General features: G+C 34.9%; 4 protein-coding genes across 9 annotated transcripts; 3 read left to right on the top strand and 1 right to left on the bottom strand.

The window, feature by feature from the left end:
- Positions 1 to 18271: 18271 nt before the first annotated feature.
- Positions 18272 to 23725, top strand: LOC131621439 (uncharacterized). The gene is made up of 3 exons (XM_058892489.1): positions 18272 to 18677; positions 18846 to 23142; positions 23314 to 23725. The coding sequence occupies exon 2, from the start codon at positions 18952 to 18954 to the stop codon at positions 23128 to 23130; it is 4179 nt and encodes a 1392-aa protein (XP_058748472.1). The 5' UTR covers positions 18272 to 18677; positions 18846 to 18951; the 3' UTR covers positions 23131 to 23142; positions 23314 to 23725.
- A 4697-nt stretch (positions 23726 to 28422) lies between these two features.
- On the top strand, positions 28423 to 33991 carry LOC131621437 (agmatine deiminase-like). 5 transcript variants are annotated; one of them, XM_058892485.1, is made up of 12 exons: positions 28423 to 28623; positions 29415 to 29507; positions 29602 to 29709; positions 29791 to 29904; positions 30017 to 30106; positions 30215 to 30299; positions 30449 to 30504; positions 30596 to 30674; positions 30997 to 31131; positions 31884 to 32116; positions 33345 to 33503; positions 33687 to 33991. In XM_058892485.1, the coding sequence occupies exons 3-12, from the start codon at positions 29620 to 29622 to the stop codon at positions 33768 to 33770; spliced, it is 1125 nt and encodes a 374-aa protein (XP_058748468.1). In that variant the 5' UTR covers positions 28423 to 28623; positions 29415 to 29507; positions 29602 to 29619; the 3' UTR covers positions 33771 to 33991. The 5 variants fall into 5 exon arrangements, with proteins under 5 accessions (XP_058748468.1, XP_058748467.1, XP_058748469.1 ...); XM_058892484.1 differs by having other exon boundaries at positions 29410 to 29507; XM_058892486.1 differs by having other exon boundaries at positions 28423 to 28629; positions 29410 to 29507.
- Positions 33992 to 35395: 1404 nt separating this feature from the next.
- LOC131621384 (uncharacterized) lies at positions 35396 to 41755 on the top strand. Its single transcript, XM_058892423.1, has 7 exons — positions 35396 to 35429; positions 35535 to 36173; positions 36250 to 36449; positions 36536 to 36770; positions 40482 to 41146; positions 41231 to 41252; positions 41298 to 41755. The coding sequence occupies exons 1-7, from the start codon at positions 35396 to 35398 to the stop codon at positions 41753 to 41755; spliced, it is 2253 nt and encodes a 750-aa protein (XP_058748406.1).
- A 3925-nt stretch (positions 41756 to 45680) lies between these two features.
- LOC131621436 (kinesin-like protein KIN-5D) lies at positions 45681 to 52199 on the bottom strand. Of its 2 annotated transcripts, none has more exons than XM_058892482.1 (23): positions 51720 to 52199; positions 51277 to 51508; positions 51051 to 51180; positions 50598 to 50753; positions 50006 to 50482; positions 49631 to 49728; positions 49369 to 49525; positions 49210 to 49279; positions 48972 to 49048; positions 48821 to 48874; positions 48657 to 48737; positions 48452 to 48563; positions 48217 to 48303; positions 47940 to 48115; positions 47688 to 47849; positions 47500 to 47607; positions 47240 to 47398; positions 47053 to 47136; positions 46771 to 46976; positions 46584 to 46685; positions 46387 to 46496; positions 46146 to 46297; positions 45681 to 46039 (listed from the first exon to the last, which is right to left on the bottom strand). In XM_058892482.1, exons 2-23 carry the CDS (start codon positions 51444 to 51446, stop codon positions 45809 to 45811), a joined length of 3159 nt encoding a protein of 1052 aa, XP_058748465.1. In that variant the 5' UTR covers positions 51447 to 51508; positions 51720 to 52199; the 3' UTR covers positions 45681 to 45808. The 2 variants fall into 2 exon arrangements, with proteins under 2 accessions (XP_058748465.1, XP_058748466.1); XM_058892483.1 differs by having other exon boundaries at positions 51277 to 51482.
- Between the last annotated feature and the right edge of the window lie 19890 nt (positions 52200 to 72089).

The raw sequence follows: 72089 nt of genomic DNA, 5'->3' as shown, positions 1-72089 counted from the left end.
AACTTCGTGCATACTTGAATATGTGAAATTTATTGGATGATACTATTTACATGATTATGACTTGTTGTGCGGTGAAAAGTATGAGAGATTAATGAACTGTGGAAGTATAATGTGTATGGTAACTGTTGATACTTGCGATGTAATGATTTTATATGCCTGAATCCTAATATACAATTTATCATGCGCCCACTTATATGATTTGATATCTCACCCTTTTCTCTTGTTTCGCCGTTGCCTTTATATTGGTAACGTGCAGGTATTCAAGTATGAAGATTTAGTTGCCGTTACTCGAGTCGGTTGTCGCTCTGATACGTAGCACTCTGGGGGGAACGATTTATGTCATTCATGATGTTGTTGTTTAATTGTGTTATCTTGGTTGAACAAAATGATAAGTTAACTGAAGATATTTTATTGAATACTTGTTTAAGTGATTTTGCTGTGTTTTAATAAAATAAGTTATTTTGTTTCAAAGGTGCTATGTATCCGCCGTATGCGACGAGTTGATTTGTTTTGTTTTGATTATGTGATGCCTCATTTGTTTATTGAGAAATTTTAAAAACTCTGATTTTTATAATTGCCGGGTAGAAATGGGGTGTTACAACAAGTACTAAAGGATTGTCCTTACGCCACCCCATCTCACGCAAGCCAGTCTTTATCTTTATCTTATATTTCTTCAGAGGCTTCTAATGTATGTTGATTGAAGCATGTTGTAGAAGGATCATAACTTGAGTCTTCTTAACCTAAGTCTTTTGAGTCTTCAAAATCTTGTCTTTAGAATCTTCAGCACTTGGTCTTCAGAAGTGATGTCTTCAGATTTTTAAAACTTGTTTAATAGAACCTTGTCTTCAGCATCTTCAGAACTTGGGACAACAAAAGCAAAGCTTTAGAAGGCCTCTAAGACTTCCTTACAAATTGACGACCAGAAGATATTTTACTAACTTTCCTTAGAACCATTCCATCAGAAACATTCCAGAATCTTGACTTAACTTTGTAACACATCAAAGGTATTCTTCCAAAGTGTTATGTTCAGAACCTGATGACGTCACACACCTTCTTACCAGAGTCAGAATTTGTTTAGCAAAAGCTATAAACTAGACATAAACCATTAGAGTACACAATTGTTCTATAAGATATCATATAAAGTTATCATCAAAACTCAAGGCCATATGCAGAACCAATCTTGTTCTTACAAATCGTTCTCTTGGTTTAGTAGGGACGGCAAGCCATGAGTATAATTGATCGAGTTCTTTTATCGGATTCTATCACTGATAGGTGGGGTATTATGGGTTAGATGATCGGTAGAAGGGATGTGTCAGACCATTGTCCAATTTGGTTAGTTGTGAACAAATTAAATTGGGGTCCTAAATCTTTCAAGGTTAACAATGTTTTGTTTGATAATAAAGATTTTTTTTCCTTTTTGGGAGAAGGAATGGTTGTATTTTAGATTCAATGGTATGGCGGATTATGTGATTAAAGAAAAATTGAGACTTTTGAAGGTGGCTTTGCGGAAATGGAATTCTGAGGTTTTCGGGAAGGTGGATTTAGAGATAGAAGGAGATTTGAACGAGATCAACGAGGCGGATGAGTTGTTGGGGGGATGTCCGAATTATCTTTTTGACAAGTTGGTTGCTAAAAGAAGCACGAGTATTAGCAGGATGTGGTTGAAAATGCGTATTAAGGAGAATATGTTGTTCCAAAAACCCAATTTGAAGTGGGATCGAGACGGGGATTCTAATAGCGGATACTTTCATTATGTGATGAAAGAAAGGTGCCGTAGGAACTTTATGTTAGAACAAGATTTGTTCTGATCAATATTCTTAGTTTTGATGATAACAAGGATATGAATTTTGTGTGAGATAATGTGGTACTCTAATACATTGCAATTTCCCTTTCAGGAAATATATAAAGAGTATGCACAAATCAGCGCTCAGAAGCTTTGTCTCAGAAGGTTCAGCATGCAACATCAGAACATGGTCTGGCAAGACATCAGAAGATGGTCAAGGCAGAATCAGAACATGGGTCTATGAAAGCATCAGAAGAACTTGAGATCAGAAGCAGAAGCACTGAAGTTCTCATGGTATCACGCTCAGAAGCACTTCAAGGTCAGAAGACAAGAAGATGCTATGCACCAAGCTGTTTGACTCTGATGATATTCAAATATTATATTCAAGCATCAGATCAGAAGAAAGTACAGGTGGCAGGCTACGCTGACTGACAAAAGGAACGTTGGAAGCTATTAAAGGCAACGTCAGTAGACACAGCGTGAACAAGGCTCGAGGTAGTTGACAAAAGCGTGAAACATTAAATGCAAAGCTGTACGGAACACACAAATCATTAAATGCGTTCAACGGTCATCTTCTCAAACGCCTATAAATATGAAGTTCTGATGAGAAGCAAGGTTACCAACTCTGAACCAAATTCTGTGAATATTAACTTGCTGAAACGCTGCTCAAATCAAAAGCTCAGAAACTTCATCTTCATCAAAGCTCACTACATTGCTGTTGTAATATATTAGTGAGATTAAACTTAAACGTTAAGAGAAATATCACTGTTGTGATTATAGCTTTTAAGAAGCATTGTAAAACTCTTATTTGATTACATTAATTTGTAAGTAACTAGAGTGATCAAGTGTTGATCAGGATACTCTAGGAAGTCTTAGCTCGTGTCTAAGCAGTTGTAATTAGAGTGATCACGTGGTGGTCAGGATACTCTAAGAAAGTCTTAGCTTATGTCTAAGCATTTGTTCCTGGAGTGATCAGGTTGTGATCAGGATACTCTGGAAGACTTAGTCGCGGACTAAGTGGAAAACCATTGTAATCTGTTGCGATTAGTGGATTAAATCCTCAGGTGAGGTAAATCACTCCGTGGGGGTGGACTAGAGTAGTTTAGTTAACAACGAACCAGGATAAAAATAACTGTGCATATTGTTTTTATCGTTCAAGTTTTTAGACTACACTTATTCAAACCCCCCCTTTCTAAGTGTTTTTCTATCCTTCAATTGGTATCAGAGCGCCGGTTCTAAGGTGCAAGCACTTAACCGTGTTTAGAAAAGATTCAGGAAGAGAAAAACGCTTCAGTAAAAGATGGCTGGTGAATCTCAAGCAAATCCAACTCCATCTACATCTGGCTCTGCTGAGCAATACAATGGTAACAATGGTTATACTAGACCACCAATATTCGATGGTGAAAACTTTGAATATTGGAAAGATAAACTGGAAAGTTACTTTCTTGGTCTAGATGCTGATCTATGGGATCTTCTGTTGGATGGTTACAAACATCCTGTTAAAGCTACTGGTGTAAGGCTCACGAGAAGCGAAATGAATGATGATCAAAAGAAAGATTTCAAGAATCATCACAAATGCAGGACTGTTTTGCTGAATGCTATCTCTCATGCTGAGTATGAGAAGATATCTAACAGGGAAACGGCCCATGACATATATGAGTCCTTGAAGATGACTCATGAAGGAAATGCTCAAGTCAAGGAGACCAAAGCTCTTGCACTAATCCAGAAGTATGAAGCCTTCAAGATGGAGGATGACGAAGACATTGAGAAGATGTTTTCAAGATTTCAAACTCTGACTGCTGGATTAAGAGTTCTGGACAAAGGCTACACCAAGGCTGATCATGTAAAGAAGATCATCAGAAGCTTACCCAGAAGATGGGGCCCAATGGTGACTGCATTCAAGATTGCGAAGAATCTGAATGAAGTTTCTTTGGAAGAGCTTATCAGTGCCTTGAGAAGCCATGAAATTGAGCTGGACGCAAACGAGCCTCAGAAGAAAGGTAAGTCTGTTGCATTAAAATCTAATATTAAAAATGCACTAACGCTTTTCAGGCTAGAGAAGAAGATCCTGAAGAATCAGAATCTGAAGAAGAAGATGAACTGTCCATGATCTCCAGAAGGGTGAACCAACTCTGGAAGAGCAAGCAAAGGAAGTTCAGAGGCTTCAGAAGTTCAAAGAAATTTGAACGAGGAGAATCTTCTGGTGACAGAAGATCTGACAAGAAGAAGGATGTCTGCTATGAGTGCAATGAACCTGGACATTACAAGAACGAGTGTCCAAAACTTCAGAAGGAGAATCCCAAGAAGAAGTTTCATAAGAAGAAAGGTCTTATGGCAACATGGGATGATTCTGAATCAGAATCAGGATCAGACTCTGAAGGAGAGCAGGCAAACTTTGCGCTGATGACAACAGAAGATGATGGATCAGAATCTACATCAGAATCAGATTCTGAAGAGGTATTTTCTGAACTATCTAGAGAAGAGTTAGTTTCCAGTCTAACAGAGCTTCTTGAATTAAAAGCTCATCTTAGTATCAAATACAAAAAGCTGAAAAAGCAATTTGAATTTGAAACTAAGAAGCTTGAGTTGAAAAATTCTGAATTAAAAGAAAAAGTTTTAAAATTATCCAATAATGTTGGATCTCCTTCTGATTCAGAAAAATCCACTCCCAGTCTGAATCATATTCTGAAAGAATATGATTTAAGTTTCAGGAAGTTCTTATCTAGAAGTATTGGCAGAAGTCAGCTAGCTTCTATGATATATGCTATGTCTGGGAACAAGAGAGTTGGCATTGGTTATGAGGGTGAAATCCCATACAAGCTTGAATCTGTGGATGATATGAAAATATCATACAAGCCTATGTATAACCAATTTAAATTTGGCCACTCCCATGATATTAAGCACACATCACATGCACAAAGTTTTCACATAACACACACCAAGAAGCATGTGACACAACCTAAGAAATATCATGGAACTCAGAATAAGAAGTATCATACTGTTCCTCCTGTTAAATATTTTGCTAAACCCAAGTTCAATCAGAACTTGAGGAGAACTAACAAGAAAGGACCCAAGAAATTGTGGGTACCTAAGGAAAAGATTATTCCTATTGCAGATATCCTTGGCGGCAAAGAGGACAGAAAGAAAAATGTCATGGTACCTGGACTCTGGGTGCTCGCGACACATGAAGGGAAGAAGGTCTACATTCCAAGACCTGGTGCTTAAACCAGGTGGAGAAGTCAAGTTTGGAGGAGATCAGAAGGGCAAAATCATTGGCTCTGGAACCATAAGTCTTGGTAACTCTCTTTCCATAACTAATGTACTTCTTGTTGAAGGATTAGCTCATAACTTATTGTCCATAAGTCAATTAAGTGACAATGGTTATGACATAATCTTCAATCAAAAGTCTTGCAAGGCTGTAAGTCAGAAGGATGGCTCAATCCTATTTACAGGCAAGAGGAAGAACAACATTTATAAGATTGATCTTCTGATCTTGAGAAGCAGAAGGTGACTTGTCTTATGTCTATTTCTGAAGAGCAATGGGTCTGGCACAGAAGATTAGGACATGCTAGTTTGAGAAAGATTTCTCAGATTAACAAACTAAATCTGGTCAGAGGACTCCCAAATCTGAAATACAAATCAGATGCTCTTTGTGAAGCATGTCAGAAGGGCAAGTTCTCCAGACCTGCATTCAAGTCTAAGAATGTTGTTTCTACCTCAAGGCCGTTAGAACTCTTGCACATTGATCTGTTTGGCCCAGTCAAAACAGCATCTGCCAGAGGGAAGAAATATGGATTAGTCATCGTTGATGATTATAGCCGCTGGACATGGGTAAAGTTCTTGAAACACAAGGATGAGTCTCATTCAGTGTTCTTTGATTTCTGCACTCAGATTCAATCTGAGAAAGAGTGTAAAATCATAAAGGTCAGAAGTGATCATGGTGGCGAATTTGAGAACACATTCTTTGAGAAGTTCTTCAAAGTAAATGGTATTGCCCATGATTTCTCTTGTCCTAGAACTCCACAGCAAAATGGAGTTGTAGAGCGAAAGAATAGGACTCTACAAGAAATGACCAGAACCATGATCAATGAAACCAATATGGCTAAGCATTTCTGGGCAGAAGCAATTAACACTGCATGTTATATTCAGAATAGAATCTCTATCAGACCTATTCTAAATAAGACTCCTTATGAATTATGGAAGAACAGAAAGCCCAACATTTCATATTTCCATCCTTTTGGATGTGTATGTTTTATTCTGAATACTAAAGATCATCTTGGTAAGTTTGATTCCAAAGCACAAAAGTGTTTCCTTCTTGGATATTCTGAACGCTCTAAAGGCTACAGAGTATACAATACTGAAACATTGATTGTTGAAGAATCAATCAATATCAGGTTTGATGATAAGCTTGGTCTTGAAAAACCAAAGCAGTTTGAGAATTTTGCAGATTTTGATATTGATATATCAGAAGTTGAAGAACCAAGAAGCAAAGCTGCAGAAGCTGGCAGTCTCAGAAGCAATGGATCAGAAGATCAAGTTGATGCATCTTTAGAGAATCTTAGGATTTCTGAGGAACCAACTATCAGAAGATCACCTAGACTTGCTTCAGCTCATTCAGAAGATGTGATCCTTGGAAAGAAAGATGATCCCATCAGAACAAGGGCATTCCTTAAAAACAATGCAGAATGTCAATTAGGTCTTGTTTCTTTGATCGAGCCAACTTCTGTTGATCAAGCTCTAGAAGATCCAGACTGAATAATTGCCATGCAAGAAGAACTAAATCAGTTTACAAGGAATGATGTATGGGACTTGGTTCCTAGACCAAAAGGATTTAACATCATCGGTACTAAGTGGGTTTTCAGAAACAAGCTGAGTGAGAAAGGTGAAGTGGTAAGAAACAAAGCCATACTGGTTGCTCAGGGTTATAGTCAACAAGAAGGGATTGACTACACAGAAACATTTGCACCAGTGGCCAGGTTAGAATCTATTCGTCTATTAATTTCTTTTGCCACTCAACACAACATCACTCTTTATCAGATGGATGTTAAGAGTGCCTTCTTAAATGGTTACATAGATGAAGAAGTTTATGTCCATCAACCTCCTGGTTTTGAAGACTCCATGTCTCCAAATCATGTTTTCAAACTAAAGAAATCATTATACAGATTGAAACAAGCTCCCAGAGCTTGGTATGAACGTTTGAGTTCTTTCCTTCTGGAAAATGGTTTCACTAGAGGAAAAGTGGACACTACTCTCTTTTGTAAAACATTTAAAAAGGATATTTTAATTTGTCAAATATATGTTGATGATATTATCTTTGGAACATCTAATGCTACACTTGGAAAGGAGTTTGCTAAGTCTATGCAGGCTGAATTTGAAATGAGCATGATGGGAGAACTCAAGTATTTCCTTGGGATTCAAATCAACCAAACTTCCGATGGAACCTATGTTCATCAAACGAAGTATGTGAAAGAACTTCTGAAGAAGTTTAATCTTTCTGAAAGCAAAGAAGCCAAAACTCCTATGCATCCAACATATGTACTGGGTAAGGATGAGGTAAGTAAGAAGGTAGATCAGGAGTTATACAGAGGTATGATTGGATCTCTTCTATATCTAACTGCTTCTAGACCTGACATTCTCTTTAGTGTTTGTTTGTGTGCTCGATTCCAATCAGATCCAAGAGAATCTCATTTAACTGCGGTTAAGAGAATTCTAAGGTATCTGAAAGGTACTACTAATGTTGGTTTAGTTTACAGAAGATCTAAAGATTACAACTTAGTAGGATTCTGTGATGCTGACTATGCTGGAGACAGAATAGAAAGAAAGAGCACTTCTGGAAGTTGTCAATTTCTTGGAAGTCATCTGATCTCATGGTACAGCAAGAAGCAAGCTACTATTGCCCTCTCAACAACAGAAGCAGAATATGTTGCTGCTGCTGGTTGTAGCACACAAATGCTCTGGATGAGAAGTCAGCTAGAAGATTATCAGATATATGAGAGTAACATTCCTATTTTCTGTGATAATACTTCTGCTATATGTTTATCTAAGAATCCTATTTTACATTCAAAAGCTAAACATATTGAGATTAAACATCATTTCATAAGGGACTATGTTCAGAAGGGTGTTATATCTTTAAACTTTGTGGATACAGACCATCAATGGACTGATATCTTTACAAAACCCCTTGCTGAAGATAGGTTTAAGTTCATTCTGAAGAATATCAGTATGGATTTATGCCCAGAATGAGAAGATGAGAAGATCTTATGTATGAGTATCTTCTGAAATGAAATTGGATTTTTGTTTATAAGAAGTTCTGATTGAAATCAATTAGAAATTGTGATTCAGTTATTACTAACGTTTCATTGTCTAAGTTGATTCAGAATCTCTTTAAAAGCAAAACAGCTGTAACTGGCTATCCAGATGGTAAACACGTGTTCACTATTTCTGGACAAGCGTGCGTGCAGTTGAGGGGACGTCTACTTAGGTAACTGTGCAAATCACGTCTTTTGTCATTATTATCTATCCTCACGTCACGTAACATTAAAAGCTCTCCATCATTTACTCTCTTTCAGTTTTCTTTTTATACTCTTCAAACATTTCTTTTCCCTCTTATATTTCTCTCACTTTGCATTCAGTTTCTTTTTTTCGTTCTCTCTCTCTCTGCATTCATATCATAAACCCTAGCAGTTTCCAATATCTGCAACTTCATCATGAATCCATCGTCAAGCTCTGGAAATCAAGAAAATGATCGAAAACAAAAGAGAAAGGCAACTGCTGAACAAGAAACCAAACCAAAAAGAGTAAGGATCACCTATGACCCTCTCAAAGTGAACCCGTTTGAAGCTATGATGTCTGGAAACTACTCTAGACATGTGTATCAACCCCTCGACGGTACCCCTCAATCACCTCCCTCTTCACAGACCTCCACCACCTCTTCCTCCTCATTCATCCTTTCGGAACCACCTTCTTCACCATCTGATATCTCCTCTCCTTCAACCCATCCCTCAGATATTTCTTCATCTCTCTCACACCCTTTTCCCACCAGAACACCTAACCCCTACAGTGTTGTTCTCCCCGACTCCAGGTTCACTGTCAACCCTCCAACCCCTACCACTCTATCATTTCTGGAGCTTTTACATTTTGATGTAAATAGCTGGTTGGAGATTCTGGGTGCTGCTCACCTTAACCATCTGGATGAGTATGCTACAAGCAACCTTTGGGATACCTTTCGTCAGGATTTTTTTGGTTAGGGCTACAGACACTCAGAGAAGGATCATGTCTGAAGCTCCTGGTGTTCGTGGTCTTCGGTTGGAAGTTGGTGAAAGCAGCTATCACCATCTCATCAGGAACAGAAGAGTTCTTGAGGAGAAGATACCTGCAGATGAGTTGGAAGAAGAAAATCTCTGCAGAGACATCGTGGTGTGGAGACCATGGTTTCCTGTGCTGACTGGAGATTTTCAGTGGCTGTTTAACTGGTTCAGAATGAACCCTTCTGAAAAAGCACCTCACATGGTCTTTCCAGTAGTGGTTTATCCTGCTGAAGTTGCTGGTCCTACTCCTCAAACAAACCTAGCAGCTATTCTTCAAGCGTTGGAAGTTGGAACTTCTGAGCTGCCTGAACCAGAATATGCTAAGGCTACTTCTGAGTCAGACTCAGATGAGGAGATGGAAGATGCACAAGCTGAAGACCTTCCAGAAGAGCGCCCTGCTGAGATTGCTGTCCCTTTTGGCAGAAATTCTGGTGCCTCTTCCTCTGGTGAAACTTCAGCTCTGATGGAGACCTTAGAAACTCTTCATCAGAATCAAGCTACGCTGGCTTCTCGTTTGGACGCGCAAGAAGCAGCCAATGCTGAGTTTCGCTCTTTCATGGCAAGGCAAGCTACAAGTACTGACGGGATTCATGATGTTCTGGCGCGGATTTTGCGTAGGATAGGGTCTTAGGCTTTAAGTCTTTAAGTCTTTGTAGTCTTCTTTGCTTGTTGCACTTGTGTATCAGCATACATCTTTTGTAATCCTTCTTGTTGAAATCAATGAAAAGTTATCTATGTTTCTTTCCTTGTGTCTCTTGCTTTACATCTGAATCTTTTTATGCTTTTTGATGTTATGACAAAAAGGGGGAGAAAATATATGATAAATGATCTGATTAATATTATCAGTTACCGGGTAAAAAGGCTCCACACATTTACTAACAGAAGCTGCAAGCTTCATATGTTTTTAAGTTGTGTTGTTGCAGGAATCAAAGATTCAAGATCATCATGATAAGAAGCAACAAGATGAATCAAGCTCTTGGATTCTTGAAGCAAGCTGAGTGCTAGGAAGCTTCAGAATCAGAAGCAAGAAGCAAGAATGATAAAAAATTCTGATAATAGAATATGATCCAAATCATTGTCTATTTGCTCTGATACATTGTCTATTGGATCTGATATATTCTATGTGGCTTATATGGCTCTGATACATATTTTGTGTTCTGATACACATTTTATGTTCTAACTCATTCATGCTGACTTTTGTCGTTTAGTTTTGTTCTGTAACATTTCAGGATGTAGAGATGCTCTGATGATGCTCTGGTACATTCAACAATGTTCTGATACAATCTAGCATGAAGTGATGTAAGAAGAAATTCAAAGCTCTGAAGCTATCCGAGGGAAGCAGAAATCAGAAGCTGTGAAAGTTCTAAAGATCCAGAAAACTCAAGTTCTGAAGCTGTCCTAAATGGAAGCATGAATCAGAAGCTGTGAATGTTCTGAAGATCGAAGAAATTCAAGTTCTGAAGTTGTCCTAAATGGAAGCAGGAATCAGAAGCTGTGAATGTTCTGAAGATCAAAGAAATTCAAGTTCTGAAGCTGTCCTAAACGGAAGCAGGAATCAGAAGGTGTGAGTATTCTAGGGATCTAAAGAAATTCAAGTTTTGAAGCTGTCCAATGGAAGCAGAAGTCAGAAGTTATGAATTTTCAAAAGACAGAAGCTTATGTGATCGTCTCTACCGAAATAATCAGGGAAGTCTTTTATTATTAAAGTTCTTCGAGTATTTATTTCAGGGGGAGATTATTCATCTCAGGGGGAGATTGTTAATCTCAGGGGGAGACATATTCACATGCTTATGCTATAGCTGTGTAATTTGTCTTTAGCCGTCTGCTCTTTCTGATCGCAAATTCATATCATTTATATATGTTTTTGTCATCATCAAAAAGGGGGAGATTGTTAGAACAAGATTTGTTCTGATCAATATTCTTAGTTTTGATGATAACAAGGATATGAATTTTGTGTGAGATAACGTGGTACTCTAATACATTGCAATTTCCCTTTCAGGAAATATATAAAGAGTATGCACAAATCAGCGCTCAGAAGCTTTGTCTCAGAAGGTTCAGCATGCAACATCAGAACATGGTCTGGCAAGACATCAGAAGATGGTCAAGGCAGAATCAGAACATGGGTCTATGAAAGCATCAGAAGAACTTGAGATCAGAAGCAGAAGCACTGAAGTTCTCATGGTATCACGCTCAGAAGCACTTCAAGGTCAGAAGACAAGAAGATGCTATGCACCAAGCTGTTTGACTCTGATGATATTCAAATATTATATTCAAGCATCAGATCAGAAGAAAGTACAGGTGGCAGGCTACGCTGACTAACAAAAGGAACGTTGGAAGCTATTAAAGGCAACGTCAGTAGACACAGCGTGAACAAGGCTCGAGGTAGTTGACAAAAGCGTGAAACATTAAATGCAAAGCTGTACGGAACACGCAAAGCATTAAATGCGTTCAACGGTCATCTTCTCAAACGCCTATAAATATGAAGTTCTGATGAGAAGCAAGGTTACCAACTCTGAACCAAATTCTGTGAATATTAACTTGCTGAAACGCTGCTCAAATCAAAAGCTCAGAAACTTCATCTTCATCAAAGCTCACTACATTGCTGTTGTAATATATTAGTGAGATTAAGCTTAAACGTTAAGAGAAATATCACTGTTGTGATTATAGCTTTTAAGAAGCATTGTAAAACTCTTATTTGATTACATTAATTTGTAAGTAACTAGAGTGATCAAGTGTTGATCAGGATACTCTAGGAAGTCTTAGCTTGTGTCTAAGCAGTTGTAATTAGAGTGATCACGTGGTGGTCAGGATACTCTAAGAAAGTCTTAGCTTGTGTCTAAGCATTTGTTCCTGGAGTGATCAGGTTGTGATCAGGATACTCTGGAAGACTTAGTCGCGGACTAAGTGGAAAACCATTGTAATCTGTTGCGATTAGTGGATTAAATCCTCAGGTGAGGTAAATCACTCCGTGGGGGTGGACTGGAGTAGTTTAGTTAACAACGAACCAGGATAAAAATAACTGTGCATATTGTTTTTATCGTTCAAGTTTTTAGACTACACTTATTCAAACCCCCCCTTTCTAAGTGTTTTTCTATCCTTCACTTTATTGGTTCCTTAGTTTCTTCAAATGGGGTGTTGGAATCGGGGGATGAAGTTAAGGAAGAAGTTAGGAGTCACTTTAGTGAGAAATTTGTGGTGACGAATTTGTTTAGACATTTGCTTGATGACATTTCTTTTAAGAAGTTGTATGCGGAGGTGAGTGGGTCTCTTGAAGAGTTGTTTTCTAAGGCAGAGGTTAAGGAGGCGATTTAAAGCTGCGATGGGTCTAAGAGTCCGGGCCCAGACGAATAAAACTTCTTCTTCATTCGTAAGTGTTGGTCTTTCTTAAAGACGAACTTCTTTATATTCTTCAATGAATTTCACGGAAGCAGGGTGTTATAAAAAGCTATAACATCTTTTTTTTTAACTTTGATTCCTAAGTCTAACAATTATTTGGGTCTTGAAAATTATAGACCCATATGGCTTGTAGGATGCTCATATAAGGCTCTTACTAAGCTTCTAGCAGAGAGATTGAAGAAGGTTTTGGGTAAATTGGTTTTACCTTGTCAAAATGCTTTTGTTCCTGGGAGGCAACTGCTCGATGGTGTTCTTATTCCTAATGAGGTTGTTGATCTTGCAACTAAGGATATGAGGGGTTGTATGCTTTTTAAGGTCGACTTTGAAAAGGCCTATGACAAGGTGAGTTAAAAGTATCTAAAGTATTTAATGAGTAGAATGGGGTTTCGGGATAGGTTGTTAATGTGGATGGAGGCAACTGTTTTTAATAGTCACATTGTTATGGAAAGCTTTGGTTCCTTACCGCTTTAAGGCTTTTGGTTGGAGAGTTTTGTTGGACATAATTGCTTCAAAGCAATAACTTTTTATCAGAGATATTTTTCGCTCTCCTGATGATTTGGCTTGTATTTTTTGTGCTGTCGAGGTTGAAAGTTTGTATCATCTTTTGTTTTCCTACGATATTCGATTGAGACGTGGTGCTATGTTTCGATTGAGACGTGGTGCTATGTTGCGAATTGGGTAGGATTGGATTCAAGGTTGGAGGAGTGTGTTGGGGAAAATTTTCTCGTGTGGTTCCATTTTTTTAGAGAGGAAGAAGGTTAGAGCCGATAATGAAGGAGTAATGTGGTTAGCTGTTTTTTGCGTTTTGTGGAGGGCGAGAAACAATATCATTGCAAGAATGAAGATTGATCTTTGTCGGACATTATATGGAACATTAAAGTGATTACTTGTAAATGGTCCTTTCTAGGAGATATTTCTTTTCCTAAATGTAACTTTTATAAATTTTGCAAAGATCCTTTGTATTATTTAGGCTAAGTTTCACTTGGATAGCAGTTTCTCCGCTTTTCATTTTGTTGGGCCAAATTTGTATCGGGCAAGGGTACTCCTAGTTCCATGTTTTTTAATATATCTTTGCTTAAAAAAACCCTTCTTCTTGCCACTGATGGCCACTAATTACCAGTTATGCAAAATATCATTATTTATTATTATTATTATTATTATTATTATTATTATTATTTACCTAATTAATTACAAATTTTGTTCCATTGTTATGCCATAAAAATAACTAGTATCGTAACATGTGAAAAACACATATCACACCCAAACTTCCTACTTTTTTTTTTAGAGAAAATCTCAATCCACATCTTAAATCTCTCAGCCACCTAACAAAATTTTAATTATGCCCCCTATTTTCGTAGCTGCACATCCGGAAGCACTTTTTTTTCAAAAAATTTGTTTCTTTTCGTAGGTACATCTACGAAACATGTTAAAACAGAGTGTTCCGTAAATGCACCTACGGAAGAGTCTGCTATATTTTTAAATCACACACATTTCATTCTAAAACTCAATTTTTATAAAAAAAAATGGAAAATCAAATTATAGAAATTAAAGTAATGCAATTTAAAGGCAATAGTAAATAGCACACCAAAAAATATATCGTATAAATCGTCGGCCATAATGTTGAATACATAATCAAAGTAACGTACATAAATGAAATCTAAATACAAATATCAAAAAAATCACATGCATCACTACTGTGTGTGTCAGACATCATTCCGTGTCTTTCCTCTGCCTCTGGCCCCGCCTCCGCCTCTGCGTCCACCACGCCGTCTACTGGCTATTCTGCCTTTACCGCCAAGTGTCCACCAATTCTGGAACGATATCGATGGTACAGAAATACTTCCTCTGCCAACCTAATCATACCATCCACTACATGCCTGGCATCGAACCCCTTAGGGAATAAACCATATGCACTGCCTGTCCGTCCCATGTCAGCTATTTGACAACACCGAGGAAGAACATCCTGAGTGTGGTCCAACTGAGCCTGATGAGTCCGCAAAATATCCCTGTGGGCTGGTCTGGTCATTGATCCAGGTGCGGTGGGAATCATGTATGGGTGTGACACTCTGTAATACCAAGTGATGTACTCGTCGACGCAACTCCAGTATACCTATAATCTGGTCTCCCGAGCCTCGTCAGGAACTATGTCATGCTCCCAATCTGCGAAGACATCATCTAGTTGTCGAGGGGTCATGGAGATAAGAGCGGAGTCAGAAGGGTGGCGGGGTGTCGTCAGTTGGTTGCCAAACTGACGCATGACGTGTTCCAGAAAGATAACGAACAATGATGGTCGAACTGACAGCCAATCATCCAGAATATAGAGCGATCTCATCAAATGGAACCGTCTCACGGTGATCATCATAGCAGTCATAACGGATGTACTTAGCGGACATGCGGTCAAGACAACGCCTGTAAGGATCCGACACATGGTTCCCTCTGAGGGGGTCGAAGGCTCTAGCATGCGGGATGGCCTCAATGTAACCCGACACCTCTCCCCAACCAATAATATCAGGGAAGTGATGTAGTATCCAACCCTAAAAAAACACGGTGATCAAACATACTATCACAAATATATAATAGACTTTGAGAAAATGTAGAAGGATATAAGATTGTTATCACTAAGATGGTACAACTGCCAGCCACAGTCCTTGTCTTCCACAGGCATCCCTCTCCGAGTCTATGGTAGGTGTACGCTAGTGTAGCCACTCCCCAGTTGTACTCATGGACACGTGCGATATCGAATAAGTACGTCAGGTAAACGACATTTGTGTACGTCGAGCTCGTGTCAACAAAGAGCTGAGTGCCTATCAAATATAGGAAGTAACATCTCAACACTCGCTCTATGTGTATATCCGTCTTTGCCTCGTCGCCAACAACCTCATGTGCCGCAAGAAGCTCGACATCATATATCCGCTGCAAGGAGTGAAATCTCACGTGCGCCCTGCGGGTCCTCTCCACCTCCTCAAGCGCGTCAGTAGGATTAGCCCACAGCTCCTCAATCAACATCTTCACCGCTTCCTTCTTCGTCAGCCTACTGTGAACAAGGAGGATACCCCTGATAGGTAGATGCAGGAGGCATGCAATGTTGTCAAGTGTGATAGTAATCTCACCATGAGAAAGATGATATGACGAAGTCTCTGGATGTCACCTCTCTGCAAATGCCATCAGCATCATATTATGGATCATCTAGAAGCCAATATGACAGAGGTCCCTCAGCGTAAAAGCTGCGAGTGCATCCTAGAACCACGACTAGTTAGACTACGCGAGAGCGACAATCTTCCAGTCGTGGTTGTAGAACCTCTAGGGATCCATATCCTGAAATTTTCCAAAAAAAAACACTATTATTAATAAGCAAATTCATAAACTAAAGAAAAAAAGTAATAAGCAATAACCAAAGAAAATTTACCTCCCTCTCCCAGATATGCCTGGCTGAATGGTTTGCATACCCTGTCAACAGGGATGTATATATAGGACCCCCCGGGTACCAGACAAGCTCCGGCACCGAATTATCCTCGTGGAGCTCAAAAGGTGGCACCGAAGATCCTGCATCCGCTGTCACTGGCACAGGCACAAAAGTAGAAGAACTTCCCCGTCAACGTCTGCAGGCGGAGGACATTTATGAGGAACCCTTAACATCATCCCAAGGCCTCCGTGATGATGTAGTAGACGGAGAAGGCCTCTCAGCTGAAACGGGTGGAGAAAGCCCCTCAACTGGAACAAATGGAGAATGTCCGACTGGAACGGGTTTAGCAGGTACATCAGCTGGAACGGCAGCTCCATCAGTCACATTTGATACTACGTGCATCCGTTCACGCCGCACAGATGCATGCTGTGTAATCCTCCCATTTATAATACAGTCTGGATGGTCGGCCATAATGACTGCATTGTGATACAAATAAAATCGAGTTATATACTAGTATGTAGTTATAGCAAGAAAAGAAAAAAAATATTTGCTCTTCCGTAGATGCATCTACGCAAGCACCTAACATTTCAAAAAACTGGGTTTCTTCCGTAGGTGCATCTACGGAATGACCCAACGTTCCATTCTTCCGTAGATGCCTCTACGGAAGGTTCTAAAACCTTCAAATTGCAACAATGGTGTCTGGTCACTGTTGCATAGGGTTAAAAACTCCATTTTCAAACACTACATACATTGTCTCTAAATTATATTAATAAAACTACCCAATCATTTCTACACCTAAAAATCGAATTCAAACTCTATTACTAAAAACTCTAAAATAACTCGAAAAGTCAAATACTTACCGATTAAATTAAGTTTTGAAGTTGTTGGAATGTGATGATAGTTGATGTTGACGTTATCGACCGAGCTCGAGAGAAAGAAAACAAGTTTTGTGAAAGTTTGATATTTGAGATCTGGAGAGTTTGAGTGTTTGAAAATGTGAAAACTGAAGAATGGGGAGAGGAAGAGTCTAACGCGAATATAACATCAAATGCTTTCATAGATGCATCTATGAAAGCTTTCGTATGTACATCTACAGAACAAAACAACATTAAACAAAAAAAAACGTGTTTTTTGAAGATACATCTACGAAAACAAGAGAGATTTTAGGCAACTCGTATGATAGGTGAGAGAACAAAAATAGGGTAAATATTTTTTTTATGGTAAGAGCATTCAAAATTAAAAGATTGAAAAGTATTTGTACAAAAGTTACAGTAAAAATAATAGTTTTCTCTTCAATAACAATGAAAAACAATAAAAATTATTTTTAGTATGTATCTTTTGAGTTTTTTTAATTAATCTTTTAATTTGATTTGAGAAAACTAAATTTATTCATAAAGCAAAATTTGAACTTTGTGAAATTTAACCATTAAAATTCTGATATTGATGATACAATTATTTTTTAAACGACGGAGAGGATAGTTGCATAGACAAGCACAATGATGAAACAAGATTGTCTATGAAAATATATAATCGTTTTCATTTCTATTTCTATTAAATCTAGACTATTAAATAAATTTATTAGTATAATTTTTGTGCTTTATTGGAATACAGATTCTCGACTATAAGGGTGTGTTTGTTTCAAGGTTGTAAAAAAGATTCTCAGGAATATGGCGGAATGCAACATTCCCATGTTTGATTCAAGTTTTAAAATATTATTCCAAGGCATTTTTTATTCCCAGGATTCTTAGTTAGACATGATTTTTTTTATTTTTATTCCAAGGCTTAAATAGTGGGAATATAATATTCCCATGGGAATAAGTTCAACCAACTTTAACTTCCCACTATCACTCACATTTATTATTATTTTTTATTTTTTAATATTTTTAAATTAAACAAATGTTATCATTATTTCTAGAAAACAAAATTCTTACCAAACACATAAGTTGGAATAATATTCCAAAGAATATTAATCCTGGGAATATCATTCTAAGGAATAATTTTTCTAACCTTGAAACAAACACACCCTAATACTTTTCCACTGGAAAATGAATATTTTAATTCTAATTTTAAGTACTTGAGTTGAAGGTGAAGAAAAATCTTAACGAGTTAAGTTACATGTTGTCACCGACCGTATCACTAACCGTACAATAACATTATGCAATTCCCCCATTCGGTTTCACCAATTTATAAGAAAAAATACCAAAAAAAAATATTTAATTAAAACAAAACACCTAAAACGACGCCGTTTGCTAAGCGGAATCCACTATCCCCTCTCCAGGATTTTACTAGTGGTTAAGTTAAATGACGCGTCAGATCCAACGGTCATAAACAAAACTCACTATAGCCGAGTCACAACGGCCTCACTAATAACTCGTGTCACTCGCTTTCACGACTCAGTTCTAGACTCACTCACCTTCTATCTCTCGTCTTCCAACCCTTTTTTTCTCACTTTTTTGTTACCTCTCTCTCTCTGCATTGCGTTCAATTCATCCCTGTTATTTGCGGTGGCCTTTTTCGTCTTTTCACTCTCTCCCTTTCTCAAATCCAATCACACGGTCCATCTCTTCCCACGTCACCTTCGTCTTCTTCATACCCTCCCCACCTTCTTTTTCTGTTTCTCACCCCCTTTTCTTTTCTCTTTCACTATATAATCAATTTTTCACCCTTTTAGGGTTTCCGTTTTTCATTCTTCATTCTTCATCGCTCTCCGCCGCGTTACGAAACCGTTTCATGGTTCTCGCTACTTCCTGATTCCTCCTCCGATTTTATCATCGTTACTTCGATTGAGGTATTTTTCGTTCGAATTCATTCCTTTTCGTTTTTTTTTATATATTTTTATAAAAAAAATCGCGTGTTTAATTGTTACTATTATTGTTGTTTTTCTTAGATTGAGCATGTTTAGATTTGTTAGGGTTTTTTTTTAATTGTGTTTTGATTTTGGTATTGTTTTTGTTAGGGTTTGGATTGAGATTGAGATTGAGATCTGTTTGATTGGGGTTTGAATTTTTTGAATTGGGTTTCCAAACGCGCTTTTTGGCGGCAGTTTGGTGTTGTTATGTTTGATGGCAATTGAGAAGAACAGTTTTAAGGTGTCGAGGATTGATTCTGAGTGTTCGCCTTTGAGTAAAGAGACTATGTCTAGTGGGGATGAGGAGGATGTTCAGCGGCGGAACTCGGTGAATGAATCTGATGAAGATGATGATGAGTTTGATGATGCTGATTCTGGGGCGGGGTCGGATGATTTTGATTTGCTTGAATTGGGTGAGACTGGAGGTGAGTTTTGTCAGATTGGGAATCAGACGTGCAGTATTCCGTTGGAACTTTACGATCTTTCGGGGCTCGAGGATATACTTTCGGTGGATGTGTGGAATGATTGTTTGAGTGAGGAGGAGAGGTTTGAACTTGCGAAGTATCTTCCTGATATGGACCAAGAGAATTTTGTTCAGACTTTGAAAGAGCTTTTTACTGGTTGTAACTTTCAATTTGGGAGTCCAGTTAAGAAGTTGTTTGATATGCTGAAAGGTGGTCTGTGTGAGCCGAGAGTTGCTCTATACAGGGAGGGTTTGAATTTCGTTCAGAAGCGGCAGCATTATCATTTGTTGAGGAAGCATCATAACAACATGATTAGCAATCTTTGTCAGATAAGAGATGCTTGGCTCAACTGCAGAGGATACAGTATTGAAGAAAGGCTCCGTGTCCTGAATATTATGACCAGTCAAAAGAGTTTGATGTGTGAGAAGATGGAAGATTTGGAGGCTGATTCTTCAGATGAACAATCTGGTGAAGGTATGTGGAGTAGGAAGAACAAGGAAAAGAAAAATGCCCAGAAATTAGGTCAATTTCCTTTCCATGGTGTGGGTTCAGGTTTAGAATTCCATCCACGAGAGCAATCAATGGTTATGGAACAGGAGAAGTCTAGCAAGCAAAACCCTAGGGGTATACTCAAGTTGGCTGCTTCAAAGTCTCATTCAGCAAAGGACCCAACAGGTCACTCGTCTTCTGTCTACCATGGTTTGGATTTGAACCCCAGACTTAATGGTTCAGCTTTTGCTCGTTCTCAACATATGAAGTCAACTGGATATGACGTGGGGTCAATCCACAGAACGAGGGATCCGTTGCGGAATGAATACAATGAGGATATGTCATTTGGAGTAAATGTCCATCGAGATCGCAATGCATTCCGTGGCAGCCTGATGGACAAATCTGGTGCCCTGAGAGGGGGAAAGAGGCACGACTTTCTTCGAGGTGATGAAATAGAGGGTGGCAATTTGATGGGTCTGTCTATGTCTTCAAAGACTGATCTGGATGGATACCCAAGAAATCCAAACCAATTCTCTGATATGCAGTTGTCCACGGCAACCCCCCCTTCTAAGAGAGGTTCACATGATTTTCCTAGCAAGGGAAAGTATGCTGAAAATGTTCAAGAATTTGTAGGCAGTGTTCAGGCGAAGTCAAGATCAAGGGGGTCAAAGACATCACATAAAGTTGATATGATTGACTCACCATACCATGATGATCTTTTTGGCAACAAAGCACCAGGACAGGAATTTGGTACAGATTCAGTACATAAATATGATGATTGGAATCTAAAAAGCAACAAACGAAAAGCAGATAGAGATTCTCCTGATCTCAGTTATACAGCTTATAGGTCTTCCTCACCACAGGTCAGCGATAGGCTTCTATCCTCCGACTTTAGAACAAAATCATTGCAAGAGAAGATTAGAGGGAATTTTGTACAGAATGGAGTAAAAGATATGAAGTCTTTGAGGGCTAGCCATATTCTCCTAAGAAGTGAAGAAACTGAATCAGATTCATCAGAACAGTTGGATGATGACGATGATAACAATCCTTTATTGCAGAGAAAATTTACTTACCCTGTTGGTACAGTTGCTGGTTCTCTGACAAAATCATTGAAGTCTCATCTAGATCCTAAGAAGGCCAAATTTGGTAAGACAGATATGAAGGCACACGTTATAACACAATCTAAAAAGAAAGGCAGCTTTGCAGAGCAGGGGAGCATGCATGGAGCAGAGAATTACCTTTCAAAAAATTCAAAGCAGAAGAATAAAATACTCAATGGCGGTCCTTTGCGTAACCCTGCTGGTAAATTCATTGAAGAGAACTATCCCTCAGGATCAGATATGCTAAATGGTGGTCATGATGACTGGAGACAATTATATAAAAGCAAGAATGAACAAATGCGAGGGGAACCTGTTGAAAGGTTTGATGTGCCATCATCAATTGCATATGCTGCTGAGTATAGGATGAAAGGGAGAACTGGCCTTGATCATTCTATTTTGAGGTCAAAATATTTACATGATTATGGCAATGATGAGGATGAATCACTTGAGAATCGGTTGCTAGGGGATGAAAATGGAGTTGGACATGGCAGGTCTTGGAGAAAAGGGCAGAAAAATGTTGCGTATAAGGATGAGCATAATGAAAGATCTGACGCACCATTACTTGGTTGTAACTCAACAATGAAGAAGCGAAAAATGAAGCATGGTGCAGCAGATTCTGTTGGAAGAGATGAAGATGCCAATCTTCTGTCAAGCAATCCTCCCAAAACTGATGACTTGCCTTCTTTTTCTATGAAAAAAAAGTCAAAGAAAAAAACAGGCGCTGATATGGTTATTTCTGAAATGGAAAATCCTGAACTGCTTGTTACTGATACAGGGACAGCAGACATGGAACTGGAAATCAAGCCACAGAAAAAGCCATTTATTTTGATCACACCTACTGTCCATACTGGATTTTCATTTTCTATAATGCATCTTCTTTCTGCAGTCCGCATGGCAATGCTTAGTCCACCTGCAGAAGAAAGTTTGGAGGCAGGGAAACCTATAGAACAGCAGAATAAAGTGCAGGAAGACAGTCTCAACGGTGTTATTTCTAGTGATAAGGTGGCTGCCAATGGTGAAGCTTCTGACCAAGTAAATGTGCCATCTCTTACTGTTCAGGTGATTGTCAATCGTGTGAGATCGAACCCTGGCGATCCCTGTATTCTTGAGACACAAGAGCCATTGCAGGATTTGGTCAGAGGTGTTCTAAAGATATTTTCTTCCAAAACGGCACCTTTAGGAGCAAAGGGTTGGAAGGTACTAGCAATTTATGAAAAATCTACCAGAAGTTGGTCATGGACTGGCCCAGTTTTACAAAATTCATCTGACCGTGGTACCATTGAGGAGGTGGCATCTCCTGAAGCTTGGGGCCTTCCTCATAAGATGCTCGTCAAGTTGGTCGATTCCTTTGCCAATTGGTTGAAATGTGGTCAGGATACTCTTCAGCAAATAGGAAGTCTCCCTGCACCACCCTTGGAATTGATGCAAATCAATCTGGATGAGAAGGAAAGGTTTAGAGACCTGAGGGCTCAAAAGAGTCTCCACACCATAAAGCCAAGTTCAGAGGAAGTGAGGGCTTATTTTCGCAAGGAGGAACTTCTCAGGTACTCAATTCCCGACAGAGCTTTCTCATATACTGCAGCTGATGGTAAAAAGTCTATTGTGGCTCCTTTGAGAAGATGCGGTGGGAAGCCAACATCCAAAGCCAGAGACCATTTTATGTTGAAACGTGATCGCCCACCACATGTTACAATTCTCTGTCTTGTGCGAGATGCAGCTGCTAGGTTGCCTGGAAGTACTGGTACTAGAGCAGATGTTTGTACATTAATTCGAGATTCTCAATACGTTGTTGAAGATGTCACTGATTCACAAATTAACCAAGTTGTTAGTGGAGCTTTGGATAGATTGCATTATGAACGGGATCCTTGTGTGCAATTTGATGGGGAGAAGAAACTGTGGGTTTATTTACATAGAGAAAGAGAAGAAGAAGATTTCGAGGATGATGGCACGTCATCCACAAAGAAATGGAAGAGGCAGAAAAAAGATGCTGCCGATCAATCTGACCAGGCACCAGTAACTGTTGCTTGTAATGGGACTGAAGAGCAAAATGGATATGATTTGTGCTCTGATCTCAATGTGGATCCGCCATGCATTGAAGATGATAAGGGATCAGTCCAACTTATGTCTAATGATACAAGGCTGAATGCAGAGGATCATGTTGATGTCAATCCTGCTGCTCTAGAAGGCAATGTTTGTGAGGACAATTCAATGGCTTGGGAGACTCTTGACTTGAACCCTACTCGAGAGTTATGCCAAGAAAATTCAACAAATGAAGAATTTGGCGATGATTCCTTTGGGAGAGAAAGGGCTGTTGGACTACTCAGTGCAAGCTTATTATGAAGAAAACTGCAGGTATTGTAGCATTGCTATTTCTCTTAATATCACTTTCAGCAACATACAATAGATACTAAGCTTTGATCCGGCATTTAAATAAATCTCTTGCTATCTTTTATTCAAATTGGAGTATCTTTTAATGCTTGTGATGTCAGTGTACCTTACACAAAAACCTACATGTTTCTGCAGGATTCAGTTCTTTTGCATTCAAGAATTCAATCACACTGGTTATGGCTGTGATTGTATATATTGTGGGCGCAGTATCTTTGTATATTGATTTGGTCGGAAAGAATAGGATAGAATGTGTGATCTTGTTGAAGATCATGGAAAGCTGGGTTACGTTAGCTGAATGTTTTTGTGGCTTTACTTTTCATAAATCACAAATAATAATACCTTTTGGGTCTCAATATAAAATGATCTTATTTTGCTTCTTCTGTGAGGGATCGAGAAGCTCGAGTCTTGCCATTGTATTGCATTGCGAAATTGTTATATTATTGTGTATATATACAGTTCCATAAAGACAATGATGTCAGTAGTTCATCCAATAAATCTGTTCATCCAAATGAACAGAACAAAAATATTTATTAGGACTTGTAGAAAAGAGATGGCATTTTATGCTCTTTACATGATTTTATCTTTTTATGCTTTGGTGAACAGTAATTAACTTCATTTTATTAAGTGAATGTAAAATAAATTTTCAAAATTGTAAGCATCAATCCGAAGTCTTTGAGTCTTATAAATTGGTAAATATGTCATAATCAGTATTGTAACAAATTGGTTGATTTATTAATTTGAACCTATATATTTTTTTAAGAGTGGGAAAGGAAAAAAAATGATTTAGTGGGAGAGTGATGATTTCAACTTGACTAATTTTATTCCAGCCACGAGAAGGATAAGGGTGTGTTTGTTTCAAGAGTTACGAGTGTTATTCCTGATTATGAGAATGCAAAATTTTTATGGTGTATTTGTTTGACGGATTTAAATTACAATTTTAGGAATGTTATTCTGAATGCTAATTCCAGGAGTTTTATTCTATCAATTTGTTTGGTAAATAATTAAGATTTCAAGGAATAATTTTGAATTTTATTTTATTTATAATTTAAAATTTTTAAAAATACACAATAATGTGTTGAAATGATATGAAAATGGGTAGTTTGAGTTGATTATTTTTTATTTTCATGGGAATGTATAATTCTCACTCTTAGACATGAGAATAAATAGTTAAAATTTTCTGACTAACTTATATTTTTGGGTATTATTTATTTCAAGATATTTTTTTTCTTTCACATCTATCAAACACACCCTTATGTTTAATTCAAGTTTTAAAAAAATATTCCAAGAATTTTTTATTTTCTGGATTTTTATTTGTACATATTTTTTTATTCTTATTCCAAGATTTAAAGGGTGAGAATATAACATTTCTACGGGAATAAGTTCAACCGACTCTAACTTTCCCCTATCACTCACATTTACTATTTTTTTTTATAATTTTAAATTAAACAAATTTATAATTATTCCTGGAAAACTAAATTCTTACCAAACACAAGTTTGGATAATAATTTTGGGAATACCATTCCAAGGAATAATTTTTGTAATCTTGAAACAAATACACCCTAGAGTTTGAATTACCATTTCACAAAAAAATCATTGTCATCCTATCAATAAAATCATAAGTTGGCTGAAGTGATCAAACCACTTGCATATAATAATTGGGTTCAGGACATACCTAACTAGAGTTCAATGATCAATCTTGTTTAACAATTTAAGTTGTCAATATTCTAACCTCTTACTGATTTTCTTCTCTAGAAACTCAAAGTCCTTGTATCGAAGACGACCATGCAACATAGAAAAATACAAGTACTTCTCTATAGTAAGAGTTCACTAGATACCTGTGTTGGAGATAATTAAATCCATTTTATTCCTCTTAGTAGTAGCGAAAAAGAACACCTTTAATTTAACAACATTCACTTTAAGATCATAAAACATGACAAAACGATTCAAGATATCATAAATAATCCTTTCAAGGAGCCAAAATATTCACAAAAAGAAGAAAATCATCAGTAAAAAATATATGTGATAGAGGGGTCCATTACAAGATAATCTAACGGGTTTCTAATGGCCTTCATCGACTTCCCGGATGACTGTCTGCGACAAGAATTCCATGCACATAATAAAGAGATAGGTGAAAGAGGGTCAGCTTTGTTGGGCAAGAATATGGAGTATTCAAAGGTTTATAGGGGTGAATAGACCTTAGAATTAAAACCTTTAGTTGAAATTAGTTTTGAATAACTTTTATTAGAGTTTGAAAAACATAATGATTTGAGTGAAGAAAACAAATTTTTGTTTATAAAGGGGTTATGCTAATTAATTGGAATTTGCATAGAACGACTTAGACGACACAACATGTAACCTTTTTTTTTATAGAGTTATGCATAGAATGAATTGCTTCTTGGAGGATAATGACATTATCAATTGTCCCTTTACTAGAAAAAAAATTACTTTGAAAGGGTCTGTAACGCCCCGAATTTAATTAATTATTTAATTAAATTGATTAAGGATTTATTCATTGGAATTAGTTGAAGTCGGGATTTATCAGTATTATTCTAAAGGTGTAATTGGATTAATGTGTTGATTTGAGCAGTTAAGTTATGGATCAATTGTAGATGTAGAATATTATTGGAAATAATATTCGTTTATGATTATGTGGTTATTTATTTAATGATGTGTGTGTTATTTGGCTTAATCGAGTAATTAGAGGAATATTATGAATTGGGCCCAAGTGGAAGAATATGACACAATGAGATTGGATTGTGGGTTAAGCCCAATTGAGAAAAGAAGGATATTAAGAGAGTTAGGGTTTTAGAGACATCACTCATTTTGTGGAAAAGAAGAGAAAGAAGAGGAAAAGAGAAAGCTATGGCATGAAGAGAGGAATGACTCCATTGAAGAAAGTGAAGCTTTTGCTAAGGTAAGAGTGAGGTTCTTACTCTCTAATGGTTGGCATGATGATGGGTATGGTAGAGGCTAGGTCTCATAATTGAAATCCAATTAATTGGACTGTAAGTGGGAAAATATCTCAACTCTGGGTAGATTGGACATAGACATACCTATCAAATTTTAAGTGAATTAGGATAAATATCACGAGTCTTACTGAATCAAACCAATAACGTTTGATGGATAAATACTTTACTATTGAAAGGTGAAATTTTGTTTGATCAGTGACAAGATGTCGCTCACAATATAGAAATAATGTGTGAGACAATAAGATTTAAAAGGACCGCCAATAAATAAAAAATAACACAAATAATTGTTAACCAAGTTCGATGCAATGCCACCTACGTTTGAAGGGCATTGGCCCAATAAAAAAAAGGCAAAATACCCCTCTTTGGTTCCTTAACTATACCCTCTAGTTCACTTTGGTCCCTTAATTTCTTTTCGTGTCACTTTAGTCTTTAACTTTTTAATAGATACATATAAGTCCTTTCGGTCTATTTTCCTCAAACGTTCGTTAACAATGTCTATGTGGCAGTTGAGTAGTTAATGTGACTGATCATTTGAACCAAGACCAATTAAAAGCTAACATGTAGCATCAATTTAACTTAAATAAAAAATAAAAATAATATGAAAATAAGGAATAGAAAGAAAAGGAGGGTAGTTTGCATTGTGAAACAACGAGTGAAAAATTTCCAGCTTCAAAGAAAAATTACTTTTCAAAACGCAAATTTTCAGCTTCTTTGACAAAAGCGTTCAATTTTTCAGCTTCTCCAAAGAATCACTTTTCAAAACGCAAATTTTCTCACCATCTCAATTTTTTTGACAACGCCTATGAGTAAAACATTTGTGTGCCTCACACCGAATCTGTACATTAAATTCAGGAACACAGCAGGATTTAGAGCTACATCCCCTATTCCCCAGAACATATCGGGTAAATAAAAGTGAAGCAGCAAATTAACTAATTAAATGTTCCATTTTTTTAACCTCGTCTTTGTAACATCATCCATCTTAAAGAAGAACACCGTAACAATAATCAACAATGTGATACAACCAGACAGTGAGTTAAACATTCCTTAATCCTTATACTGAATACTTCAAAACAGTAGTCATGTCACATAGTGTTGCACCCTGATTTTTACCCTAATATTCCATCTCATTTACATTTTTTCATTCATTTGAAAAAAAAAATAAAAATATATACATACACATACATTCATCACATGCATTTTTTTTTCAATTAATAATATTGTTTCCTATTAACCTTTTTTATGACTTTAGTATTTTAATCTTAATTCAATTTATTTTTAGATTGAATTTTTATTAAAATGTTAAATCATTTTTTGTTTTGCTAGCATTTGTTTTTTATTTTTATTAGGTGCAAGTTTAGAGATAATTGATGGTCCAAGTTGATTCAAATTGTTAGAAGGGCCCATTATCACTAAAGCATGTCACGGTTTATACATACAATAGCAAATTTAACATTTCATTACACTCAAAATGCCGAAAATCCAAACCAAATTCAAATTCAAATTTAAAATCAAAACACATTTCACATTTAGTTTCAATCTCATAACAGAATCACTCCTAACTCATCTTAGCATTCCAGTTCACATGCTTTCAAAGGTCAAAGTTTCTCATCACAAATTCACACCGATCACCCTTCAACTCTCTTGTGCTATAAATACACATGTTAAGACTCAGAAAAAGGGGAGGAGAAATTGATACTGTTATGCTGCGAAAATCTCATTAGAAAGTTCTCCTCCAAATCTCTCTAACCTTCACTTCAAATCTGCATCATCAATACACAAACTCATACACCATAATTGATAACCAATTTAGAATCATAACATTCACCAAACTTCACAACTAATCTGCATATACAAACCACATCCATCCAGGACCGGTCCTGAGTTTTTAGAGGCCCGAGACAAAAAAAATTGACCCCTAACAAAAAAAACTTTTTTACAAGCCTCTAAATAAAGATAAATCTCGAAGATAATATAAAAAATTTGAAGTCTGAATTATTTTAAGAATAAAAGAATTTTAATGTAAATAAGAATTCATATGCAAATCATTAAAGAATTCAAAATCCAAGTATAATGAATTGAATTATAAGAATCTTTTAAGTGAATTAATTGATCCAATTTCTAAGTCTAATTGGTAAAAAGTTTATTTCTATGATTAATTGAATTATAAGAATGTTTTAAGTGACTTAATTGATCTAATTTTTCTGAGGCCATGGGCCCACCTGCTTGCCCAGGCCCAGGGCAGGCCTGCATCCATCAATATTGCATCATCTGGCATCTGTTTGAAACCGAAACTCCATCACCTTCCTGCCCTCATCTCCATATCCGTAACAGAGCAACTACGCAATAGCGATTTGAACACAAACAACAAACTGATGCAGTCGCTCAAACAAGTCTGAATTGCATCTTCACACCACGGAGCAACACTATTATCTCCTCTCTGGTCTTCGATCGAAATCATCGGACTTGCTCCGATCTTGTAAGTGTCCGTATTCTTTCTCAAAACATGTTGCTATGCTTGTGGTGATAATGTATACTTGAATTAGATGTTGTTGCTGTATATTTCGTGATGGCTCTAGTTTTCGGTATTCTTGATATTAGGATAGGTTTTTGTGTTGTTTGTTGTTAGCTGAGTTTAAAGAGATGAGAGTGTGAATACCGTGAATAGAAACAGAGAGATGGGGTTTTCATTCTTCGTTGTTGTTGTTTGTTCGTTAAAGATGATGAACGGCGGCCCTTGTTTCTTTAGACTTAGGGTTTCTTCTATTTCAATTTGCTGATTGACTTAAGTGACAATTGGAGGCCCAATTCGGTTTATGTTCGGTACACCCTACGGACTTAACCATACTCTCCTTTAGCTCTTGTTTTTTTTACTTTCTTGGGCCCACCGATTTTCTTCTTCTATTGAGATTCGACGATTTCTTATTATATTTACTTGTATTTCAAAGATTCCTTTTATTATTATCAACAGAAAGTGGCGGAATAACCACATAGGAACCATACACAATAGAATCTTTGAAAACCACTAGTGTCCAACACCACATAGGAACCATACACAATAGAAAAAGCAAGTAGCCAGGACCCCATTCGATTCCATTACTTTAGGATTCTTTTTTCACTAAAGTCACCTAACAATTTTGTCTTCCAAATATAAATAAATCAAATAACTGTCTTCTAATAATCATATTACTTATTTTATTTTTTTTAAACAAAAAAAAGATATTTTGATAATTGAGTCTAGAACGGTTTAAATGGTCTAATTCAGCGCAGGTTAAATATTAGAAAATGAACCTAAAAAGTATTCTCACTCCTCTCTTTGCTCGGTGAAGAGTTCGAAGTGACCACGCATCCACCTTCTCTAATGTAAGTCATGCATATTACATGTTTGATTAAATTATATCATCTTAATTTTTTTCCCATCAAAAATCGATTCTGAAGAACAGAGCAAAAACTACAGAACCGAGAATAATATTGCATGATGCATCTCGAAGATACACCTTCTTCTCTCGGATTTCACATGCCTGCGGAATGGGAACCCCATACGCAGTGTTGGATGGGTTGGCCTGTAAGTATTATATTATAACCTCATGCATTTTTTCTCTTGTTGTGTTTTGTGTTAATTAATCTCTGTGTTGTTGCGTGATAGGAACGCGCTGATAATTGGCGTGACAATGCTGTTCATGCTCAACGTGTGTTTGTTAGGGTGGCGTCCGCGATCTCCAGATTCGAAAGAGTAACCGTTTGCGCTTGTTCCGCTCAAGTAGGTAAATGGTTTTAATTTTTACTGTACTATTGCTATTGATTTATAGCGCTCTGGAAATTTGTTTATGTTTATGATTATGTGATATGGTTTGTTTTGGTTTGGTTTTTAGTGGGAAAATGCACGGAGTCAGCTATCGGAGCATATAAGAGTCGTTGAGATTTGCTCAAATGATTCTTGGTTTCGTGACATTGGACCTACTGTGAGTTTCGTGTGGATCAATTTTTGGTTATGTGTTTGGTATTTTAAATATGCGTTACGGATTGTGGTTTTTGTAGATGAATGAGTTTTTCTTTGTTTTGTGTAACAGTTTGTTGTGAAAAGAGGAACGTCGAAATCTGGTGATACAGAACATAGGATTGCGGGGATTGATTGGAGTTTTAATAGTTGGGGAGGTGAGTACATATTGTTTTGATATTTAGATCTTTTAGGATTTGTGATTTGAGGAGCTTGGTTAAAGGGAAAAAAAAACATATGTGATTCATTGAATTGTAGTGTATTAGTTGTTGGTTCTTAAACTAATCGAACTTTATAAAATGTTTAGGTGTAGAAGATGGATGTTACAGTGATTGGAGTCTTGACACCTATGTTGCTAGGAAGGTAACAGTGGTTGAATATTTTTTTTGTTTTCTAGCTGTGGTAACTTTGTAATCACTTGCTGATTTTGGTACTATCACCATATTTGTTGTAGATTTTGGATGTTGAGAGGATTCCTAGGTTTTCGCATTCTATGGTGCTTGAAGGCGGAAGCATCCATGTGGATGGAGAAGGTAAGAGTAAATGCAGTGATTTGTTGGCATGCTAGTTATCCAGCTCTAAGATTAGTTTTTGTACTGATTCATTCTTGAACAAGAATAAGGGTAATTAGGTACTTGGACAGCAGAATTACTTTGTATATGTTATGTTCATGAATATGGTATAATCTGTTACCTTCATGTTTTTTTGGTAATGCCTGTTATCTTCATTTCAATCTGTTCTGAGACCAGATTATATTTACTTAGATTTACTGCTCTAAACTTGGATCTTTGTACTGAATTGCTTTTGTAATTTTTATGTTTTGCTGTTTACGTCAGTAATTTTTTCTTCTCTTAGGAACATGTCTTACCACAGAAGATTGTCTATTGAACAAGAACAGGAATCCTCATTTGAGTAAGAGCCAAATAGAGGATGAACTTAAGGCATATCTTGGAATCAGGAAGGTTATATGGTTGCCTCGTGGATTATATGGTAAGTAAACTTGATACTGATTTTATAGATTGAGAATCTTCCTATGAATTGATAGTATTTTGCACGGGATATTTAATATGGTATTCATCTAAACATTTTATATGGACATTTATCATAATTTTATAGATTTGTTTTGGATAAGAAGAATTTATATATGAGAAAATACCGTAATTCAACGTTAAACCAACCGAATAATGGAATAATGCAAGATGCAGCTTATAAAAAGTTTTACAACCATTTCATGGTACTTATCACCAAGTATGATAAGTGAAATCCGGCTGTTTTCTTGTGTAGAATCCACTTTCTGTCAAGAGATTAATTTCTGTATTTTTTTACTATGCTATCACCGTGTACATATAAGGTTTTAGATCTCACTCAATTAGTTCATATTGATTACCACGTAAGTATTTTTCTGCTTTGTAGAAATTAAACAAAGTAAGATAAAATTGACTCATTTCTCTCCATCTTTCTAAATACGAAATATGAGAAGTCTCTGGGAGTTAATAACATCGAATTTTGCCTCAATCGTTTTTATTAGCAAATTTTCTACAAAAAGAAACAGGAGGCTGGTGGTGGTTTTATTTTGTTATGATGTTCTTACAATTTTTTTAGGATCCTTATTTATTTTTTACAAAAGGATATTTATGTTGATGATACTTAATTACAATACTACTTTATTCACACACGACTCCAACATGGTAACATATTATCGAAAAACTGTGTAATTCCACACATTTAAAGTTTTTATACAGGAGATGACGATACAAACGGTCATATTGATAACATCTGCTGTTTTGCGAGGCCCGGTGTGGTTCTGCTATCTTGGACTGATGATAAAACTGATCCTCAGTATGAAATATCTGAAGAAGCATATGTTTTCCTTTCAAGTGTAACAGATGCTAATGGTAGAAAATTGGAAATCATTAAACTCCATGTCCCGGATCCACTATACATGACGGAGAAAGAGGCTGCGGGGGTTTTCCAGGTAAACATTCAAATTTTGTTTCTTTCTTTTTCCATTTAAATTTATTTCCTAAATGATTGAAAATATAAGAAAACAGTAATTTTCAAAATACAAACACAATTCTATTGGAGTGTACCTTTATTGTTGTATGATCAGCAGTTGTAGAAGTTTGAGATGTCATATTTGAGGCCTGCTCTTTTCTCTTTGGCCAGGTGATTTTACATTTTTCAAATCCCAGGCCTTATATATTGGTTAATACATAGTTCAGTTGGTTGTGAGGATGATGTGAAACATATATCATTGGATTGGGTACCATTTGAAAAACTACATAGGCAGACCTAAGAATTTTTCTCTGTTTTGGTTGGCTTGCATTGCATTTTGCATAGTTGTTTTTCTAAAGGATTGGGTGTGGTGTTTCTTTAATGGAGTCTCTAGTGTATGGTTATATGGAAAGCTCGAAAGCCTAGGGTTACCATATGATTACATCTCTAACATAATTTGATACTTCGGTTATTGAAGTTTCAAGTCAATTTTGTTTTCAATAGTATGTATTATTGGGAAGAGCTAATTACTAGAAAGCAATGTTGTCAAATAGCGGTTTGCTATAGTGTAACGGAATTTGAACAAACTGCTATTGTTGTGATACGCTATTTAATACAAAATGTTGTCAAATAATAGTGTTATAGCACTGTAGTATAACAAACCTCTTTTTTCTGCATCTGCGATTGGCGACACTTTAAGAAAGTGATCCATTGCATGCAATACTCAGAATAGTGCATCCTCTCATTGTTTTCCTTTCAAGTAATTTAAATTTCAACTCTGTAAAAGGAATCAGAAATTAAAAATTAGATTCTATTTATCTTGAACCTACATACTTTTGAATAATTTATGCTAGGCACTGCAATCTTCGGAATACAGTTAGTTAGCAGTCGGCGTATTAAGACATGGGTTTTGGATGAAGATTTCAAGCTTTAATATGTGTTTCCAAAACACAAAAAAAAACGAACGGCTCAAATATTGCCAATAGTTCTGTAGTTGTTATCAAGTAGATTTTAAATTATGATACTCTAATGGCTATCCTACAACTTCTGATATGAAAAATAATATACTGAACTTGTGTTAAGATTGATACCTTATATGGTTAAGAATGAATGTTACTGTTTACTATACTTCTGATTGCTAACTTATTCATGCAACTACACACAATAAACTTCTATTGGATGTTATGGTCTAATTCTATATTTTTCAGAATGACTGCGCCAAGCCAAGACTTCCCGGTACTAGGCTTGCTGCTTCATATGTAAACTTTTACATTGCTAATGGTGCTATCATTGTTCCAAAATTTGGAGATAAAAAGTGGGATGATGAAGCTATTAGAGTTCTGTCTAAGACGTTCCCTCATCATGAAGTAAGTAATTGTTTTTTTATAAATCATTAATTGTTGAAATACTCTTCTTTTCAGTTGAAGAGTTGTTATGCCATAATAACCATATGGCAATATTTTAAAGAGTGTGTTGTTGCACTATCATTTAAGTATTATTTGAGTAGTTTTGGATACTGATGACATTTTATAATTTTTGTTGGTTCCTAGGTTGTGGGAATTGAAGGTTCCAGGGAGATTGTATTGTCAGGTGGAAATATACATTGCATCACTCAGCAACAACCAGCCATTTAGCTATACTCTCCCAGCAACGTTGATATGTATTGTTATTTTTATTAGGATGATTGATTAATTGCTTGATTTTCATATGCAATAGCTTGCATTGAAGTGTCTGCAGATAAATGGAAAGCCATTGAAAATAAAACATAATTGATATTTAAATTGTGAAAACATGATTTATTTCTCATGAATGATTGAATATACTGAAAAGATGTCAATATAAAAGTTGATATCTACACCATAGTTTGATACAGTTTTCAATTTTATATTGTCTTATCTCTCATCTAAAATCTAACTCACTAATTATCAATGTATTTTATATGTTGTATCAGTAGTCAGTATCTGATGTTAGATTTTTATGTTCAAATAACAATGCTCAGATTATTAAGATTTTGGCCTAATGTTTGGACCGAAAAAGGAAGAACTTTGAGAGTAATGGAATACGTTTAGGGAAAGGGAAAGGTGCATGAAGTTTTAGCTTTAGACTAACTCCATTGAAAGAAACATAACCTCTAAAACAAAAAGAAAAAAAACTCCAAGCACAACAATTTCAAGTTTTAGCTTTAGGCCAGCTTCTCTGAAAGAAACATAAACCCTAAAACAAAAAGAAATGAAACTCCAAGAAAAAGCCTAAGCTAATCTTTACTCTAAACACAAAGATTGCTAGTTGTTGGAGACTTTACAGGGACATCAAACACCAAGACATTTGACCACCAATCTGAAATGTTTTCCTGTCACATCTCGATCCTAGTTGCAATCTCCGTGTAACTCGATCCACTAAAATCTCGAGCATTTAGCCCAGTCCACAACAAGAGCAAAGAGTTATGATCTAAATGCGAATAAATGTCTAGGAAATTCAAAGCCAAAACATAAACATCTAACATGTTCTCAACACACCACAATATCATAATGCAACACATTCCTAATGCAATGTCTCATACTTTCTAGTAGTGTGCATTACTCATTTTAATATCAGGTGAAAATTAGTTGTTCAACACCATCACTGACTCCATTTTTGTAGCGGATTGTGTGCATTACTCTTTCTCAGAACCACACAGACTTTATTCTTGTTCAACACCACAACTATATGTAAGCATGAACATATATTTGCTCCAACATGTATGAACAAGAACTTCATTGTTAATATCAAAGTGATATGATAGTTCACGCATACTTGTTCTTATGTAAAAACATAATGAAATAACAAATTATACCCCCCTATTCAAGCAATTTTTTCCACATGACATCAAGTATACAAAATTAGGTACACATACTATAATCATCTACAAACAACACATTACAATAATACATACAATAAGTCATGTATAGACAACACATTACAACAATATGTATGATAACCAATGACCTCTAATTTTAGTTTTCATGATAACATGATACAAGTGAATAATTTTATGCTCTATTAATTATTTCTTGTATAAAAATTTATTTGAAACTATAGATGGAAATTATGATATAGTAGAAAACCTACAAACATGTTCTCACGTGATTATCTAGACTTTTGATGTGTCCGGCAAAACATCGTATGATAATCTACTCTATAATAAACATGGAAACACATCTTACAAAACACCGTTAGGCGCACTGCCTATAAACTATCATTTGATATATCCCTTTGGTTAATGCTTCACCAAGTAAACTCTTCATTTTTCACTGGTAAGCGATCTTTCTTGTAGTTTATCCTTTGATGACTAATAAGCTTATCATATGTAAGTTTATAAGTTTCTTATTTAAAGATTGAATTTTATTTATCATCTAAAGGTGATAATGATGAGTATATTAGTGAAGATTTATTGAGCTCTGATCCTGATAACTCAGAGGATGAAAAAGGGCCTAGGTTTGAGAAGTTTAAGAAGGAGGAGCTTAATAAGGATTTTAAGTTTAAGTGGGGTATGGAGTTCAACACCTTAGATGACTTTAGAGAGACCATCCGGGAGTGGACAATATTAAATTGGAGAGAAATTACTTTTGTAAAAAATGAGGGGTATAGAGTGAGGGTTGAATGTAAGGCCAAATGTGGGTTTTTAATGATTTGTTCTAAGGTGGGCCATAAGCACACTTTTGCCATCAAGACTATAAAAGACACCCACACATGTGCTAGGATTTTGGACAACAAAAGTGCAAGTTCAAAGTGGGTGGCTAAGGCTGTGGTTAAAAAGATGCAAACCTCTGACAAGGTAAGGATCTGTGACATAATCCAAGACATGAGGCAAAATTATTCTGTTGGGATAACTGTGTGTAGGGCATGGAAAACTAAGTTGATTGCAAAGAAAATCATTGAAGGAGATGCAGACAAGGAATATGTAAACTTGTGGAGGTATGCACTTGAGTTGCTTAGGGTTAATCTTGGAAATACTGTGAAGATCAACATAGTAGGCCTTTACCTTCAATCCAACCAAAGTTTGGATCATTTTATTTCTGTTTTGATGGGTGTAAAAAATGGTTTATAAATGGTTGTAAACCCTTCATGGGGTAGATGGTTTCCATTTGAAAACCAAGTATGGAGGTCAACTTTTGATTGCTGTTGGAAGAGACCCAAATAACCAATACTTCCCCTTGGCATTTGGAGTGGTGGAAACAGAAACAAAGGAATCATGGAGGTGGTTTATACAATTGTTAATGGAAGATATTGGACAAGATAAAAGATATGTGTTTATTTCAGATCAACAACAAAAGGTAGTAGGTTATTTCAATTATCCATATTTGTATGTCATTTTATTTCAATTCTTATTTCTAATGTCAAATTTTATCATTTGTTTTAGGGTCTGGTTGAAGTGTTTGAAGAAATGTTTGAAAGAATTGAACATAGGTTATGCTTGAGTCACTTGTATGCAAATTTTAAGAAAAAGTTTGATGGTGGGGCATTGATAAGAGACTTAATGATGGGAGCAGCCAAGTCAACATACCAACAAGCATGGACATTGAAGATGAATGAGTTGAAGGTTGTAGATCCAAAGGCTTGGACATGGCTAATGGCAGTTCCTACTAAATCTTGGTGTAAGCATGCTGTCATACCCCAAAATTTGCCCATCTCATTTCTTCTTTCAAGCTCATACCAAAGTCCAAGGCTCAAAGACATCTCTCCTAAACAAAGGCTCAAGAAACTAGGGTTTGTGTTATTCTGAAGAAAATCAATGGATCAAGAGCTCCAATACACCTCATATGGTTTATGATGCTTCAAACTACCTCGATGACAAAATTCAGGCTTTAATTCAAAGGATCGATCACTCAATTGCTAAGAAAGTCAACAGTCGACTGATTTGACCTAAAAGTCAACTGTGGTCAAAGTACAGTCAAAACTCCTGATTTTTTGTCAACATCCTAATATTAAAAGTATCATTCACCATTTGATCAAGAATTGATCATGGTTCATCAAGGAAAGATCAGAAATCAACAATTCCAAAAGTTTCTAAATTAGGGTTTTCATAGGGAAAAGTCAACTAAACTTTGACTGGCCATAACTCCTACATGGAACATCAGAAATTCTCCATCCAAAGCTCATTTTGAAGGAAATTGGATTATTTACAATTTTGTCTCTCACATGCCAAGTCTAAAAATGTTTCATTTGAGATATATGGACCAAAATATTATAGGTCCTTTTCAAAACTCAACAAAAAGCCATCTTTTTCAAAAGAACACACAAGGAGCATGGAAAATCATTTTGACATGGGACCAAGAACATTGGTTAGAGGACTCTTTAAGGTTTCTAAAAAGTCTAAGAACTTGAAAAAATATTGAAGTATGAGGAAATGGCAAGGTGTACAAATTCACTGATTTTCAAGGGTGCATGAAGGAAAAAGGTCCAAAATCCCAAACATTTTCAAATGAGCCCATATTCTTTTCATCCAATCCTTATCCTAAGCCCATCCACGCCCCAAAAACATATCTTTCAATTTTATATTATTTTTATTAATTATTTTATGATTTTTATACATTTAAATCATGATTTAATTATATAAAATAACAAATTAAATAAAGATATGATTTTGCTTAAATTTTAGGCCAAATATCAATCAAATATCCTCATTAGATCATAACAAATTCGTGCAAGATGGAATTGGAATGATTGAAACAAATTTGGCCATAATTAGAAGCTTTCATGAACCAAATTTCAATCATATTTTTTCAAAATTCAATCAAAGATATGGCAAGATTCCTTCTACAATTGTGGACCTAAACTCTTCTAATATATAAACACAACCAGTAGAGAGCCCTAGTTCACGAAATTCTGGCTTCCAAGAACCCTAATCCGAGTTCAAAAGCAAGCAAAAAAGTCAAACTCGAATTCTCAAATTGAGGTCGATTCAAGAGGTTATATTGATCCCAGTGCATTCCTAAGGCATCTTTGAGTGTGTCTCGATCATCCTCTCGAATCAAAGCTCTCAAAATCATCCTCAATAAGTCACGGTTTGTCACTTTCGAATTTGGCTCGATTTGCATTGTTCACAATTCATTAATGTTATTTGAATGCATATTCTTGTTTGCCATGATACATAGATCGTTTCTGGACATTTAATTGCATTTTCGTGCACGATTGCTATGGATTGCCGTTTTAGGGTTCTTATCCTTCAGATTAGGGCTTTGTGATTAAGGCAAAATCAGGAGAAATAAGTGGTATATTTGAGATCAGGAGGCTTGGACGATCCTAATAGAGGGGTCCGCGAAGCATTTTTTTGTTGTTTTGGTCGTATTCGCTATTCGCAGGTGTGGAAAGTATAGACCTTTCACAGTGCTTCAGAAAAAGCGTTGTAAAAGCGCATATGCAGAATCTCCAAGGTTGAAGACGAAGACGTGTCGCCCTCGTACTGGCCAGAAAAGGCGCGCGTTGCTTTTTAAATCCAAATGGATCCTGCGCTTTAAGACTCACACGCGTATGATGCACACTCAACATCACAGCCGTCAGATCCTATCCTCCAGTGATCCTGCGCCTACCAAAGTGAGGGTGTACCATACTCCTTTAGCGCCAGCCACACAGGATCACCCAGCTAAGTTTTCAATTTTTTTTCTTTTTTATTACATAAATCTTATTTATAAATTTTATATGAAAAATTTTCTTTTTTCTACAAAATTCTAAAAAACCCTTTTTATCTTAATAATATTTTTTATTTTATTTTTTATTCATCGATTATTCGATTTTATTTTATTTGTTTTAAAATAGTTTAAATTTGTTTAAATTGTTTTAATTAATAAATTAATTTTGATTAATTGATTAAAAATAAGTCTTAATCTTTTAAAAATCCAATTTTATTATGATCGATTTAATTAATTAGGTTAAAAACCAATAATTAATTAAATCTGATATTTTATTTAATTTACGCCCGAATCAGGGTTTGCGAGAATTAGCCATACACTAAAAAATATTTCTTTGTGTATTTTCTTTTCAGGGTTATTATCAGACATCTTACGACTACGCGCCACGCCTATTACGAAGCTAAGTCCCGATTTAATCCTTATTTAAATATTTGTTATTTTATTTAAAATTAGGGTTTGCCTTCAAATATAATGAACTCCGCCTACACTCACTTCTTTTTTTCTGTCTACCTTTGCTTTGCCAATTTTTCAGGGTTAACCCCGAGGCTACCCCTGACTACGAACCATATCAGATCAAAAGCTAAGTCTTATTTCATATTTATTTTTAATTTTCTTTTGCCTTCTTAAGCTCAATCGTCGGTAACCCTAAAACCTATCTGATTTATTTTCTTTAATTATTATTTATGTCAAACCTATTGCACTACTGGTCCACTGGTTTCTTTTTCCCCTTCCCCATAATATTGTATCTGCTTCGAGGTTGTATTGTGTGGCCTTGAAGGCACTTAAACTGTGATATTATATTATTGCGTGGTTAGTAATCCTAGGGAGTGATAACCCTGAATCGAGCTTTGAATAACTAATTATAAGATAATTTCTGAATTAATTACGTGATTGTTGCACCCACACACCTTTTATGGTACCTCTCTTGTTGCCTGTTGCCTGTTGCCTTGTGTTTTTTGCAAAATAGCCTTGTCCCTCGAATACGAGGATACCTCAGCAGTGTTGCCCTCAGTTCATTCTCAAGGTCATAAGTCCCTAATGATGTTGCCTTCGATTCGCCAAATATGACCGCGTCCCTCGAAGTTGCCTACGAAGTGCGGAGGTATCCTCTGGTTGCCTAACGAAGATGGCTATTCTGATCCTTCCCTCAGACTACCTGCCCCTCTATGGCATGGGACAGTCTTATGGTGAACGATAATTCGACGACCCTTCAACCTCCAAATCAAAGGGCTTCCTTACCCTCCTATGGTATGGATAGCTCTGAAAGGCTAAAGAACATTTTTCATCTAACCAGGTAATTTGCCCTTAATTGCATGCTCTAGTTTAAAATCTTTTTCTACCCTTTTCTCAAAAATCTTCAAAAAGCTACGCTTATTTACAAGCTAAAGTCTTATTTCTTTTCTACACTTTTCTTTCAAAAGAGCAAAGCAATTAAGAGCCCATGGAAAACCATGGATGCAAAGGGTGCTTTACACCTTCCCTTTGCATAAATTACCCCCCGAACTCAGTTTTTATTTAAAAGGTTTTTCCTGTTCTTTTAGCCTTTCTGATAATTTGGATAAAATAAAAGTCGGTGGCGACTCTTGCTTACCGCGACATTTCGAATAAAGTCAGTTCACCGTATTACACATGCCTTTAGTTTCTATCCTTGGTGTGATGTACTTATGAATAACATAGCTGAGTCTTTCAATGCCACTATTTTAATTGCTAGAGATAAACCTATTTTGACTATGTGTGAATGGATTAGAAAATATATGATGAATAAGTGGAGTTCTTCTACATTGAAGCTAGACAAGTGGCCACACAAAGTGATGCATATTCTTAGGAAAAGACTAGATAATGAGGTAGCTATGAGTGGTCATTGGTTGCCAACTTGGGCTATTGAAGAAAAGTTTCAGGTCACCCATGCTTATAACAGACAAGAATTCATTGTTGACATTGCTAAAAAGTCATGTACTTGTATTCTTTGGAAACTAGTAGGTATTCCGTGTAGACATGTTGCCATTGCATTAGGGTTTAGACAACAGAACCCAAAGGATTTTGTTTATGAATATAACACAAGATATAAGTATGCCATGTGCATGATGTGCTATGGATTTGCTGTTAGTCCCATAAATGGCAATGACATGTGGCCTGAGGTTGAAGGTGAAGAGCTCCTACCTCCTAATTACAAAAAGGGGCCTGGTAGGCCAAGGAAGTTAAGAATTAGGGAAAGTGATGAAGAAGGATCCAAAAGAAGGTTACCTGGTGTATCTTATAGATGCACTAAGTGTGACAAGGTGGGACATAATGTGAAGTCATGCAAGAGAAAAAGACAAAATCCAAATGCATTGAAAAGAAAGGTAATGACACTAGTATGTATATGTAACTGGTTTTTATATAATGTTAAAGTTTGATGGATATGTAACTGGTTTATTTTTTTGTAGAAGAGAATAAGACCAAATGCAGGTGAAGAAGGTGATGCAAGTTAAGAAGCTGGTACAAACAATGCAGAAACTCAGACTGGGACAATCAATGCAGAAAGTCAAACTGGGACAATCAATGCAGAAAGCCTGACTGGGATATTATTTGGGGATGTCATTGATGATATGATTAGTAGCCTATCAGACATAAATTCTCATGTTCAAAGTCAAGCCTCAACAAGTAACTTAAACAAGGGTAAGGCAAAGATAGCTGTCAAACCAATTAGAAGGAGGTCAAGTGAGAGGATAAAGGAGAACTGGTTCAAAAAACCTAAACCATTCACAGGTCCTAGTTCTGACCCTGAGCAACCAATATGCATGGACACTGAGGAAGAGGAGCCATCAAAGACTACTCCTAAAAAGGCAAGGAAGGGTACTAAAGGTACTCCTAAGAAGGCAAAGAATAGTACTCCTAAGAGGGCATGGAAGGGTACTCCTAAGAGGGCAGGGAAGGGTACTCATAAGAAGGCTACTCCAAAAAAGAAGTGATTTTAGCATGTGTTGTTTCTACTTTTGTTTGTAATGCACACTTTTGGTGCAGTGTTGTTTTGTAATCAACACTTTTGGTGCAGTGTTGTTTTGTGCATAATTTTGTTATGACTGAATTATGTAACACTTTTGGTGCAGTGTTGTTATGCACACTTATGAAGGATAGAAAAACACTTAGAAAGGGTGGGATTGAATAAGTGTATCTCAAAAATTTAGAAGATAAAAACAATCAACACAATGATTTTTATCCTGGTTCGTTGTTAACCAAACTACTTCAGTCCACCCCCTTAGAGTGATTTACCTCAACTGAGGATTTAATCCACTAATCCAACTGATTACAATGGTTTTCCACTTAGATAACCTCTAAGTCTTCTAGAGTCTACAGATCACAACTTGATCACTCTAGGAATCCTTTTAGAATCAATGTAAAAATAACGTTTACAAGAGTATAGATTTGCTTCTAATAAAGCTGTAATCACAACTATGATATTTCTCTTAAGTTCTAAACTTAACACTCACTAAATATTACAAGAGTTTGTGAGGTTGAAGATGAAGTTCGTAAGCTTTTGAATTTGACAGCAATTTTGTATATTCGCGCAAGTGTTGTGTATTCAGCTTCTGATGAGAATTTCTATTTCTAGGCGTTGAGAGGAAATGACCGTTGGGAGCATTTAATGCTTTGCATGAATAGTACAACGCTGCATTTAATGTTTCACACTTTTGTCAACTACCTCGAGCCTTGCTTTTGCTGCTTTTACTGCTTTTACTGACTTTGCCTTTTGTAGCTTCTAACGTTCCTTTTGTCAGTCAGAGATTAGACGTTTCAGCCTTTCATCTTGTACTTTCTTCTGGACTCAGATTTTGTAGATAACAACGTTTGAATATCAGAGTCATCAGCTTTGGTGCAGAGCATCTTCTGTCTTCAGACTTTGAAGAGCTTTGAGCGTGATACCATCAGAACTTCAGAGCTTGTTCTTCTGACTTCTATTCTTCTGATGCTTTCCAGTTCATGTTCTGATTCTGCATGACCATCTTCTGATGTCTTGCCAGAGCATGTTCTGATGAATCCATCCAGAACTTTCTGAGTCAGTTGCTTCTGAGCACTGATTTGTGCATACTCTTTATATATTTTTTGAAATGGAAAATGCAAAGGATTAGAGTACCACATTGTCTTATACAAAATTCATATATAATGTTATCATCAAAACACAGAATATTGATCAGAACATTTCTTGTTCTAACAACTTATACAGTGCTATTAAGAACTTAATATAATATGCTATTGAACCAACTCTTATAGTGTTAACAGAAATTACATGTTTCAAAACTGACATTGTACTGATATTGAACCAACTAAATGTATTGCTATTGAACACATTCATTCAAAATCAGAATCATAATTACACAATCAGAATTTTGTAATGGTATTGAACCAACTTAATGTAATTGACATAATCAGAATCAGAATTACAGAATTACAGAATCAGAATTACTTTCATTTAATAACATATTTCAAAATTACATTCTACTGAACAATTACATGAATCAAACCTAAACAAATAGACTATTGACCCAACTACATGATTCATCATTCAAAATTACATGCCTCAAGCCTAAGCAATGGCAATATTGACCCAACTACAAATTACATGAAATTGTAAAACAAACCAACAATCAAACAACATAACACAATTGCTATCTTAAGCTGCATATTATTCCTTTTAAGAGCTTCAAACTTCAACTTCAATTTCTTCAATTTGCCTGTTACTGATTCCAATTGCAGTTCTAGTACATCACATTTCTTACAAAATGGATGAATAACAATTTCCCCTTTGTTGAAGTCTCCAATTTCATCATCCCATAGGAATAATTCACAGCTATTCTCGGTCTATAAAAAACGAGTTACACATGTGTTAGCATTAAGAAAAATCAAAACTTGCTCTAAAATTTCTACAGAAACAAACTCACCCCAGCACCTCGACATTTCCAGAACTTTCGGTTGGGGTTTTGCACTGTGTTGGCGACCCACATCTTCATTGCTCTACCACAACCATATCTGGGCAAACCATAAGACGATGCTGAATCAAGAGTGCTCCCACGAGAACTGCATCCAACCATGCTTCTGATTGATGGACGGTGACACGCGATGAAGAAAATGGGTGAAGCCAATTTAGGGGACAACAAACCCTAGAATCATATATTGAAGAAAATGGGTGAGTCAGCAAAGGAATTCCACCGTGGCCAATGCTTCAAAGCCCAGTAAGCAAATAGGATAAAAGGGTGTGGTAAATCCAGAATTTATGTTTTTATAAGGGGCCTTTAATTAAAAAAAAAACTTCAGGGGACCTAAATCAAAACACGCTATACACATACTTTATTCATGTTCTTGGTTAGTAGTCTTAGCCCATGTTTGGGTTTTTAGTGAAACCACAGTAGTAACGCACGTTTTTTAAAAGCTACACATACTTGCTTCCATAAATCACGGTAGAAATGATTAGGAACGTGCGGTAGCGGAAATCCAACTAGTTTCCAAACATAGGCTTAAGCTCTCTAAGCTTTAGTTGCAGTTAGGGGTGGGAATAGGCTGAACTGAGCTAGACTTTGTCAAGCCTGTCCAAAATTTCAAAGCCTTAGCCTGGCCTATCAAAGGCATGTTTTTAGGCTTAAGCCTGGCCTTTTCGAATGCCTGTTTGGCCTAAGAGCCTACATGAAAGCCTATATTATTTGAGCATTTGTAAATAAGAAATTTAACTAATGTTTAAATAGACTAACAAATTAAAAGATTAACAAGACTAAATGTTTATTTGCGTTTACTTATTCAAGTTTACCTTTTAACATATTTTTTGGATACTATTTAATTGAGAGAACTTAAGAAAATAACTTATGGCATTGTTCATAAAGTTATAGCGATTAATTTTTATCCGCTCATCAAAATGACTAAGCTTAATTTTTGTATTTTGATTCAAAGTATGAATACAATATTATAACAATAATTAATATATATATATAGCTTTCTGTATGACTTGTGGTCTAGTCGTTTTAGTTAAATAGGTTTTTATAAAAGCCTAGGTTTTTTCTATTTAAAAAAAAAAATTTGGCCTGGTCTGGGCCTGTGTAGGTTAGGCCGTATGCCCCTATTAGTCGGTCTGGCCTATTCCCACCAATAATTGGAGTATTAACCAGCAAGTCTACAAATTTGTGGTCCTGGTCAAGTCCAATTCCAAGTGGTACTGATGCCATCATCACATATCACCCATCCTTATCAGATGAGAGATTCCATTTGTTTTCCACATGATTCAATGGTAATGTTAAAAGCAATTACTGAAACACAGAAAAATAAGTTTTTGAATGTAACAAGTACTTCCAATTCCAAGCTGCAGCTTTTTATCACAGACAGCCTTGACCTGGGACCTATTAATCTGTCCCTATCCACTTCCAAAACTTGTCTCTTTACCCTACATCTAAGAGAAGTATCTCTTCACATGTGACCAGGCTGTTGTACCAACAGTTTTTCCCATGTATGGGATTCTCCCCTTGTCTCTTATTTATGGTAAAGTATCACCCACATCATCAGCACACGTATTTAGGAGGATGAACAAAGCAAAATACTTTATTTGATCAAACACGATGAGAACATGGCTCCATATGTCGAGTTATGCACATTTTTCTTTTTTCAGTTAGTTCCTTATCTGTTTTCCTGGTGTGTTTGTCCATGTACCAAAACATATCTCATTAGTACATTGTACAATTCTTACAATTTGCTTTTTAAAAAAGAAAACTCTACAATTTAATTTTAACTTATTTGCAGACTTCAATGTGATAGGAATGCTTAATTATAACAGAATCTTGCTTATGAAAAACCATTATGCAAACTCCCACAATTATATTTCTTACCTCTACGGACAATTGCAGAAGCGAAACTAACTATAAAAAAGGTAACATTTTTCCTCTATTTCCCAAAAATAATAACAAATAAATATATATAATTTTATAGAATTACATCTGAACAAATATGCTATTTACAGAATATCGAGGGTCTTGATTAATAAGGTCTTAATTAATAGCGGTAAGAGGAACTCTGGAATCTCTTACTGATTGAGTAGGAGTAGTAGCTTCATATGAACCAATGTGTTTAACATCTCCATTTGCTTGTTTCTGAGATTTCGCATCCCAGAATGCCTTCAAAAGTTCCTCAAAAGATGGTGTTCTTAGCTCTTCTATGGATGAAACACTTGGTAAATTGAAGAGTCTTCTTGTCGGTGTTGAACAAGATGGTTCGTCAACCTAGGCATTCAAACAACATTCGAAATTAGAATTTAGTAAACAACAAATATTGTAATGGATGAACAGGTGAGGAATTGTGCATGGTTGCATGGAGTCTCTTCCTTACCATGTATTCATTGAGAAGACATTTCCCTGCATTCTCAGTTATCTCCACAATTCTGTGGTAATGACCACCCTTCAATTCTCTCAAGTCACCACAGCATGGGGTAATCATGGAATTTAAATTCCCACAAGCTTCATGATCAAGTTGCAATGAATCTGCAAATATTTAAACTTTTGTAAGTTGAAATTTATATTTAAAACTGCTAATGCACTAATCATGCGTATATATAACTTCAGATACTGACGATCAATAGATGAGTTAATATCCTTGTTGGCTATTCCTGCATCTTCAACTGTAGTTGACACAGCACTTGAGAATCGGGCCCGTAGAGCTTGATTAGCTTCCATTCCTCCCCTAGACATAAAGCAATAGGGAAAAGGGTTAACAAAAAATGAATTGTATTTTGACTTTTTCTTACGGAATAGGCATTACAAAACTTACCGAACAATAGTATCCACGGACGCAGCATTTTTCTTCTCTAAACTTAGCAATGACTCTTGAGCATTTCTCCATTGTTGTGAACCTACTTCTGCCTTGTTGAGGCTGTTGTTGTTTGTTCAGCAGGATTCAGTAAACAGAAGAGACATTTACTGGAGACAAAATACAATGCCCTAGAATATGTACATACCAGATTTGAAGAACCTCTGCAAGGTCTTGCTTTCCAGATTCCACAGCAGAAGTATCCTCAAGATAGTTGGATTCTGTTTTTTCCATGTGAATCATCCATTCTGCCTTGACAGAAGAAGTGGAATCCTGCATGGTTAATGCTTCTTGCTGCAATTTACTGGTTCTACAGTTTGCACTTTCTCGAAGATCATTAACGGCCATTTGAACCTAACAAGTACAAAAACACATTAACTTTATTTGAATGCAGTGTGGCTAAAATTGTCATGTTTTAGACAGAACTTACCAATTTTTTCTTTCTAGCATTTGAACTTGCTAGCATTTCCGCTACTTTCTCCAGCAGTTGCTTCTCTTCATAAGCAGTGCACTCCTACACCGAGTAAAGAATGAGAAACATTACAGTTAAAAGAAGAAAACAAGTAAAAACATTTTTAAATATGATTTGTCTATCAGAAAAGAGACATTGCCGTCACCTCAAACTTCTTTTCAAGCTCGCTCAATTTCTGATCATTAACAAATTGTGTTTCTTCCACAATTTGGGTCAAACTTGATGCATGCCTGTCTATTGTCTCAAAAAAGTTCATCGTTATTTTAGATACTGCACGTGTAGTCTCGACTGCTCTGGCATGTGCCTGCATGCAATAGCAAAGAATTCAGAAACTCTCATAAGTCATAAGTTCAATCAGCCAAAAATATATCATGGATGTTCGGTCAACCAACAAAAAATACAAACCTCTCGCTGTTGATGAGCATAAGATGTTAAATTGGCCTCTTGCTTGTGGAGACTATTTTGAAGATCATTCAGTAATGAATCAGCTTCTAAGGCGATTCCTTTAAAAAGCTGAAGCACATAATTTAAGTTAAACAAGACAAAAAAGTATAAGTAAAAATGACTTTTAAGGAAGATAATAGACCACTTACATCCTCCAAGGCAGACGAATGCTTAGCGACTTCAGATTTCAAGTCTTCATAAGTTAATTGGTTATTTCCTTTAAGCTCCTCGGCTAGATTATCCAAAGCTTTAATTCCAGAACCATACATGTTTTTCAACTCTCCCACCCTTACTTTAAGATCTTCAGTAGACTTCAGAAGCATAAATCAAATCGAAGTCAGTAAATCTGAAAATTGAAGTTTAAATAGCAATCGTGTAACTGTGTCATTCGGAATAGCCACCTCTGATTTTGTTGATACAAAAGACTGCATATCTTCTTCCATATCCTTCAGTTGCTGCTCTTGATGCATTACAGATGCTGAAACTGTCTTATGCAAAGCTTCAAGTTGCTGAGCTAACTGGGACTGGAATTGGTGGATAAGCACCCTGTTTCCTTCTTCAATTTTATCCTTGCGCTCTAAGGTTGAAAAAGGTAATTTATGACTGATGTAATAGGCAGGAAATTCTCCAATTGGGGAATGGGGACCCCATAAAAAATCACTAGAGCATTATACTAACCAATTTTGGAAAACAGGTTTGACACATCCGAAGCAGCATTCTCAAGCTCTGCTCGTAGTTCAATTGCACGTTCTACCAGTTCTTTCTCTAGAAAAGGCATGACAAATGGTAAAGAGTAAATAAAATGAAGTATACAGTATTGCCTGTGCAGTAACCTAAAGCTGAAGTATAACTATTCCGACATGAGACAAATGACATACAACCAATCTGAGAAAGGGAAAAACAAATGACTAACCAGATTTTAGGAGATTTGATATCAAGAACTCCTTTTCCTTAATTGTTGCATTTGCTTGTTTGTGCCTTTCCTCAAGATCAAATAATGTCTGTTCAGTTTCCTCTAGACTTCTCTGAGAATACAAATACAAGAATTTAAGTCTTGTTCTAGACCAGATTAGAAGTCCAGACAAAAGAATGAAGTGACTTCGCACGGCAACTCTTACCTCAGTTTTTTCAAGTTTCTCGCTTAATTCAGCAGTCAAAAGTTGCTGAGAATTGTAGAGCTCTTGAAGTTCCACCAGGTTCTGCACACATATCATGCCGTATTCTTGTTTCAATAGCTAAACAATCATTATCGACACCCAGAATAATTAAGAAAGGAATATACCTTATCCTTTGAGTCTGCATCTAGTTCCATTCGTTCTATCTTTTCAGTCATGGCCTAGATTAACATTGTAAAAATTTAGGATTAGCAATGATTCCAAAATTATAACAGTATTTAAAATTCATTTAAAACAGTTAAAACACTTTGAAGGAACCTTCTTCTCAGCTTCTTCGTGAAGGTAACGATCGCGCGGAATATAGATTCCATTTTTCTCTCTTGCAGCATACACCTCTGCATAAACGAAAATAACAGATTTCAGCACTGAACGGTTAAAGGAGGGAGGGAAGCAAGTTGACCAACATACTGTTTTTTTTTTCTTCTATTTAGAGAGAAAAAAACAGAAGGAAAAAACATAGTTACAGAAATTAATTAATAAGGGAACAGTTAGCAACCTTGCTTTAGTCTGTCAATTTCAGAATACAAATCTTTAATCATTGCAGACTTCATCATTTTCTGATTAACCTGAAAAAAAAAACTTGATATTAGATATGCTTTGCTGACTGATAAAAAGAGTAAAAGATTGACCAAAGTGGAGCAAAAATGAAAGTGACCTCTGGTTTGTTCTTGATATTTTTAGCTCGGTGTGCATAATCCAAGGTACTGAGTGTTTCTTCAAGACAGTGAATGGAAGGTGATACTGTGGCAATAATGCATGTCTTGGTCTTACCACCCAAAGAATCCCTTAACAGCCTGGTTAACTTGCTATCTCTGGTAGAACAAGACATATCTTTAATATAAAAATCATCCTCCAAATTTAAAAACAGAAAAATGTCAATGAGAATTAACTAGATACTACTTTGCAACAGTTTATACCTATATGGAACATGACCTGAGTGCTCAACCAGAGCATTGATCACTCGACCAAGTGTAAGCAAGCTTTTATTTATCTCCCCAGCCTCTCTTGCTCGACCCTGCAAGTATATTTTGGTGAAACTCTAAAGCTATGGAGACATTCTCTTGTATTCAGATAATGCCAGCCGAGAAAAGAAACTAATAATGGACAGCTTCAGGGGTAATTCAATTTTCTATGCGTGTATACTTCTAAAACAGTCAATAGATAACAATATTCTTACACACTAAATAAGTAATCTGCCGTAACATATGCGCATCAAAATCGGGTTTTTAAATTATTCCAAATAATATCTTTGAAAAGCGTGTGTTAACTCAAATTTAGCTAATCATCTGTACCTCTCTTGCACCAGAACGTGAAATGTTCTCAGAGCCTGCCAGGTCCACAAGATTTAACTTCCCACATTTAATCATTTCTTCACCTTCGGGAGTACATTCCTTAATATGAATTGTAATAGAAAATATGGAGTGAGAACGGCTACTTTGCTTGTTCAGAAGAGTCTCGGCAGTACGCCTTTTCGCAGAACCTTTTTCCAATATCTTGTAAATTTCATTTGCAGTGCAAACGATCTCTTCTTCTAATCCTCTGACAAGAACACCCCCTTTCCCATCTTCCATTAAAGCAATGGGTTTCTTAGACTTGTCATCTACAAATTTTGTAGTCTCCTCAGGGGCCAAAAGATCACTTATTTCCTCATTGTAAAGCTCCAAAAATGTTACTTTCATGCTGTATTCAGCACTCTGAGCTTCTAATATATCAAAAATCTGCTTCACAGATCTTGGAATGACACCAGCATCACTTGGAAATTCACCATTCTACGAAATCAAGTACATACAAATGCATTTTAATTTTTTAGCAGAGAGCCATGAAGAAATATCAAGAATTATAAACTATAATCACAGAGAGAGAAGCTGGCATTGCATGAATTACCTTCTTTATTGCACCTCCTTCCATTGTGTATGTCTTCCCTGTTCCTGTCTGTCCATATGCAAAAATTGTACAGTTGTAGCCTTCAAGCACTTCATACACAATAGGAGACACTGCCTGATCATACAGTTCTTTCTGTTGAGAGGTAGGGCCAAATACCTAAACCAATAAAAACCAAATACATAAGAGAGTTGCTACAAAATATTTGCCATAATAATTAATGAACTTCATACACAAAATTCAATGTTGAATGCCGCTATCATATCTGGAAATCTGAATGCAGAATTAGTAAAATTATCTTCCTTAAATATCCTTTTCACGAGCTAAACCATGACTCAATTAAGAAACATATTTTTCCTTTTGCAGAATGCAGTTAGCAAAATGAAAACAACATCAAATAAACTATCTATATTTTAAATATACAATTCAATTCATGTAGTCAAAACGCATAAAAACCTTGTCAAATGCAAAGGTTCTATCGATCTGCTTATTAGCAATACTCTGTACAGCCACAACTTCTCTTCTTCCCTCATTACACGAAATCACAACAGGTGTATGAAGCCGAATTTCATCTTCATTCAACGGCCTGCAAAAAAAAAAAAAAAAACCGATCACCTTAGTTCAAAACCAGTAACAAACTCAATCATCAACTCAGTACCGAGTCAGAACGAGTCAAACTCACCTGCACCGAACCAGAACCTGAACATTGACTCCTTTCTCTTTATCATACTTATTATAACCACTCGAATTCGAATCCGCAGATCGCAGATCTCGCGCCGGCTTATCAGTAGAACGCGGCGTCTGCGACGGCGATAGCGGCACCAATCCACCACCTCTTCGTTGAACCTCCATTACACTTCCAACTTCCAATCTCAACCAAATCAAATCCTAATCGGTGAAAACGAAAACGAAACCTAAACAAATTAAACTAATCTCAGTAAAAAATTTCAATAACGATAATCAAAACAACAACAACAATAACGATTTCGGTGTACGATCTGCGATTACAGAGTGAATGCGAAGATTGAAGAATTTCGCGGATCGAAAAACGAAGAAACGGTTACAGAGAACAATGTGGAATAGAAAATTGATGATTGATAATTGAAAATCGAAATCGGAACTTACAGAGATAGTGCCGGCTTTTCAATTAATCGATTCTAGAGTGTTCTATTCAAAACAGAATTTCACGTGTGAGAAAGAAAGCTTCAAGTCAAAGACTTAAAAACACTATAAATTGCACTTCACTGCAAAAGCACTAGAGAAGCACTTTTTTTTTTTTTAATTTGTTAAGTTTTTTAAATTGTTTACTATAGAGAAAGCTTGTGTGTGTGGTGAAGAAAGAGCGTCTTTTTGTGAGCTGAAAAAAGAAAAAAAATGATTTGTGTAGATGGAAATGATTTTAAAAAAGGTTAAAAAATTGAATTTAAAGTCCGTTACAGTTCCGTTACGGGGCGTTTGAAAATTAAAGTGACGGTAATTGACTATGATTGGGAAGTTAACGGCGTGAATATAGGCCGTTTTTCGGATCATCCGACCGTTATAAAGAAGACAAGGTGCGTCAGTATGAAATTAAACCTATTTTTTTACAAAAATAAAAAATTTGAAAATGAAAACGAAAGAGGCAGCACTGTCCTCCGGCTTTCTCTTGCTTCAACTTCAATAATTTGAAATTTTGTTGCATTGGGTAAAGAGAATTTTTACTTTTATTTATTTATTTGTTTATAATAAGAAAAAGAATAATAAAGATTAGAAGAAAGAGAATGATTATTTTGATTTTATTTTATATATAAAAACAAAAACTCAATGTGACGTTTTATGTCACTGATTAGGAAAGCTGGCCTTCAATATCACGTTGAAGGTCCCACCGCAAAGCCTGTTTCATGAAACAGAATTATATTGGTGACATATGTTAAAATTTTAATTTTTTAAAATTAAATCGGTGATGCTTTGATTTTTCGGTGAGTTTGATATTCAAACGCTAAATTCACTCAAACAAAAGGTAAGGTTGAAACTTTTATAAATAATATATTTATGGAGAGGTCAACAATATTTTAATATACGGAATTCAAGAAAATTATTTTCAACCATAACATCATCTTTAATAGTTATTATTTAAAGAATTAATTTTAAATATTATATCATTATCATTAAAAAAAAAACTCTTACATTATTTTATTTGACTCAAATGGTACAAAATTATGCAACTTACATTATTATGTTCTCAAATGTTTTTTCCCCTCTTTTTTATGCATCAATAGTTGTGGTTTATAAAATAATAGTAAATGTTTTATTCTAGGTTAAATAAAATTCTTTAACAAATTCTATAGAACTTGTCTTGCAACATAAGTTGAACCTCTAACTCATGTGATTTGGATTGTAGTTCATAAGTCATTGGTGAAAAAATATTACATGAATTTTATTAGATTATTCAAGAAATTGATGGTTCTCAGCCACTTCTATGAGATATCTTTCTTAATTTATTAACAAGAACACTTGCTCTCCTAAAATTCAGTATATTTTGTCGAGTGTTCTTTTTAGCAAAATAAAAATTGTTTATGATAGAAATAAAATTTGACATGATCACGAACATAAAACAATGTATAGTTGTTTAGTGTGTGGATACATTTGCTTCATTGAATAGAGCTTCCAATCTTTAAATACCAAGATGACTTTGTAAAGGATGTCATATTTGATATATTTCAACGGTATGTGGAGAAAGAGGTGCTTGTGAACTTTTTGAAAGAACCACGAGAGAAAAGATATACACTTAAGGCAATAGATATTCTAGTGTACATATGGTAGAATGAAAACATGCATGTGTGGACTTGACTGAAGTTTTCCCACTTGTAGGACCAATGATTTGAGGTTTTAATGTGGGAGAAATAATCTTGAAAGCCGTTTTAAATAAAATGATCAAACATGTTCCAAAAATCATTATGCTTTCATACAATTTGTATTCGACACTTTTGACTTCCTAACACTAGTGGGTCTTTTTCAAAGAATCCAAAGACTCATGCATAGCAATGTTATACCTCATAGAATCATAAACGTAATTTTTAAGAGGATTGATTTTACAATTTAAAAAGGGGTTGTGGCGTAACTTGTTGTTAGTTTGCCTTCATTTTTTTTTTGTAATTTATTGTTCCTTAAAAAGTAGTTTTGTAGGAGTCATGTTTACGTTTAGATAATTTTTTCTTTGTTTTTTACAGTTAAAATTGGTCTTCCATAACTGCTTCATGTGCCAAGCACATGGAGAGACACGTAAGGCGTGTTATTTTGATGTTTTGAGATTTTTTTTGTTCCTCCTATATACACAAGGTACATTGAATGGTGTGTGAGGCTATAAGACATATATTATACATAAGCAGATAAAAATATATAATCATCTCATTGAAAAGTAAATAACTAACTCATACAGTTAGTTGTGGAGTAAACGACAACTACAAGTAGCTGTTAGCTGCAACCTATTATACCAGGTCATTCATCAAGCACTTGGGGTGGACAAAGCAATGAATTCGGCCCAATCCGAGTGTTATTTTAATCAAATGGCCGGTTCAGATCATCAAGCTCACGTCTTGATTCAAATTGGTTCATCGGGTTTTCGGGTCGGTTCTGATTGGTTCATCGAGCTTGATTTGCATTATTGGATCTGTCAGTGAGCGAACCTTACAATACATTTATCATATCATACTGACCCTCTCCCAATCCAACAAGACACAACCCTAGCCCATTCCACTGAAACAAACCCTCCTTCTTTGTTCTTATAGTGTTTTTTTGTAAACATGTGAGAAAACATTTTCAAGTTGACTCCCCATGATAAGAAAGTAATATTGCTTTCAGTCACACTTAACACAAAAATCAGTGTAGTATGCTAAAAGTTTTATGTAAGATGTAATGACCGAGCATCAATCAAGTTTCGTGGCTTGATGCATATATTAATTTCAATTTCAACGCCTATGGTGAAGATATAAAGTAGTTTTTTTAGCATTTATTGTTGTGATTAATCTTATTTAAAACATAAATTTAAGATCTAATTGTAACATTAACATTGATTTTATTGTGATGTAGATGAGTAATCTCTGAATGCCTTGGGCGAAGTCACAATCAATGAATGTTTGATCGAACATATAATACCTATGTCAAGACCAAGTATGTCATATGTCTAGAAATCATAAACAACTTCCAAAAAATATTTAATTCCGATAAAAAAATCCACAATTAGTTCTCAATTTCTATCTTGATTGATTCCCCTAATTCCGTATATGGGAAAAACATTAAGCATAATATAGTATTGAATAACTATAAGAAGCTCCTCATTACGGAGAGCAAATATAAACACGCACATGGTTCAAATTAGTAAGGGAAAATTCATTTAGAAAAACTTAATCTAAGGGAAGTAGCCACTTTTCCTTAAGGAATTCATGGCCAATATACTATAAAGAGGATAATTGAACTTTACAAGTGATTAGGGATGGATCCCTAATAATGTATTGCATTCTCCCTTGCCAACGCTTGCCCCGCCAAAACCCGCCGCCTGCCGAAGCCCGCATCGCTTATTCGTTCAACCAATCCTGCCTTAAGTCCGCCATTTTTTAGTTAAATCTAGTAATTTTAATTGTTGATGGTTTAATTTATACATTTATTTAACATTTTTTAAGTAGAATTTGTTAAAGAGATGGTTTATAAAAAATATTTTAAAAAATAAATGAAAAATTTAATTGAAAGGTAAAAAAGTCTATTAATTTATTAAAAAAAATATAAATGAATTAATAAAAAATTAGGCGGGCATGCCCGCCTATCAGTCACCTTGGCGGGGCGGGCATAATTTTTAGGTCCATTTTGACTTGACGGCCTTTCCCTCCCAGCCTTTTTTTAGAGGGCATAAGGCGAGGCGGGACGGACGGCCCGTTTTGCCACCCTAGAGATGCCTATTTCATTCATAACTAGGGGTGGCAAAACGGGTCCGTTCTGTTGGGCATGCCCGTACCATCTAATATGCCCCCGCCCAACCCCCCTTTTTTACGGACTTTTAAGATCACGTGAATTTACATAAATTTTGGTATTTTTAGGCCTAAAAGGAGCAGTTCCAACGGGCCCGCCCCGCTCTCACTTTTATTGTAGGGCAATCCAAGGTTTTAGTTCCACATTCTCAAGTATGTCCACCATGCCCTGCCCCATTTTTAGCAGACTTTTGCGGGGCGGGCCTAAATAGAGTAGACAAGCTCGTTTGCCACCCCTACTCTTAACTCATTCCCCATGTTAATAGTTTTTTTTCCAGTTTTTTTCTTCTACCATAGTGACGCAGACACAATACTTTATCTCAACCAACTTCTTCTTGAGCTCACAATTTTTTCAACAATAAGTGTCAAAATTATCAAAGGTAACTTTATTAGATCTCAAAATTTTACTCAAAGTATTTTCTTACTCCATATCAAAAAAATTGCTCTTCTTCCCCTATATCAGGCGCCTCACAATATTTAATATAATGATTTCTTCTAAAAAATCTCATCTCACTTTTAAATTATATAAGCTATATTTCAAAGATTTAATATTTTTGTTTTACTTACGCTAGTCATTCATACTGAAGGATATATATATATATATATATATATATATATATATATATATATATATATATATATATATATATATATATATATATGAGAATGACATATTTATATGAGAATGTGATAATGAATCTGAACCATTGGATTTTAAAATAAATGGTGGAGATTATGGGTGAATCTTTTTTTTCTCTCTCCTACATTTTGAAATAAATGAGGTAGGAGAGAGAAAAAAAAGATTCATCCATAATCTCCACCATTTATTTTAAAATTCAATGGTTCAGATTCATTCTCACATTCTCATATAAATATATCATTCTCATATGATATGCCCTATATATATATATATATATATATATATATATATATATATATATATATATATATATATATATATATATATATATATATATATATATATATATATATATATATATATATATAATTGAGAGAAATTTGTTAGTAGTAAAGTATAATTGAAAATACATAGAGGACATGGTAGTATTATTTATTTATTTATTCTAATGTAAATAAAAAATAAAAATATAATCTAAATTTAAATAAAAATATCTTAATAAAAGCATAAGAAAAAAATCTATAAATAAATGATTTATTAAAGGAAATCAAAATTCTTAAATAAAAGATCAAATTAAAGGAGAATAAAATCCTTAAAAAAGGTTAAATTAAAATTTTAAATAAAATAAGAAATTTATTTTTGGTATATTTTTTAGTTTAAAGTTAGAAAAATAAAGTTAAAAAATTAAAGTTAAAAAATTAAAGTTAAGTACAATGGCCTAGTATGACCTTTTTAAAATAATCAATAATTGTCGTCAACGACGTCATTTTGTTAGACTTTAAATAGAAGTGTAATATAATTTGTGTCAATTAAAAAGTATAAGTGGGGAGTAAATTTATACAGCCTCCATTGAGATTTTTATTTCGACAAGTTTGCGAAATTTATAAACACTGGTGCGCATAGCACAAATGAATTTGTTGTGAGAATAATTGTAAAATTAGCTAAATTAAGCTAACAGGTGATAATTATGATAAGAGCAACAATTAAGCACCCTTCAAATCCTTTTCCTTTTCATGTGTTTAATCCTTGATTGAACCTATAATGAATCTTGTTATATCATGATTATTTTACAAAATAGTTACACATGATTTCTCGTCACTTAACTCACTTCGTTTGATTTTAATACCTTAATATTCTGGGCATAGTTACAACAAAAGAAGGGAAGTTAAAAATTTGTCTTGGTTGGAAAGTTAGTCGTTGAAAAAAAAATTCAATCCTTATAAAAGGAGGTTCGTGGGCAAAACATGTAAAAAGCTCACATCATATTGAAAATTCTTAATAAAGAGTTCTTGGAGAGAGGAGTAAGTCACTTCATTAAGATCGAACCTTTATAATTCTATGGCGCATTTTTCACATCCCTTAACTTTTTACTTTTCCATTTTATTGTTTTTGTTGCTTTTACTCTGTTTGTTTTATAAAAGCTTTTCAAACTTAGTTTATGTAAAAGATTTTGTTTTAAAAATGAATTTTTAATCTCATACAATCCACCCATCCTCTTTTGTGTTTGGAGTCTCATGTCCAACAAAATAAGTTCTCTCATACTCCTAATGAAAGGCCATTATGCACGCTGAATATGATGCCCCACAACATAATACTATTTGGAGTATGGCTACTCTCCTAACATATAGGAAAACTGTTGTTTCTAAATGGGTTTTTAGGATAAAATAAAACTTAAATGGATGTGTAAATAAGCCATGTTAGTGGCCAAAGAATTTCATCAAGTACAAGGTTATGAATTCGACGAAGATTTCTTTCTTGTGGTGAAACTTGTAAGCATTAGGTTGATTCTCTCTCTCTCACTCCCTCTCTCTCTATCAGTCTATCTAGTTGAATATTTAATTAAATTACATTTTTGGAAATAAAATATTGTCCTTGTTTTGAATTTATGTGTTTGCACTGCCTGCTGCCACTCTCTATTCATGGCTGTGTCTTATTTAGCCCCATAATATTTCATGAAATTATCATTTATTCAGTAAGGAATCCTTTAAAGGGTCGTCCCAAATCCTTAAGGAGCCAAATCTATTAGAACATGTAAACTGGTTACTTGGTACTCCTTCCATAATTCGATTTCCTGTGTCTCTCAGCCCCCTATTAACTGCAATCCATTTGCTTGCGTCATTTGGAGTTTCATCGTTTATGCTTCTTTGCTTATTCTCAGTTGCTCCAGGTTGTTGTGTGTTCACCTATTTCAGTTTCCATTCCTTAATAGTTTGCTTATTCTCTTTATGGCACTTATGACCTACCTTTTGACATTTATCACAGTATTGAGGCCTCCATTCATACTCCACATTTTGCTGAATTTTCCATCCCTAAATATCCTTGATGGTGATCGTTTCACGTAATTCCTGTGTCACATCCACTTCCACCAAGATTCAGGCATAGGTTACTCTTAGTTTACCCGATATGCACTCATCTGTGAATATATGGTTACCAATAACGCTCGCTATCTTTACCAAGCTCCTAGCTCCCCACAAATGGAGAGACAAATTTGGTAGTTTGATCCCTATAAGGGCCCTTCATCATCACTGCATCCATATGTTGCGTCGTTTTGAATTTGAGGATGAAATATCCTTCCTCGTTCTAGTACATAGCAGGCATTTGGACGAAATTCAAGTATCTGAGCATATAATTCTTCACAACACTCATGGTCATGGAAGCCTCAATGACGTACATAATCAACGAGGTTTCCTAGAATCACATCTCTGATTTAACAGTAGCTTCTTCAATCTCCACTTCAATCCTAGAAGAAGTCGGTTTCTCCCTAAACCCTAATTGTCGTTTCTTTGTGTTACTTCCTTGCTTTGAATCATTCTCCCTTTGTGTTACGCCGTTAATTGGTGTACCATGATTGTCTCTCATCGTTCATGTTGAGCATGTCGCCGGCGATCGGGCCGCCTTCTTTTTCGGCCGTCCCCCCTGACATCAGAACTCTTAAATGATAAAATTCAAATAGATAATTGTTTTATATCCAAAACAAAAAAAAATGTATTTTACCCATGTAATGTTAGAAAATTTTGATTTACCACCCTCATAATATAAACAGTAATACAATTATAATAAAAAAATTTATTAAAAAAATATGTTTAAAAAAATTTTCACGTGAATTTTAAAAAAGAAAAGAAAATTCATGTGGACATACCACGTAAACAAAACTTCATACCGCTTGATCAATCGAGGAACTAAAGACATGAAATCTTAACGTGAGAATCCAATATTATATAATATATAACTATACAATGTCATGTCAACTTTTAACTTAATTTATTTTTTTCAATAATTTCTACTACAAATTAACAATACCTAACCAAACTTTTAAGTTTCGTTTATCTTTGGTTAAAGTAATATAAAGGTATAAAAGAAAATTCTTCAAGGTAACTAACCCCTAGATTGATAGACAGCTAGAAGATAATAATAAACAAATAACAATATCGTTTTCATTTTCTTTGTTCATGTTCTTTTACGGGAAGCATAGTAAAAGTAAGCAAGGTTGGTAATTGAGACAAACAAAATTATATAAAAAGTGATTTTCTTTTGAGCTAAATATGATGCAAAGTTGGTAATTGAGACGAGATAAAAAGGGAGCAGAGGTTTGGTTGTTGAGAAAAGAAAAACAGAGTGGGGTTTAGCATCGTGGGTTACTGGCATAACGTACCCCATTTGATAAGGAGTGAGGCACATGCCCTATGCTCTTTTATGTGTTCCCCTATTCTTGCTTTTTCATTTCTTACTTAGACCATTTACAATGGTTTCAACACTCAACACCCACTTTTTCAACTCCCAACACTCCACATCATTTTCTCTCTCTTCCACCTAATAACTCAACACTGATTCAACTTTTACCTTCTCCAATGGTTTTTCACTCAACACCCTACCCCACCACTTTTTATTTTCATATTCTTATTTAAATTTTATTTTTATAATTACATAAAATTACAATTATCGATTACAATTAAATTAAAATAATAAATACTTAACAATTTATTTTTTAATTTTTTGTAATAAAAACAAAATGTATTTAAATAATTGGATACGATACAAATCATATTAAATTAAATTAAAATACAACACACAAGTAAAGTAAACACTAATAGAAAGATAATAATAAGATTAAGATAGTGAAAAACTTGATTTTTTTTTCTGTGTCCAAATCAAATGAACCAAGTCTCTATTTATAGAGAAAAAAAAATCATGAATTTTGGTAAAAAAATAAAAAAATAATTTGCAACGAAATAATTGAGTTCAAAGTATTAAATAGATAAAAATTTGGTCAGCCAATCACAAACTGCCACATGCCCCCTGCGTCAGTCTCAATTGTTTTGAGTTTTCTCAACACCTCTCTCTTCCACCTCACACTCAACACTACTCTAAACACCCATTGGAAGAGATTTTGCATGTTGAGTTCAACTAAACACACCCATTGCACATGGTCTAAAGATTCTAATTTTTCATGCTTGAAAGCATCCTATGACCCATCAATATGTTTTGAAGTATCTACACAATTTGAGTTCTTTGATTATACTATAAGATTAATTTTCCATTAATCCACAACAAAATATCTATTTTTATGTTTATTTTATATATATATATATATATATATATATATATATATATATATATATATATATATATATATATATATATTATAATCTATTATTGCAAGGCTTCTTCAATTCTCTCCTTATGTCATTCGGACCTTTCTCTATAATTTTTTTGAATAAAAGTTAATTTAATAATAGTATATAAAGATAATGAAAACTAGTGCGATACCCGTGCATGCGCACGGGTACCTGTTGGTGCTGGGTCATTTTGTTCAATTAATAATTTTTTTGTCTAATTAAAAGTTTTGTAAATAGGTGTGAGTGTATGATAAATAATATTTTTTATTTATTTTAAGTATGCAAACCAAGTCTTTTTTAATTGTGTATGTTTTGGGACAGTATGTAAAGTATGTATTAATATGTGTAATATTAGAAGTAAAAGAAATTGTTTTAAATATGTAATGTTTAATCGTGGTAATATTAATTTATTTTCCAATAACAAAAATGTAAATTTGTTGTATTTAATAAAATGAAATGCATAAAAAGGTACTACATGATGAAGGGTCCATAGTCCATACATCACAAATATATCACGTGTGTTATAATAATTAAATAATATATTTAATGAATCCCAACAGTTATAGAAAGTTTTTGGAAACATAATAGGATACCAAGAGTCAGTAGTGGTACACTGCATTTTGTCTCTTTCGTTTACAGACTTTAGAAGTACTTTTGAAATAGAAGTTTCCTAGGTTGTTGGTCATTTCGGAAACTGGTTTGCTTACTACTTCGCAGAGCACAACAATGGCGAGGTCCGACCGGAAAGTGGAAGATGAAAGGTACGCCTATGGTGTGATTTTCATCTGTAATAGCGACACTGTATATTTCTTCTTGCATGGGTGTTTTTCGTCCACGATTTTGTGGTTGCCGTTTGTTTTAGAAAGAAGTCTGTAGTATTGTAGATATGGAGTTCATAGGGGTGTTGTGATATATAATCGGCAGTAGAATATTGTAGTTGTTCATGCACTGTTTTTGTTTGGTACCCATTCGTGTGGTTCTCTTGATCGTGTAGATTTAATCATTATCTAATTTATTGAGCCACATTGCTAATAATGTTCGGTATGCATGCAGTTGTTCATCTAAGAAGGTTGTCAGTATCTATGATTCAAAGCTAAAAGAGCTATATGCTGACTACCTTTACGCTGAGGAAGAGCATGAGGAGAAGACTGGGAAGAAGTGTAAGTTGATATCCTTTGAAGAATTTTGCTATATGGTGGAACCAGTTGATGTTGATAATATTAAGGATGGGGGTGATGACATAGGAATGAATAAGGAAGGAGAAGCCGTTGTTGTTCTTGACAAATCAGACGTACAAACATCTGTACCCAGTGATTTCAAATGGTAAAACATTTAAAATTAGTGAGTATGTTCTAAGTTTATAAAGTCTGTAATATTTTGATATATTATATAGTTGTGTGCAAGAATTGTTTTCAATTTAAGGTCTTTCTATTTTCTGCATTTGTGTATGTTTTGATATTGTTTTTATGTTATTGTGATTGTTTTTCATATGCAGTTGTTTAGAATTTGATGGTGGGAAGGGAAATGGTGTGACTGTTGCTGGAGAGGGGGTGAAGGGAAAATCTGCGAAGGCTAAATTTGTGTAAGTATTTTGTTTTTAGGGCATGTATTTTGTTTATTTGAAAGACAGTTTGTAATATTTTTTATGATACACCAGATATGCTAGCTCAGATGATGAATATGAAGGGCTGTTTGAAAAATATAGTGTAAATCATATGCGACTCACTTGATGCGCTTGGAAACTGTCTTTTGCCAGTAGGAGTAATTGGATCTGTGTTATGCGTCGAAGTCACATCAAGATCCTGTTACATAAGTGAACAAACATCACACAATATTGATGTTGATCAGCACAATCAAATTGGAGTACATTTCAGTCCATTAAATGTGCTTACGACGACAAAATCAGGTTCTGAAAGAACAGTGCCCGTTGCTTCAACACCGGGTTGTTTCATCTACAAATCATTGGAAATATATTACAAAATCATAATATGCGCAAAGACAGTTTAAAATGAATTAACTTTCAACTACTAAGAAACCAAAATCATATAGAAACATAAATACCTCGAGCTGGTCAGCCGGAATGGAGTTTATAGTTACAACCTCCTATTAAGAGTAAATTAAAATATATTATCATGAAAAAACATATATTATAAAAGGCTTCGAAATCAAAAAGCAATGATTAAATTCAAATACTTCATCTGTGTCAAGCTGATCAGCAAGCTCTTTCGCAAAAGGGTCATTCTTCAATAGCATAACTACCGAGGCATTCTTCCACCGTGGTTGCCACTTGATTTTGAAAGCCATCTTGCAATCCAACATCTGATCCAATGCCAGTGGGAATTCAATGGATCATGAATGCCAGTCTGTACAAGAATGCAAGCCAATGATCATTTAAGTCTGGCATAATTGTCTATGTTTTTCGGACAGTATGTAAATGGAAATACCTTAATCATTGTATGACGCAGCTGAGAAGCAGACAATCCCAAAAGAAGCTCACACTCTCTGTCCCAAAATAGAAAGTTACAGCTATTCCCTGCATGAGTAACTTCAATCTCAATCTTATACCTACATTGGCAGTATACATAGATCACACAAACAGCTCAGTGTCACGTATCTTGACGATCACACATTTAAATGAAATAACGTAAATCATATGACAAGTATGCGAACCTAAAAATCTCTGCCTCAGTGAAATGGCCAGCCTCACACTCAAACGGAGGTCTGTCACCACGCGCAATACATGAGCAAGCATGGCAACCACGATAATACCAGCCATAGGGAGAGGCCACCAGCATTTTAGTTTCTCCAACAGTCGCACAAAATGTAATCTGCAATAACGGAACAAAAGAAAAATACGATACACAGTCCAATGCAACGGAAAAATGGCAATATATAATAAATCACGATAAATTGCAAACAACTTGGAAACATACAGTCCTAAGTTTTATGATATCCCCAATAGGCATAATAACGGCCTTTGAAAGCAATTTCTGAACAGGAGTCAACTGTTGATTTTCAGAGTTCTGCGCTGAAAGCTGCGAATTGGAACCCTCCTGCCCAGACAAAGTAATCATGGACTCCTTCGGAATGATGTCAAAGGAAGACATTAGTGTGACCATCGCATCACATAAAAATGGAACCCACACAAGGGCATATTCAGGGAGCATACCTTTCTATAAATTCTTTCATCGGCAGCAAATCAGTATTCAGACCAAGCAGAGTGACATTAAACGTGTTTGACACGGACAATGGAAACTTTCCTATACAAATAGAGTGTTACATAACTTTCTATTTCAAAATATGAGGATATCTTACACCAAGCTTGCTCAATTACTAACCCTGTTCCTTGACTTTGGCATATTGAAGCATGACAAACATAGGACCAGAATCATCTCCATGCTCCTGTTTGAACTTGAGGAATTGTTTAGCATAGGATTCCCAAAGCGTGCAATTGATAGTATTGTCACTGAAGAAATAATACAAACCATGTCCATCTACATAGTCACATAAGATATGTTCGATAAATTACACAAAATATATAAATACAAACTCGTCGTCCCGCAACATCATGTTAATCTGATGCTTCCGGACACCTGATGTGGTCTGAGAATACCCAATACTTTCCACCATACCAATGACGTCTTAAAACACATACATCACAAAACAACTTAACATGAAACAACACATAAAAAACAAACGTTGTAAAACAGAAGAGAGGTACAATATTTTACCTATTAGCACATCCTTGTTAAAGTTACCAGTTATTATATCAGTAAATTTAGTAAACACAAGCGGTTTTGGCGGTATTTCAGTCTTGTTATCATCCGTAACCGTTGTGCCTGCGGTAAACTTCAATAAAAACTTATGCGACGAAGGTCTGAAAGCCGCGACATTAGGCTGAACCTTAAAATTGGAAACAGTGTAACTATGATCCAATGCCATTTTTCATAAAATAGAGATGCATGTGGTGCAGGAACAACAACATGTATGTCACCACCCTGTGCAACACAAAAAACAATATTAGACTGACAACAAACCAAAAACAGTATAGGAAAAACCAACCAAAGAAACCACTTCATTACCGATACGTCAACAAAAATCATCTCAAAATGCTCCCTCTTGTTCGAAACAACTTTCCATTTGTGGTGCACTCGAATAGAAACTTTCCAAAGTTCTTTGCTATCGTTGATGTCACAGATTTTCGTCAATGGTCTCGCCATATCGTACAGCCAGTTAGCACAAGCAGCAAAGTAAAAGTGGTCTGATACTACAGAAAAGTGAAAGCCACAAATGCTATAAATAACACAATGATTATGTATAAGGTAGCAGTTACAAACTCTTCATTACATAACTGATGCAGAAGCTGAATGGACAGAAGAACATAAAGTCCTCATTACATAACTGATGCAGAATGGAAGATGCATGGACAGAACCACGCAAATGCTAATTACGTAACACATCCATAGTGGAAGATGGAAGAACAAAACTTCATATATGAACAGTCCACGTGGCGCATCAATAAGCAACATTGAAAAACAGAATCCTACTCTCAGAATAAGCCACTTGGCAGCATGACAGGAACTCTTCAAAAAGATAGAGTTTTCTTATATTATAAATACTAAGTTATTAATTAGACATAGTTTTTTTAATGTTATTTTTATGTTTATCAACTAAAGAAATTGCTAATTAATTACTCCTATAAGCTATCAATTACTAGTATTAGTTATTAATCATTAATGATAAATAATAGATAAATAATTGATTATCTCATATATAAAAATATTTATATCAATAATAGATTTTTTCCCGTATACCATTTTTGTGGTGGAAAAAATATTTAATCATAAATACCATTTCTCATATATAAAAATATTTAAATCAATAAAAGATTTTTTCCCGTATACAGACTTCAATTTTGTTTAGGTATCATTTACAAAAATATTTGACAAATTATCAGATGATTTATTAATTATACCTTTTTTTTAAAAATAAAATCTAACTCAAATATAAACTCCTTTTTTCTTAAATTCTTCCGAATTTAACTAAAGTCTATTAAAATTTATAAGCTTTATATTTTAGGACTAATTTACAATTTTACATTGGTTTGACCTTAAAGTATAAAATTTTGGTCGATATTTTTAGATATTTAATTTAATTATTTATGTGTTTTAACGTATGCTGGTTTTAAAATGTAAATTTACTAGTTTATTTTTATGTCTTGATGTATGTTTTCTTTTTGAAATTTTATTTATTTATGTCTTAATTTTATAAGTTTGTTTGATTCTTTTTAGAAACTATTTTTTTTAGAATAGTGCTACCTGTTAAGAGCTAAAAATGTGAATTTTTTTTATAAAAAAAAATATGCATTGTATTAATTAAAAATTAATAATTAATGTATTTATTATATTTTTCAATACAAATTTTATCTTTAGATTTTTTAACATGTGCTCTTGAGAAGGGCATTGAGAATGACAAATGTTAGCTTTATCTTTTTTTTTTATGATTTAGTGGGATAATTTATACCTCGGATGCAAATTTATGATTATGATATATTATTATGGTCATTAGTTATTTTTGTTTATTATTAAGTTAGATTTTGAGTTATTGAAACATTTATCATATTATATAAATATAATGTCATGTATATATTAATTTTAATATCATTAAAAAAATATGATCTCAAAATATGTTTATTTGTAGGCACAATCATCACTTTATAAACTAATATTGTAATAAAAAGCTAAATTCAAAATAAATTTTAAGATAATATTATAATTTATTTAAAACCGTCTGATTAAAATAATTCAATTAATAATTATACAGTTACATCAAATACAGAGGCGTATGTTGAATCTGCGATATTCAATTTGTTCACCTTTAAAAGATAAATTCTTAACCACTAAATTATTTGACAAAAAAAAAAATCTATTTAAAATGGGTTAAATTGTGCTATTAAATCTCCTACCATTTAAATTCACACATCAAGTTTATATTAGTTACATATTACAAGTGAATCTCTTGATATTTTTGTCTTGAGATTTACCAACCCTAGCCTACATAAAGTTGATGTAGCGTATAATTCTATTCGAAAACGAAATTGGAAGAAGAGAGAAAAAAGTTAAAACTCTGGTTACTCTTGATCAGTGTAATTTGTGTACAACAATAGAACTTTTTGTTGGTTAATCTAACTTTTAGTAACCGAAAAAAAAATTAGAACTTTTAGTAGGTAGTTTCAAACTTAAGTTAACCAAACCAACTCTTTGTCTCAAATTCATATATTCCAATAAAAAATATTCACCTAATGTAAAATGACAAAGTTTTATACATTAATAATTTATGTCAATTTCTCTCAAAGATCCGTGCAAAAATAGTTAGTAACAATTAATTACTTTTAATTGTACATTCTTCTATTATTGATTTTTCATGATGAAGAACAATATTGAATATATCAAAGATTCATGATTTGAACCATGTGAAAGATAAGAAAATTGCAGAGCAAAGAAGAAGATGAAGATAAAGCTCTTTTCATTATCAAGTGGTTACAGTTTGTTATCATTCTGTTACTCCAAACAATTACATTCTATCTATATATATCCAATGAAAAACTATAGAATGAAAAAGAAAATATATCTACCCTATAGGAAACTGACACGTATTAAAATATAAACTCCTAATACTCCCCCTCAAGTGGGAAGATATATGTCCACCATTCCCCACTTGGATGTTAGGAATTCATACAGTGGCCGTGGAAGAGCTTTGGTAAGGGGATCTGCTAGCTGTTGTGAGGACTTCACATGAATTAATTTGAGAAACTTGTTCTGCACATGCTGGCGAATGAAATGACAGTCTATATCCACATGTTTAGATCTTTCATGGCTCAAAGGATTTGATGCGAGCTGGACAGCTGACATGCTATCACAAAACACCATAACCGACTGCAAATTGACTTCAAATGCTCGTAACAGTTGCCTCAGCCATAGCAGTTCAGAAGTAAGGGAGGCTAGAGCTCGATACTCTGCTTCTGCTGATGATCTTGCTACTGTAGGCTGTTTTTTTGACTTCCACGAAATCAAGGCATCACCTAAAAAAACACAGAAACCTGTGGTGGATTTGCGTGTCACTTTGCAACTCCCCCAGTCAGCATCAGCAAAAGCTGTGATTCTAAAAGAAGACTTGGTTGGGAAAAATAAACCTTTTCCTGGTGTGCCTTTAAGATATTGCAAAACATGACGTACCCCTGTCAAGTGAGTGGTGCGAGGTTTCTGCATGAATTGACTTAATTTATTTACTGCATAGGCGATGTCAGGCCTAGAGATTGTCAAATACATTAGTTTCCCTATCAGCCTTCGATAAGCAGAAACATCCTCAAGGATTTCTCCATCAGTATCGTTAAATGTCATTGTAGAATCTAAAGGAACGGTCATAGGTTTGGAGGCAAGATAGCCTGTATCTTTAAGAAGTTGTAGGGTATATTTCCTTTGACAAAGATGGACCCCTCTAGTTGATTTTGCAATTTCTAAGCCTAGGAAGTAGTGAAGATCTCCCAGAACTTTCAGCTTAAAGTGTTTTTGCAAGAGAATCTCAACTTCTTTTAACCTCTTTGAATCTGGTCCTGCAAGCACAATGTCATCTACATACACTAGTAGAATGACAAGAGAAGATTCCTTGCCACATGTAAACAAAGAATTATCAGCTGAAGATTGTTGAAAACCTAAAGATGTGAGGGTGTCACTGAACTTTTGATACCACTGCCTAGATGCTTGTCTTAAGCCATACAAAGACTTGTTTAATTTGCAAACTAGGTTCTCCCCCTTGATTGGATAACCTTTAGGAAGCTGCATAAACACCTCTTCAGATAAATCTCCATTCAAGAATGCATTATTAATGTCTAATTGAATGAAACTCCACTGTTTTTGTGCAGCAATAGAAAGTAAGATTCTTACTGTAGTCATTTTTGCTACAGGAGAAAATGTATCCAGAAAATCTATACCAGCCTGTTGTGTGAATCCCTGAGCTACTAAACGTGCTTTGTACTTGTCCAAAGATCCATCAGCTCTGTACTTCACTTTGTAGACCCACCTACAACCCACAGCTTTCTTATCTTTAGGAAGACTTTGAATGGTCCATGTATTGTTTGCCTCTAGGGCAGCAATTTCTTCTGCCATAGCATGTCTCCACTCAGGACTAGATACAGCTTGATGATAGAAAGAGGGCTCATAAATGTTGGACACTTGTCCTATAAACTGTTTATAAGTGGGATGCAAGTTATCATAGTTTAGGTAATTTTGTATGGGATATTGGACACTGCATTGATAATTTTGAAGATAAGCTGGAGGCCTATGTATTCTAATGGGCCTTTGAGGTGGCTGATTATTCTCAACAGGGAAGATTTGGTTGTTATTTTGAGCTGCAGTAGGTGAATTTGGCATTTCAGCATCCACATCAAGCTGTGGTGCTTCATCATCATTATGGATCAAAGGGTTTGGTTCTTGATAAGAAAAGGAATCTGTGATTGCCTTTGGCAATACAGTGTCAGAAAAAAAACTAGACAGGACTGTATCGTCAGCTATAGAATTGAATGGAAAAATGGTCTCTTGGAATGTGACATCTCTACTGACCATGATTTTTCTGGTGTCTAAGTTAAGGAGCTTATAACCTTTAACACCATGAGGATATCCTAGAAAAACACAGGGGGATGCACGAGGGGTGAACTTAGACCTATATGCAGGAATCGTAGAGGCATAGCAAAGACAACCAAATACTCTTAGAGATTCATAGTCAGGTAATTTACCTTGAATCAGCTCATATGGTGACTTGTTATCCAATCCAGAAGAAGGAACTCTATTGATTAAGTATGCACTTGTACTCACACAATCTCCCCAAAATCTCAAAGGAACTTTAGACTGAAACAAAAGTGCTCTAGCAACATTCAGCAAATGCTGATGTTTTCGCTCTACAACTGAGTTCTGTTGAGGCCTATGTGGACAAGACAGCTGATGTGTAGCTCCTTCATCTCGTAAAAAACTAGTCAAGTCGAGCTCTTTGGCATTATCACTTCGAATTCCTTTTATGGTAGTGTTGAACTGTGTTTTAATGAACTTAAAAAATTGTTTAATCAACATAGGAGCTTCAGACTTGTATTTCATTAGATGAATTCAAGTGTACCTTGTATTATCATCAACAATGGTTAGGAAATAATGAAAACCATCATATGTGGCTTTGGCAAATGGCCCCCATACATCACAGTGGATGAGATCAAAGGGTGATGTAGTGTGATTATTGTGTGCAATAAAAGGTAAACGATGAAATTTTGCAAGGGGACAAACTTTACAGAATTCATGACTATTTTTATTAAAGGAGAATAGATTTGGAACAAATTTATGCATAGAATGTAAAACATGATCAGATAAATGTCCTAATCTAGCATGCCAAGTATTGAAAGAAACATTTCCAACAACATTACAGTTAGGTTCAGATAAAGGGGCTCTCCAAAGTCTTCAATGTCGGAATGAATACTAATGGCCAAATAATTGAAGAAGAAATTGGTTGGAAATTTAATGAACATAAGGGATTAAATTCTTGCTTTTGAAGTAATGTCTAAATTGTTTTTAAAAGTTGATATGTATCCAACATTAATACATGTTGGACAACCACACACTATAGATGAGTTGGGGGCACAAGTTAGAATAAAAATTAGATGATTGTCACATGGCTTTTTTTTTCTTAGAAATTAAAATAACTCATATCTTTATTCAAATGTGTTTTTTTTTTCTTTTTGATGGAGGATAATGCATTCGTAAAAAAAACTACTCCTTCATCCCAAAATAAATATAAGATAAAACTATTTATTTAAAAACAAGTGTTGTTTTTAGTGTAATTTTAACTTTTATCTTTTAATTATATTCTTTAATTAATATTCTCAATTTATTATTCTCTCTTTGCATATATGATAAGAGTTTAATTGTTATGCACCGTCAGTGTAAAATTTTGTACACTATCAATGCATCACAACCACTCAATTATATTATTTTTAAAAAAAATTAAAATAAAAGTCAAACAATTCCAATAGATTAACGGTTGTGATTCACTGACGGTGTAAAACTTCTTTACACTGTCAGTGTATTCCAATTAAATTCATATCATAATTTATATACATCAGTAATAAATGAGAATACTTTAATAAAAATTCTATTATCTCTCTTCTATTTATCATATTTAACAAATACTAACCAAATTGTAGCTACATTTAACAAAATTCATCAATATTAACTAAATTATATTTAATAGTAGTAATTTTAAATTGGCTCACAATTGCTATATTTTTACAAACTTACACCTTAGAAAAAATAGTTAATATTTTGGTTAAAGTAATCATTATAAATTATAAAAAAGTAACATAATTATAAATATGTTGATAAGAAATAAAAAAAATACTATTATAAAATATTAAGGAGACTTATATAAAAAATGGAGAAGAAAGAAAGGTCTTATATTTAAAGTAGAAAAAATTATGTTTATCAACTTATTATAATATTATTTTGGAATGGTGGTGGTGATTAACTTTAAAAAAATTGTCAATAAATTTAATAAAATTGAAAAACAATATTTTAATTGTGTTAGTCAATATTATGATAAAAGTTGTATTATTTTTGTTGTTTATTTTTTCTTATTCTTATTATTCAATATTTTAATTCATAAATATTACTATTATATATCAACAAATAATACTAAAATAAAAATATATTATTTTATCCGGTGCATAAATATATCAATAAAATAGAAAAATATTTGTTGAGTGCATCGATGATTAAATACGATATAATACAAAAAGAAAATGGATAAAATTTAGGTACAATTCTTTAGGTGTGATTCTTACTATTTTCTAATGAAAATATGACTAGTGTAAAATTTTCTCTTACATGTATGCAAATTTTTCCCATTTTCACTCACTAAATGATATTTAAGTATATTTGTCATATTTTCATTGGAAAATAGTAAGAACCACACCTAAAAAATTGTACCAAAGTTTTGTCGAAAGAAAATTTATATTATTATATATACTATTTAGATCATGTTCTATCCAATACTTCTAATTTTACAAATCAAACTCATCTTAAAACTTCAATATTGATTTTGGAAAAAAAAAACTTAAAGAGGTTGGAATGATTAAGGAATCATAACATACATTTATCAATCAAATACATAGCCGTCCTTGACAATTTAGAAGCCTTGTGCCAAT

This window comes from Vicia villosa, unplaced genomic scaffold (assembly GCF_029867415.1).
Source record: "Vicia villosa cultivar HV-30 ecotype Madison, WI unplaced genomic scaffold, Vvil1.0 ctg.000004F_1_1_1, whole genome shotgun sequence".
In the NCBI taxonomy this organism is placed as follows: domain Eukaryota; kingdom Viridiplantae; phylum Streptophyta; class Magnoliopsida; order Fabales; family Fabaceae; genus Vicia; species Vicia villosa.
Note: the sequence above shows the minus strand (reverse complement) of the source record. Positions and strands in the feature narration are given on the sequence as shown.

What these genes read in the sequence shown, in the direction of transcription:
- LOC131621439 (XM_058892489.1), top strand. Translation starts at nt 18,952, where the DNA reads ATGGCAATTGAGAAGAACAGTTTTAAGGTGTCGAGGATTGATTCTGAG.
- LOC131621437 (XM_058892488.1), top strand. Translation starts at nt 29,620, where the DNA reads ATGATGCATCTCGAAGATACACCTTCTTCTCTCGGATTTCACATGCCT. An exon ending in CATCCATGTGGATGGAGAAG is followed by an intron (nt 30,675 to 30,996) that starts GTAAGAGTAAAT and finishes TTCTTCTCTTAG; the next exon opens with GAACATGTCTTACCACAGAA. An exon ending in AGACGTTCCCTCATCATGAA is followed by an intron (nt 33,504 to 33,686) that starts GTAAGTAATTGT and finishes GTTGGTTCCTAG; the next exon opens with GTTGTGGGAATTGAAGGTTC.
- LOC131621384 (XM_058892423.1), top strand. Translation starts at nt 35,396, where the DNA reads ATGCTTCACCAAGTAAACTCTTCATTTTTCACTG. An exon ending in CAAATGCATTGAAAAGAAAG is followed by an intron (nt 41,147 to 41,230) that starts GTAATGACACTA and finishes ATTTTTTTGTAG; the next exon opens with AAGAGAATAAGACCAAATGC. An exon ending in GAGAATAAGACCAAATGCAG is followed by an intron (nt 41,253 to 41,297) that starts GTGAAGAAGGTG and finishes CAAACAATGCAG; the next exon opens with AAACTCAGACTGGGACAATC.
- LOC131621436 (XM_058892482.1), bottom strand. Translation starts at nt 51,446, where the DNA reads ATGGAGGTTCAACGAAGAGGTGGTGGATTGGTGCCGCTATCGCCGTCG. An exon ending in CAGGTTCTGGTTCGGTGCAG is followed by an intron (nt 51,181 to 51,276) that starts GTGAGTTTGACT and finishes TTTTTTTTGCAG; the next exon opens with GCCGTTGAATGAAGATGAAA. An exon ending in AATTGACAGACTAAAGCAAG is followed by an intron (nt 49,049 to 49,209) that starts GTTGCTAACTGT and finishes TCGTTTATGCAG; the next exon opens with AGGTGTATGCTGCAAGAGAG.